General features: G+C 37.3%; 3 protein-coding genes across 5 annotated transcripts; 1 reads left to right on the top strand and 2 right to left on the bottom strand.

Moving 5' to 3' along the window:
- Positions 1-16,460: 16,460 nt before the first annotated feature.
- LOC306887332 (transforming growth factor beta-2 proprotein-like) lies at positions 16,461-55,394 on the bottom strand. Its single transcript, XM_079444986.1, has 7 exons — positions 54,197-55,394; positions 30,978-31,141; positions 26,195-26,327; positions 23,197-23,307; positions 21,498-21,666; positions 19,644-19,797; positions 16,461-19,522 (listed from the first exon to the last, which is right to left on the bottom strand). The coding sequence occupies exons 1-7, from the start codon at positions 54,540-54,542 to the stop codon at positions 19,364-19,366; spliced, it is 1,236 nt and encodes a 411-aa protein (XP_079301112.1). The 5' UTR covers positions 54,543-55,394; the 3' UTR covers positions 16,461-19,363.
- Positions 55,395-57,709: 2,315 nt separating this feature from the next.
- Positions 57,710-61,227, bottom strand: LOC306887944 (RRP15-like protein). Of its 2 annotated transcripts, none has more exons than XM_079446003.1 (5): positions 61,143-61,227; positions 60,217-60,518; positions 59,610-59,707; positions 59,301-59,487; positions 57,710-59,041 (listed from the first exon to the last, which is right to left on the bottom strand). In XM_079446003.1, the coding sequence occupies exons 1-5, from the start codon at positions 61,189-61,191 to the stop codon at positions 58,865-58,867; spliced, it is 813 nt and encodes a 270-aa protein (XP_079302129.1). In that variant the 5' UTR covers positions 61,192-61,227; the 3' UTR covers positions 57,710-58,864. The 2 variants fall into 2 exon arrangements, with proteins under 2 accessions (XP_079302129.1, XP_079302130.1); XM_079446004.1 differs by having other exon boundaries at positions 57,710-59,038; positions 61,143-61,216.
- An 830-nt stretch (positions 61,228-62,057) lies between these two features.
- LOC306887343 (uncharacterized protein) lies at positions 62,058-69,359 on the top strand. 2 transcript variants are annotated; one of them, XM_079444999.1, is made up of 3 exons: positions 62,058-62,220; positions 64,577-64,692; positions 67,268-69,359. In XM_079444999.1, exons 2-3 carry the CDS (start codon positions 64,602-64,604, stop codon positions 68,722-68,724), a joined length of 1,548 nt encoding a protein of 515 aa, XP_079301125.1. In that variant the 5' UTR covers positions 62,058-62,220; positions 64,577-64,601; the 3' UTR covers positions 68,725-69,359. The 2 variants fall into 2 exon arrangements, with proteins under 2 accessions (XP_079301125.1, XP_079301126.1); XM_079445000.1 differs by lacking the exon at positions 64,577-64,692.
- The last annotated feature ends 2,730 nt before the right edge of the window (positions 69,360-72,089 follow it).

The raw sequence follows: 72,089 nt of genomic DNA, 5'->3' as shown, positions 1-72,089 counted from the left end.
CGAGTTGGGCAGGCCATATTTTTAACATGATGGGGAGAACCATTGCTGTAGTGACTGCCAGGCTTTATTTGTTTTTTCCCCACTACATCTATGTTGCTCTCTGTTGACATTACAGTCATAATGGTGTATACATTTAGATCCATATATATTTGGACACTGACAGTTTTCATAATTTTGGCTCTGTATGCCACCAGAATATAATTAAAATGAAACAATCAAGATGAAATTGAAGTGCTGACTTTAAGCTTTAATTCAAGGGGTTATAACAAAAATATAACATAAAAAGCTTAGGAATTACAATCATTTTTATATACAGTGCCCCCATTTTCAGGGGCTCAAATGTATTTGGACAAATAAATATAATCATAAATAAAATGATCATCTTCAATATTTTGTTGAGAATCCTTTGCAGGCAATGACTGCCTTAAGTCTGGAACTCATGAACATCACCAGAGACTGGGTTTCCTCCTTTATGATGCTTTGCCAGGCCTTTACTGCAGCTGACTTTAGTTATTGTTTGTGAGACTTTCTGTCTTTAGTTTTGTCTTCGAGTGAAATGCATGCTCAATTGAGTTGAGATCAGGAGATTGACTTGGCCATTGCAGAATAATCCACTTTTTACCTTCAAAAACTCCTGGGTTGCTTTTGCAGTATGCTTTGGGTCATTGTCCATTTGTGCTATGGAGCGTGGTCCAATCAACTTTGCTGCTTTTGACTGAATCTGTGTAGAGAATATATCTCTATAAACTTCAGAATTCATCTGGCTGCTTCTGTCTTCTGTCACATCATCACAAAACACCAGTAACCCAGTGCCTCTGGAAGCCATGCATCACACTGCTCCATGTTTCACAGATGATGTTGTATGCTTTGGATCATCAGCTGTTTCAAGCCTTCTCCACACTTTTTTCTTCCCGTCATTCTAGTACAAGTTTATGTTCATTTCAGCTGTCCAAAGAATGCTTTTGCAGAAGTGGTCAGAAGTCTTTTTTATTAATTTTTTTGGCAAAGTCTAATCTGGCCTTGTTTGCACCTTGTGGTGAACCCTCTGTATCTGCTCTCGTGAAGTCTTCTCTTGATTGTAGACTTTCACAGTGACACATCTACCTCCTGGAGAGTGTTCTTCTCTTGACTGGATGTTGTGAAAAGGTTTTTCTTTACCATGGAGAGGATCCTCCGGTCATCCACCACTGTTGTCCTCTGTGGACTTCCAGTCCTTTTTATGTTGCTGAGCTCACCAGTGCATTCTTTTTTCTCAGAATGTACCAGACTGTTGATTTGGCCACTCCCAATGTTCCTGCTATCTCTGTAATGGATTTGTTTTATTTTTAAAGCCTAACAATTGTCTATTTCACTTGGAGAGTTCCACATGATGTGGTTCACAGCAACAGCTTCCAAATGCAAATGGCACACTTAGAATCAACTCTAGGCTTTTTACCTGCTTAATTGATGTAGAAATAATGAAGGAACGGCCCACACCTGTCCATTAAATGGCTTTTGAGTCAACTATCCAATTACTTATGGTCCTTAGAAAAAGGGGGAGGAACATATTAAAGAGATGTAATTCCTTAACCTTTCCTCCAATTTTGATGTGAATACCCTCAAATTAAAGCTCAGATTATGCACTTTAAGCCCATATTCATTATATAACTGTAACTTGAATATATTTTGATCAACAGCTAAAATAATACAAATTGTGCCTGTGTCCAAATATATATAGTTAGTATATACTGTAGTATATACAGTATATAAATAGTTTATATATAAATATAGTGCAATATATATTATAGTATATTAATAAGTACTCTAACTCTTATTAAAAGTATGCTAAAGTGTACTTCTTTTTAACAAGGGCCTTAGCAAGCACCACTAATAATCAAAGTCAATGGACAAACTTTTGATGCTGCATGAAAAGACTCAACTAACCTGCTGCAAAAGATCTGACCTTAAATGTAAGTTTACTGGCCGATTTGATAAACACAGTGAAGGAGTGTGTGTTTGTCCATGTGTGTGCTGAATTACGAGACCACCGGGGCTCTGAGATTGTGCAGTGGTGTGTTTGATCTTTCTCTTGTAGGGCATTAGTGTGGTATCAGTGCACACTGCCTGTGGCATTGAGACGACCGCTATAGAGTATCCACACTGGCAGAGAGAAAGGCGGCACATTGTTTAGTATATGAGAAGGGCTGCTTCAGAGTGAGCTCGCCACACACACAGATGCTGGTAGGTTTAACCTCGATTAAACCCGTCGGACTGATGGACAGGGACAGTTGGGTTTCCTGGCTGCAAATCAAGAAACACTTTATTCAATTTAAAGCACATTTCACATGGAAGCTCTCATATTTAATGCACTTGACCTCACCAGAGAAAGAGTGTGTCAAACATGTGCATGCATGTAGTTTCTGCACGCTGTAATTGCATGCACCTCCATGAATACATTGGTCTAAGTGGTGTGCAGGGCTGTGTCTTTTTCTTTGTTTGAGTGTGCATGCTGGAGCTCGTAACGCGAGCCAGCAGGGATGGGATTTTGTCCACAGTCTCTCCTAAAAGTCACTCAGCTGATTCCCTTATATGTAACAGCCAGAGCTGCTGAGCGTGGGGCCAAGCTGTAGTGTACGGGATACAGATAAACTGTGGTAAACAGCAGAATTGTGGCGGCTATAATTGAATCTGTCTATTTGTGCGGAGCGGATGCAAGGAGATCAAGGAAGTCATTTGCAGCCTTTTTTCTGCCTATGTGTCTTGCACAAAATGGCAAAAATGCAAGACATCCTCTGTTTGCTTTTGTAGCCGGTAGTTCGTGCACACAAAAGATGTTATCGGCTTCTCTGAGGACTGATTTAACTGCATGGAAGTGGGCTTAAATGCACTTGGTTACCCCAGGAGTTGATGACTTGCAGAGACAAAATGTGAGAGTGGGTGTCCTAAAACTGCAGTCACAGATACGTGCGAGAGTAACAGCACACACAGCGAGAAAAGCTGGAGGTCTCGGAGGAGGTGCTGCAGATCCCTGGAGGCCTGGTAAACTTGGGTATTATTAGAGTAGCGCAGGAATTTTTAAGGACATGTGAAAAATGATGTTGGCTCTGCAGTTGCTCAAAGCCACCACTGACAGCTCGATTACACCCGGCAAACCAAACCATTATGCGCTATTAATCTTGGAGGCTGGCGTGAGTCATTACGTGCTATTAATCTCAGCGAGCTGGGCGCGACCCATTATACGCCATTAATCTTTGGAAGAGGGGTGCAGCGTTCTTCGGGTCAAACCCCGCTCCCTACTGGTACCTGAGTGCAGAGCATTCATCACCATCCAAAGATAGAGTGCCGTTTAATTGCTTCCTTACACAGACAAGGTAGAACAGGGTTAAAGGAGCGATGGTTATTGTTACGTCTCTGCCTCGCTCTGACCTCGCTGCCCTCCACCAATACATCTCACCAACACCAACTGATAGATGTGCTCAAACACCTCCTCCTGTTAGCAGACGTGTCTAATGTCTTCAACTCTTTGCTTTTTATCAAAGACCACTGAAAAATATGCATCAGATGCAGCAGCACAACTGTTTCCAACACTGATAATAAACAGAAATGTGTCTTGAGAAGCAAATCAGCATATTAGAATGATTTCTGAAGAATCATGTGACACTGAAGACTGGAGTAATGATGCTGAAATTTCAGCTATGTGTCACGGCAATAAATTATATTTTAACACATATTCACTTAGAAAACAGCTATTTTAAATTGTAATAATATTTCAGAATTTTACTGTTTTTACTGTATTACTGTATGATTAAATAAATGCAGTGTTAGTGACCTGGTAGATCATCTAAGATTCATTCATTTTCTTTCTTTCTTTTGCAATTGAACCTTTTATTAAGTAATGATGCATTTAATTTCACCAAAGTGATATTAAAGGATTAGTTCACTTTCAAATTAAAATTTCCTGATAATTTACTCACCCCCATGTCATCCAAGATGTTTATATATTTTTTTCTTCGGTTGAAAAGAAATTAAGGTTTTTGATGAAAACATTCCAGGATTTTTCTCCATATAGTGAACTTCAATGGACTCCAAACGGTTGAAGGTCAAAATGACAGTTTCAGTGCAGCTTCAAAGGGCTAGAAACGATACCAGACGATGAATAAGTGTCTTATCTAGCGAAAGGATCGTTCATTTAAAAAAAAAAAAAAAAATGTATATGCTTTATAAACACTAATGCTCGCCTTGCTCTGTTCTGCGATGCGCGTTCATAACTTCACGTAATAAATAATTACGTTGAAAAGGTCAGTTTGAGAGGTTTGTGTCGCTGCAACTCCATCTCATCTTCTCCTCCAAGTTCAAAATCGTCCGACATCGTTGTTTTACCTTTTAACTCTCTTTTTTTGTAAACAGTGTTTGACTTAGTATTTGCATGTTCAACTTGTAAACACTGACTCGGTACTTCTGCCTACGTCAAGTGTGACCTTTTCAACGTAATTATGTATTACGTGAAGTCATGAACGCGCATCGCAGAATAGAGCAAGGAAATGTGAAATATGAAGCGCATCACCATTTTAGAATGATTTCTGTAGAATCATGTGACACTGAAGACTGGAGTAATGATGCTGAAAATTCAGCCTTGCATTGTAGGAATAAATTATATTTTAAAATATATTCAAATAGAAAACTATCATTTTAAATTGCTATAATATTTCACAATTTTACTGTTTTTACTGTGTTTTTTAAATCAAATACTTGCTTACCGACCCCAAACATTTGAATGGTATTTTTGAATGCTATTACTTCCAACATGTATTGCAAAATTCATTTATAAAATACAAAATAAATTTGTAGTTGTGATTCTACATTCTGATTGGATGAGCTGCATTTGAAGCCCTTGTGAAATAAACACAAACCTTTGACCACATGTTCTATATGAATATGCTAAGTTGCTACATTGCAACAGAGAACAACCTACTTTGTGTTAAGTAGTGGCCAAAAGTGATGTCTGGAGGGAACATCTGCGCAATATTTGCTTCTAATGACCCTACAATTTTAATTAAACCATTAAAATATGAAGAACATGCTATATTAGAAAGAGGAAAATGCTAAATTTGGTTAAGGTATTTAATTGGCAAAATTATTTGGCAAAAAAAGGGCTTATCATGGAATATGGGATTTATTTTACTATGCAACCCCCCCCCCCCCCCAAAAAAAAAACAAAAACAAAAAAAAAAACATGGAAAAAACAGTTTATCAATAGCAAAATTTACATCAACCAAACATAAGCAATATGTTTGAATAAAGGGTCGAAGATATACATTTTCCTAGGCCAGATATCACTTTTCGCCACTGCTGTATATTATTTGGTGAAAGAACTGTTAATTCTCATTTTTGTGTTTTATATAATTAAATATTTAGTGAACAAACACAATCTTTTATCACATCACTGTTGATGCTATTTTAAAAAGCATTTATATAAGTATTTATGTAGTTGGCATAAGCAAGATTATGCTTGCTGCTGTGGCTTTTATGTGTGTCTGGAATGCTAGGCCAAGCAAACTGAAATAATAATAAACTGAATAAAACAGCGAAACAAAAGACAACAACAACAAAAAATGGCATGGCAGTGAAATGCACATGTGGTGTGAAGACTATTGTAGCTGACAGGAGCAGGGGCAGGGGCTGCAGTCTGCATACGGCTGGGAAAGCCACGCAGCTGTCAGCAACACACTGTCTGCGGCAGGAGCTGCTCCGCTCAACCTGTTACCAAAGCCACAGGCATTCCTCCGATTTGCTTTCAACTAAGAAAAAAAATGACAAAAGAGATGACAAGAGGACAATACTAGTGGAAGATGAGCTGATTTTTTCTCTCTCTCATATGTGCCATCTCTCATTTAATGTCCTTCATGGAGGGTGTAGGGTGGGATGGCTCATTTTGTTAGACTTTATTTGCACTAATCTGGATATATCCTTTAGCATACTTTTAAAAAGAGTACATAGTGAATATATACCTGAGTGTAAATTGAATGTAATGATTTCATACACTAAAGTGCATGATATCTGCAATTAAATGAAAATGCATTGTAGTTGAAATTTATATTAAATGCAATTAGATGAACTTTAGAGTGCTTTTGTCCCATTGAAGTAGTATACTTAAGTACATCTTTATCTGTAATTTCATAATTAATATTTTTTAAAATACTGTATGGTTAAAGCATTACTGCTGGATGTACTGACAAGCATTTACAATAAACTAAAATATACTTATTGTAATTTCTATTGAAACTTGAATGCATTTAAATGTATTTGTAATTACAATGAAGTTGCAAATATATTAACTCTTATATATAAGGAATAACTCTGAATATATGAGTTTGAGCTGAATGGAAGCTTTCTCACACACAGAGCTTCATTCTAGTGAGGTGAGGAAACACACCGGCCGCTTATGTGCTGAACAAGCTTCACCAGCACAGCCATGAGGAATGTCTCACCTGCTACGCTCCAAATAAACCTGCTCATAACTCGTTAGAGGTAAGACTTAAGATAAGGTTCAGAAGCCTTTTGTTTTTAAGTCAATCACCTGAGCTGCAAATGCCATGTGACTGATCACTCTACAGTATATAACTCCATGCACAAACATAATGCCATATAACACCAAATAATGTCTTTATATAGAAGAAGTGTGACCCATCCCTTTAAGCTTATCAAAATTAAATTAAGAGAAAAAACAAACAAACAAACAAACAAAATTTATTCTCTTTTTTTATCTTTTAAAGTCTTATCTAAATTAATTAATAACTAGATAATTAGTTTGTTTCCATTGTTGTTTTGCATGCTGAATGTTTCTGCATGTCTACACAATTACTAACTAGTATAATATTTATGATACATACGTTAGTATTTTAATCTATCACAACTTCACAACTTTAAAAAAGTAGCTCATTCACACCCTTGTGAAAAATAACTTAATTTTATGTTTTGTTTTGTTTTTGGAATGTAGATAATATATTAATAAAAGGCTTAAAACGTAAAAGCATACACTCTATGTAGTGTACTTTTGTGATAGTTTTTGAACAAAAAGTGCAATTTTGTCACATTTAACACAGTGAGCTTCTCTTCTCTTCACCTCCAATGGGAAGCCAGGTTACTTCCAGGGGCTGCTGAGTTTTAATTGTTATTTTATACTGTGGTGGGTCATATTTTATATGTAAAGCTGGAACGCTCCACAGGGATCCTAAACTTCCCCTCACTCAGCGGCAGGCAAGCTTTCTCACAGCAGCAGAGAGAGATTGAGTTCCCACACTGAAACACATGTAACACTCCTCCTGATGTAGAATATGTGACAGATCAACACTGTATAGATCATCTCACAATGATGATTACACATTCATAAGCAATAGCAACAGTTTTAGTGATTTTCTAAACCAGATTGCATTTGTATGAAATATGGAGATAGATTCCCTTGTGAAAAACAAGTGTCCTATATTTTATTGATTGTGCACTTGTAGTGTACTTCAGATCTTAAAAGTATAGTTTTAAAAAACTGTGCTTGCAGATAATATTATGATATGATAAATAAAAGGCTACTTAAGTGTATTAAAAGTGAGTATACATTCATGACTGTTTCTTAACACACTTAAGTACACTTTTAAAATGTGTGCTTTGTAATAATATTTAAATAATTTTGTTTCAATAACCTTTTGTTGTGCTTTAAAAAGGTTAAAACTTTTGTAGCTTGTAAACTGGCCAGTAGGTGAAAAAATACATATGAAATTTGTGCATTTTAGTATCTTCAGTGTACACTGGAAAAACGAACAAGTCATCATATATTTCACAGTGGAAAAAAATTGTAAATTGACGTTCCTATAATTCCATGTGACACTTCACATTTGGTGGTTTTTCATTCAAATAACTTTGTTTCTCCTTAATGTTGTATCTGTTATGTGCATTAGGCCCTTATGTTACATCTAATCTTGGTAAATCAATGTTTATTGCATTATTATTTTAATGTTGTGTGCTACCATGCTTATATGCTTAGTATTTGTGTGAATGACACTGAACACCACCTATATGTTGCTATTTATTGAAGGCTTGTAGAAAAGCAGCTTGTGATGTGCTTTGATTCATCATGTGACTTTCTCATCACCACCTGTTTTTGGTGCTTGTCAGTGTATTACAAAGATACAAAACAGACATTAGACTAGTACTTACAGAGCCCCTAAAGGGACAATACAGAAAAATATGGGGTGGGAGGGAAAAAAAAGCAATATTTTTGCGTTCTCTTGCAAAACCATTTAAGTTCACACAAACACTTCCTGTTTACTTTACAGCTTGTAGTGGTTCATACAGCTCTGTGCATTCAGCAGTTCATATACTTTTATTTTAAACTTGGGACTCAAGTACAAATAAATACAGTCAGTTCTTAGTTCAAGGCACGAATTTTGGACATTCAAAAATGCTAAATGTGGCTTAATGTACTAAAACAGTGACATTGGAGGCCAAATTCGGTATTAATAAATACTATGAATACTAATAACAATTTTCATATTATTAATAACTATAATATTAAAAACTAAAAAAATTAAACTTTTTCTCCCCCATGAACCATTATAGAAAACGCTTAAGGTAGACTAATGGATGAAGACGGTAATGTAAAAAGACCAAATTTGGTACACAATTTTTTAATTAAAAAATATATTACTCACAGCAAAACATACGAGCCCAGAATATGAATGGAACTTGCAAAGTTCATGTGTTTTCTCCCCCGTAGAAAAACATTATAAGCACTTAACATAGCTTAATTAATGGATTAACGTTACCATGTTGCTTGCCTGTACATTGTAGGCCTATTTATTTGTAGTAAAATCAATTTTTTTTTATTATAATCTTTTTATATCGCTGTCGTCTTATATTAAGCCACGTTATGTGTGGTTTTCTATGGGGAAGAAAACACATCATGCAATTCAGCTCATATTCTGGGCTCATCTGCTTGTATTTACACAGAATATATTTTTAATAATTTCTGTAGCATATTTATCACTATATTGTTAAACCGTGTTTTCTTCATGGGAGGAAAATGCTTAATTTGCAATTTAGTGCATTCTGTTCATATTCTGGGCTTTTCTGCTTTCCTGTGTGTAGTATATACTGTTTTATTAATAAATGTTTACAGATTTCGTCCGTTTTACTGCCTTAGTCCATTAATTAAGCATTTTCTTTCTATGGGGGATAAAATGCTTAATGTGCACTTTAGCGGGTTATGTTCATATTCTGGGCTATTTGCTTGTCTGTATTTATTAATAAGGTGTGTGCTTCTCCAGTGTTTTACATTAAGCGTTTCAGAATGTCCCAAAAACAGTGCCTTGAACTAAGCACTAACTGTATTTCTTTATACTTGAGTCCAAGTTCAAAATAAAACTCTATGAAACACTACATTGTGAATGTACAGAGCTGTATGAACCACTACAAGCTGTAAAGTAAACAGGAAGTGTTTGTCCGAACTGGTTTTGCGAGAGAACACAAAAGTTTTACGGGGGAATGCAAATATCTTTGCGAGAGAACGCAAAGTTTCTCGGGGGACACAAAAGTTTTGTGAGAGAACGCAAAAGATCCAAAAATTATGTTTTCCTCCCAGCCTGTCCCTTTAGGGGCTCCATAAGTTCTTCAATAGGTTGGTGTATGAACATTATATATATGTTAATGAAGTTTTTTTGCTGTAAAATTAAGCTAAATGTTCCTGCCACATTTGTTTTTACTGTAAAGTACTGTTCTGTAAAGTAAGTGTGCTGGCAACCATTTTCTGCGTCTTTTTTTTTTTTACCGTAAATTTCATGGATTTTTTTACTATGTATATATTAGTACCTAAAATGTACATATTAATAACTTTTTTAAAGGGTACTGTCCAAGTGACCATACACTTTTTTTCTGAGAGTGTATGAAAAAAAATGATGAGACGTCTTACAAAATATCGTCAATTTGACAAAAGAAAGAAATGCACATATGTTTGGATATGACAGATAAACCTTTAGACAGTCTTTTCAACTGCAGTCATTGCATAAAAGTCATAGATCACAGTTTTCACAACTCTCAACTTTTAAAACTGTTTAATGGAGTTATTGTCTACTGAAAGCTTTTTTCAGAAAGATGTTTGTCAGATGAACAATAATTTTTTTTGTTAAATAAAAGTATACAATCCATTAAACGCACTTACTACTATCCTTCACAGCCTCGTTTTCATTCCTGTCAAAAATGAAATATGGTGCTACACTGACTAAGGTTTATAACTGTCTTTTCTGTTGTGGAAATTCATGAAACAGTTCCAGACGGAGCACTGGCTTTGTGAAAAAGGGACTAATGACTGCAGCACATCGTCTTTTCCCTGACTGATACCAGCACAGACCACCAGCATCTCTTCACTTAGCCTTGAGTATGTGCTATAAATACATCCCTCGCTGGGGGACTTTCTCCTTCAACTGTGTTTGTCCTCATTCCTCCCACGTTTCAGGCTGTATATATGTTTGTGCGCTAGGGTTACGGGGGTCTGTAGTTCAGCGGGGGCCCTGTCGCCAGGCAGACCGGCGCTGCAGGGATTGGATGTCCACAGATCTCTCTATCGTGACATCTCCAAGTCGCCTGTCAAACTCAAGAGAAGGGCGGCTGGAGGAATACTTTGTACTGGGATTCGGTGCGATACCTCAGTCGGACTGCCTCCGTGCTGCTTTTCAGTGCAACACAAAGAGTTACTAATCCGCAGCTCAAAGGAGCGAGCCTTCCTATGTAATTACAGATGCAATACAAGCCTCTGTCTGCAGGGCAATTACTGCTGACACACACAAGACAGGCCAAGAGCGCTGGAGACAGATGTCAACACGGCATCAAAGGAATTCTTCTCATTTCCATACAAACACTGGGGAGAAGAGAAACGTTGCTTTCCTCTTACTTTTTTTTCTGCATGAATGGACACACAAACAGCCTTTGACAAGTAGTCTCAAAATTCCTCTGTGTGCTAATGGGGTCCCTGCATGGTTTCATGCTGACATCACCGCTGAAAATGCGTCTCGCTAATTTCATATTGTTGTGAGCAGCCAGCTGCGGCTGAATCACCGAATCCCCAAATCATTCCGATCCCAAGGGACCGGAGACCCTTTCACCTCAAACCTCTCCTGCTGGATTACCAGAGCTTTGTGTGTGTGAACGTGCACATGAACACTTGACGGAATGAAAGCAGAGAGCAAGTAGTCGGTGAGAGAGAAACTGAGACAAATGGAGGAGATAAAAGAGAAGTGTTTTTTTTTCTGTTAAGGAGTGTGAGAAAAAAGTTAAATAATGAAACTGCTTCTTTTCAATCCCTCTTAGGCCTCGAACTTCCAATATGATAAAAGCCTGAAATGTTTACTATGTTTGTGAACGCAAAAGTTTCTAGCTAAGCAAGCTCAATTTTGTCCATTGTTCATTTCATAATGCGATGCAAGTATGCCATTAGCAACTATACACCCTTGTGAAAAGAAGTACACTTTAGCATACTTTTAAAGAGAGTACTTATTTTGGAAGTAATGTACTTTAAAAGAATATAATATACTGGTGTATATTATCCTATGATGCTGGTTTTTGTTATCCAATGATGCTGGCTCTCCAGTTCCTCCAATAGTCACTGAAACTAAAGGAAACTAAAGAGCCGGTGATGAGCGTATGCATGAACCAAGCACTCAAATGAAGGGGTGAAATTATGGTTTATCATTGTTTGTGAGCTGATGAAGACTAGTTTTTTTTCACTTGATATGATTTAGGCATGTAAAACATTCACGTTTTACATCATTATTGGCTGCTATAATGATGTAATTGCATATATGTTTCGTCATTGCATGATTACATGAACAAAGTAGTAAATTGAACCAGTTCATTGACTAGTAAATTGAAATGAACTGTCTGAAAGAGCCAGTTCATGGAAAATAATCAAATTTCCCCTTTCTCTGAGGATCTGGACTACAGTTATATACAGTAAAAAAAAAAAAGTCCAGTTTCTTGCACAGACTGATAATTTATTAATATATCGTCAGGAGCCATGGGTATTAATTTTGTTTTCCTTGACATGCTTATTCTTAAAAACCAGCAGCTGCTGACTTACATTTTATGAATCACCGAGGAGGACCATAGATTCAGCTAAAAACTTCTTTACTGTTCTATTGAAGAAAGAAGTCATCTTAGATGACCTGAGGATGACTAAATTAAGAGCACATTTTCATTTTTGGGTAAACTATTACTTTAAGTGCAATTCTTTTTCACAAGGGCAGGCATGGCAGTGTGTAGAGAATCCTGTTTTGTCCTTAAGCGTATGTAGATTAAGTTTGCATCAAAAGAATGGTACATCGTGGTTTATGCTTCTTTATGCCAGGATATCTTGAAACATCCAGCTAACTAACTAAGCCACATTTGAAGAAAGGGCCTTGGACTGAAGATGCATGTGAGAATCCAAAATGAACACAAAGCCACAGGTAGTTGCGCGTCAGTTCTGCGTTTGCACTCCCTGCTGGGACGAGTTAAAGTCAGCTTATTAGCATAGAAGATTCATACCATGAGGAATCCAAGTGTCTTTTATTTTTTGAAGCAAGTTCATTGTAGTGTCAAACATGCTTTTAGAATAAAAAACATCTTTATTCTAAAAAGGTTTACAGCTTTTCCCAAACTTTGGGCATTTTTGTCTTAATTTGGCAGGACAGGACACTAGACAGTGGAACACGTTTAGAAACAAACCTAAAACTTGGACTGTAATCAGACTTGAATGACCGATTGTTTTTCGGATTTGGTCACAATGCACCTTTACTTAGAGGTTGTTATTAAAGGATCTAAATTAAATGCATGAATTAAAACTATATGTGACCCGACCACAAACCCAAAGCCTGTTCGTGAAAACAATAAAGCACTGTTGCTCATTTAACATGTGAATATACTGCCAAAATTATCAAATATGACAGGTTTTGTGTGTGTGTGTGTGTGTGTGTGTGTGTGTGTATATATATATATACACACACACACACACACACACTGTAAAAAGTGATAAGTTGACTTAACTTAAAAAAAGATCCGTTGCCTTAAAATTAAGTAAATAATAATAAAAAATAAAAAAAAAAGTTAAACGAACTTGACAATTCACTTAACTTGTCTTTTTTTCTATTAAAATTACTTCATAATTTTGAGGCAACGGTTGTCCTCAAATTCTTTTAAGTTAAGTCAACTTATCACTTTTTACAGTGTGTGTGTGCTGCCAAATTAGTAATCACGATTAATACAGTTTTTGTTTACACATTATATGTGTGTTTACTGTGTATATTTATATACAAACATGCATGTATATATTTAAGAAAAATATGTTGTTTCTATATTAAATATATTTATATATAAGTAATATGATTATAAACGTATACATGCAAATGCATGTAAATATTTTCAAAATATACTGCACACATGTGTTTATATATACATAATAAATATACACAGTACACACGCATATATTATTTAAACATTTTGGATGCGATTAATCACAATTAATCGTTTGACAGCATTAATGTGTCATTTTTGGTAATTTTACCGTTCAGAGGACACGCTGTAAATTTCAATGTTAACAACTTGAATATACTAAGTAACCTTAACTAGATTTTTCTTTATCTTGAAATATGTATGTTGTCAGGCAAAAAGCATTCTAGATTTATTCAAGTAAACTTGAGGTCATGGGTGTCTCTTTACAAAATAATCTGACTTGTTACCCAGGAACAACTGACTCTTATACTGTGGAAAAACAGTTTGCAAATGAATTTTTACACTTGTGTCCTATGCCGTTTTAATTACGAAAGACTCTGGCAAAGCAAGATGGCATCCGACTGAAAAAGACACTGACCCACCAGTCAACAGCAGTCCTAAGAACTTAGTAAAAAGCAGCCATTCTCACGTAGCCTATATGTGTGACATCATTCGTTTGCAGAGCATTTTTCTGTAGAATGTTGAGTTGAGTCTTAATCAATCCCAACCTAATTCCAGATTGACAGTCTCCAGAGCTTTCTGCTGCTCGAGTCTCACTCCTAAATAAGGAACCACAGACTCTGGGCTAATGAGCCTGGCGCGACTCCAGAGCTCCAGGGCTAATGGGAGGATATACAGTATCAGAGCATCGTCAGAATGAACTCAAGGGATTGTACTGTAGTTTATGTCAGCTTGCTCACGCTCACGGTGTATGTTAGTTAAATAAACAAATGGACTAAATGGAGATTAAATGTTTAGGGTTTCATCATAAGGCAGTGTAATATAGTCTGTTTATGTTAAGGAGTCGTTTATTTTCGGGAATTTGTTTTTCACTAAAATACTTGATTTATTCAACCACATGCCGTTTACAGCTTGGTTTACTTTATTAGAATAAATACAAATCCTATTTATTTAAATGAAATTCATTCAGACAGTTTATTTCAGTGAACCAGTTTGTTGATGGATTGTTTGGGAAAATATCACATTTATCAATTTTATTAAGATTTTTTTTTTAAGTCTCTGAAGTCATTACTTTGGAAATCCTTAATATGCAGAATTGCTGGTCAAGAAGCATTTCTGATTGTTATCAACATTGAAAACTGTTGTGCTGCTTCATATTTTTGTGGAAACCTTGATACACTGAATATTAATATAAATACATAAAATAAATGCTGTTCATTTAAACTCTATTTATCAAAGAATCTTTAAAATCACAGTTAAGCAGCAAAAACTAATTTCAACATTAATAACAATAAGAATCATTATTAATAACTTAAAAACTGAGCAGCAAATCAGTATATTAGAATGATTTCTGAAGATCATGTGACACTGAAGACTGGAGTAATGATGCTGGAAATACAGCTGCGCATCACAGAAATAAATTACATATGTTCACATACAGTGGTGTGAAAAAGTGAAAAAGTCTTCCTGATTTTTTTGCATGTTTGTCACACTAATGTTTCAGATTATCAAACAAATTTACATATTAATCAAAGATAACATAAGTAAACACAACATGCAGTTTTTGAATGACGTTTTTTATTATGAAGGGAAAACAAAATCCAAACCCACATGGCCCTGTGTGAAAAAGTGCTTGCCCCCTAAACCTAATAACTGGTTGGGCCACACTTAGCAGCAACAACTGCAATCAAGCGTTTGCGATAACTTGCAATGAGTCCGTTACAGCGCTGTGGAGGAGTTTAGGCCCACTCATCTTGGCAGAATTGTTGTAATTCAGCCACATTGGAGGGTTTTCGAGCATGAACCGCCTTTTTAAGGTCATGCCACAGATTCAGGTCAGGACTTTGACTAGGCCACTCCAAAGTCTTCATTTTGTTTTTCTTCAGCCATTCAGAGGTGGATTTGCTGGTGTGTTTTGGATCATTGTCCTGCTGCAGAACCCAAGTTCGCTTCAGCTTGAGGTCACGAACAGATGGCCGGACATTGTCCTTCAGGATTTTTTGGTAGACAGCTGAATTCATGGTTCCATTTATCACAGCAAGTCTTCCAGGTCCTGAAGCAGCAAAACAGCCCCAGACCATCACACTACCACCACCATATTTTACTGCTGGTATGATGTTCTTGCTCTGAACTGCTGTGTTACTTTTACGCCAGATGTAATGGGACACACACCTTCCAAAAAGTTCAACTTTTGTCTCGTCAGTCCACAGAGTATTTTCCCAAAAGTCTTGGGGATCATCAAGATGTTTTCTGGCAAAACTGAGACGAGCCTTTATGTTCTTTTTGCTCAGCAGTGGTTTTTTCTTGGAGCTCTGCCATGCAGGCCATTTTTGCCCAGTCTCTTTCTTATGGTGGAGTCATGAACACTGACCTTAACTGAGGCAAGGGAGGCCTGCAGTTCTTTAGATGTTGTTTTGCGGTCTTTTGTGACCTCTTGGATGAGTCGTCGCTGCGCTCTTGGGGTAATTTTGGTCGGCCGGCCACTCCTGGGAAGGTTCACCACTGTTCCATGTTTTCTCCATTTGTGGATAATGGCTCTCACTGTGGTTCGCTGGAGTCCCAAAGCTTTAGAAATGGCTTTATAACCTTTTCCAGACTGATAGATCTCAATTACTTTCTTTCTCATTTGTTCCTAAATTTCTTTGGATCTCAACATGATGTGTAGCTTTTGAGGATCTTTTGGTCTTCTTCATTTTGTCAGGCAGGTCCAATTTAAGTGATTTCTTGATTGCGAACAGGTGTGGCAGTAATCAGGCCTGGGTGTGGCTAGAGAAGCTGAACTCAGGTGTGATAAACCACAGTTATGTTTTAATGTGTGTGTGTGTGTGTGTGGGGGGGGGGGGGGGGGGGTTTGAAGTGACAATCATGCAAAAAAAAAAAAATAATCAGGAAGGGGGCCAACACTTTTTCACACTACTGTAGATTACAGCTATTTAAAATGGTAATATTTTAGAATATTACAGTTCTTACTGTATTTTTGAACAAATAAATGCAGCCTCAGTGAGCAAATAAGACTATATATTCATCTTGTTTTAATCAAAATCGAATGCAATTTATCAGAGGAAAACACAAGCGCACAATCACTTGTCACTTAAATAATTTATTTACCACTAGAGCACCACAACAGTAATGTGTTACAATACATCATAGTGGGTCAACAATATCAACATCATCATCATCATAGACAACAATAACAATAAACAGCTCTAGTGTGACAATGCTGGTGTCTCATTCCGCTTCCTGTGTCTGCAGGAAGTCCACTGGCATTCTTGCCCTAATACAAATAAAATAAGTGTCACCTAAAATTCCTGGGCATGAATGGATATTGCTCTTTTAATCTGATCTGCCACCAGTTTCTCTCTAATACTGGTTAAGATAAGGACTATTTAAAAGGAGAACCTCCACCTGGAAGCCACTCACATCATCAGCTCATGTTATGTGGGTGAAGCTATTACTACGAATAAAAACAAACAAACAAACAAAAGTTACAAATAAAAAATGTAGAAATAAAATAGTCAGTGCAATTCTTCGTAACAAAGGATCACTTTCTCTGAGAGAAAACAAAATCACAAATTCAGGAAACACTTTGAGATGTGTAGAAAACATTTCTCCATGATAAGCGTTATGGACGTCAGCGTCCGCGGCGGCTGCAGTGCATTCGTCAAGCTGGCCTCTGCACAACATGTTCAAAGGATGTTACCGTCTCTCACTTACACGTCCATTATACGTCTGTTCACATTCTTCAAATCCTTTCATCAAAATCTCTGACTTTACTAAAGCAACTCACTCTTCTCACATCAATAGCTACATTTACATGCACCCAAATGATCCGTTTAAAATTTGGATCGATGGCTCAATCGGACTGAAAACCCTTCATGTAAACGATTCGAAAGAGTTCGATCCAAATACAATTTAAATTTAATTTAAAGGGGTGCTTTACATGCTTAATTTTTTCCTGTTGATTGGATTGTTTAAGGTTTGTAAAAAATTAAGCATTACTATTTTCTCGGACGGATTAGGAAAATACGTAAAAATAAGTACTCGTATGCATCAGTGATAGTTTTAGGTCATTCATACGTGTGTATGTTTATTTACATGTTCTGTCTTACAAACTGGTCAGAATTTTTTTTTTTTTTTTTAGATATGTCTAGATCTGAATGCGGCGACTGGAAACTGCGCAGTTTGTTGGGAATTAATGTAATGCACGTTTAAACAATTAAGTCAGTGTAAACGGAGCGTTGAGAATCTGATTCGGACTGGATTCATTCCAATTAGTGCATGTAAACATACCTATTGCAAATGACCTGCCCTCGCCTCAGTCTCTGTACCAGTCTGATGACATCACTTCCTTTCAACACTGTCGAGTAGGTGACATCACAGCTTCACCTGCTCTAATAAGGGACCATGGGGTGAATTCAAGAAGTTGCCAATTTTGCATGCTGTACCCCGCATATTTTTTTACTAACCACCCGTATTCCAGTTTAACCAGGCACAACATGCTCTGGTATAGCTCTGCACGGTGACTATCTAAAACTCATGGTCGTTCTTTTCAGAAACGCCTGCTTTTATGCAAATTTGTGGCTGTTTGCAGCTGTTTTAATTTGTGAATTGTTTTCAAACCATGCAAACAGTGCAGACACTATTTTAGGTGGCGTAGTTACATGTACTTAACCCTACAGCAAGTACATGTAGTTAATTAATATTAATCAGTACATATTTGTGTAATTACACTGTAACAGCGTCACCTTAAAATACAGTAAAGACTGTCCTCTGGCCATCCTAAAGGAACTAACTTTCAGGCATGTGTTATAGACACCATTTCCGCCTGGGACTTTTTTGCAGGCATTGTTGTGATGATAAGAGCTAGCCAGACATAAACATTTTTAAACTTCAGAATAAGGCGTTTAACCTTCTTCCACATATACGTACATAATCATAAACACTTCTTGCTTTGCAAGTTCAGTTTCACACGCTGTTAAGTTCTGAAACACAACTAAATATCACAAGTACATGCTGCACTCTCAGGGGCGCTACAGTGGACTAGCATACTTTTCTCTTCCAGGTCAATTACTGTCATGGCAGAGCAACAGTTTGAAAAGAATCGTTTATATCTGCATAATAAAGCATTTGGGTTAATGGTGCAGACATTTGATGGAAACTCTGTTTGTTTCTGCCACAGTGATACAAAAATGCAATGGTTTTGCTTTGCAGCATTTGCGTGTGCTGTTGCGTATTTGTGTAGAGAATGTTTCTGTTTGCAATGGAACAAAACGTCTTTGGCTGCTTGGAACAACATGACTTAATGGTCTTGGCCTTTTTTTACACCATGTAAGGTGGCTTAAACTATGTCTTTCTGAGGCTTGCATTAACTTTCCGGAATATTTAATCTTTCTGTCACCAAAAAAAACTATGCAAAAATGCTTCATTTGCTCCAAACTCGAAGTTCATTTGCAACAACTGTTCGCCAGAAGTTTCCAGCTCTTCACCAGTATTGATGAACAATATCATGGGTTTTATATATTACCAAACAAACAGTATCCGTATTATTGAGGGAAACAAAATCAACAACAACAACAAAAAACAACAACACAAAAAAAAAAAACAGAAGTGTTGGTTTGAAATAAATGGAACAAGGGATTTTCTCTTCCGCTTGCTTCACATATAGACACCTATCATGTACTTCCAGTGTTTGCCAAACTCACATCCATAGAGTGACGAGCGGGTGATGTGACGCATGCCGACAGGGCCGTTTCCAGCACAAGTTCACACATTCAGATGTGTGTTGTGGTTTGTGAGAGTTCGTAGGAATTACTCTGTTGTACCTCGACACCCTGCCCAGCACGTGTGTGATTGGGTTTTAAATTACTGTGTGTTTAAGTGAATGCGTGTTCTCGGAAACAGAGCTGATCGGTTCCTAGCTGCACTTGCAGGACTTGACAATCATGTTGGAGAGCTGCTCGATTTTGGGGGTTTTTCCGATGTAGTAAAGGATTGTGAGGGGTTCCAGATCCTGAGACACACAGCAAGGAGATGCGGACGCTTCTGGATTGATGGTGTTATAGAGGCCAAGGATCTGAAACGGGACATGAAATGCACTTATTAAAACCATATGTGACCCTGGACCACAAAACCAGTCATAAGGGTAACTTTTTTGAGATTTATACATCATCTGAAAGCTGAATGTTTTGTCTTACGTTGCTGTGCTGGGTGTCTGCGCTCCACAGATACGGACAGGCTCCCGCACAGAAGTTGGCGTTATAACCTTTGGGTTCGTGGATCCACCTCCAGCCCAGATCCTTCTTGAAGTCGATGTAGAGAGAGCGTAAACAGCAGTTGTCCTGCACATTCCTGTGGGATGATGGGAGAAAAAAAACACAGCTGATGTATTTCATGCAACTTTCTTTGCTGGCACATTTTTGGTACACCTTCAAACTACAGTATATGCACATAACAATTCATACTCTTATAACTGATAATTAATATATATTTTGAAGATTAAAATGAGAGCTAAGAAATTACGGCAGTAGCACTATGCAAGGATTCCCATGAGCACACAGATAAAACGGTAACATTTAAATCAACTGATAAAATACTATTTAAAATCACTGAACCAGTCTACAATATATGCATTAAATTACACCAACAAAACTCTTTTGTGGGGGTTAAATCAGGTACAACTAGTTGTTTAAGGTACGTTGCCACTTTTTACAGTGTAGTTTTACATATACATACATTTTTTACAATTAAATGCTTCAGTAAATTTTGCTTAAGTAGAATATTTTGTTCACTAGAAATGCCTTCAAATTTCATTTCAGTTCTTGAACTTCAAATTAAATTGGAATTAGATAAAAATCACACAACTGCTCTCTCTCTTTCTCTCTCAATACAGCATTTGATTTTTCAGCATAAATGACCAATAAATGTGTGAACAAAGTATTACAGGAACATTAGATTATGTTAATGGTTGAAATGTTAGTCGTGTTATAGTTATGTTTAGTAAGTTATTTTTAAAGTTGTGCTTATAGCTTATTATATTATACGATCAAAAGATTACATTTTTGACCTCAATATTTTTTTCGAAAGTAATCTGAACATAACGTGTATGGTAAAAATAAAATATATTCTGTTGGCTGTTAATTTGTTTACAGTATTGAAATGAGTTAATCAGTTATGAGTTATACATTTCAAAAATGCAAAGGGAATAATTAGTCTAAATTAACTTGTAAAATATATATTGGATGAATGCAATTTCTCTGTGGCTAATTCATTTCGAATATCATGGCTAAAATAAATTTAAGCATTCATATGCATTTAATATTTTGCACTACACAGATTTTTGAACAGTCAAATGCTCTCTAGAATGAAAATATCCCTCCCTCTAATATAATGTATCTTGCATCTGAATAGAATGTAGCAAATCATGGCTCACAGCTGTTAATGTCTTATTAACAAAAAAAACCAAAAGGATGAGTCCTTCGAGACGTCCCGCCCAAACCTTCGATTCCAATAGGAAATTTGTCAACGCAGGAAAGAAAACGGTTCTTTCAAGTGATTTCTTGAATTCTGGCCAACACTTTTAATCAGATCAGTCCACTCTTCACTGAACTCATTCTCAATGTCGATTTTTTTTTACGATTTGGAGACAAATATCTGCTAGTTTCTCAGCTTGTTAATACTGGATGCTATGATGGAAGTTGATATGTCCGGAAATATAAAATTAACAGCACATTGGTATAATGTGAGTGAAAACTTGATCGTGACGGCAATAGGCTGGACGAGCGAGAATTCAGATGACTTTTATTAAAAGACAGTTGAGCCACTTTAGCTTTAATCCAGCAGTGAAAAGTTTTCCAGTTCATTGATTAAGTCGAGTCTGGATTGATAGGTGGTCCAGTCTGCTTTGATACGCGGCCCGCCGATTGCATAATCCTGGACTGAAGTCTGGCTGTTTTTAACTAATGACAGATGAGTATCTATAGACCCCAGAAGCACTGTGCTGTGTTAAACGTTCTGCTGCGGTTCAGATGCAGACTGTGAGGAGGTGGTACCTGGAGCAGAAGGCCGCGTCCAGAGCGCGTTTCTGTCTGTGGCTCTTGTGCTGCGACTCCAGCCGGTATGACGGGAGCAGCATCAGCAGCAGGTGCGGAGACTGACCGCTGTGACGCCGCTTTTTAAACATCTTCAGATCCCCTCCGTGCACAAAGCTGTCATCTATACCTGTGAACCGTGCAGAAACCAGACAAGGGTTAGACTGTTTGCATCAGCAAGCTAAGACATTCCTGTATCTCAAGCAGTAGAGCAGTACAGCAAGTTTTGGAGTATGCTTTACAAGAAACTACTATTTCAGTCTTTCTACATCAAAATTTTATTCAATGCATTACTTTTTTAATTTCTTTGTAATTATTTGTGAAATTGACTAGCAATTTCTAAATGAAAAGAGATTCTAAAACAATTTTATTTTTTTACTTTATTTTATTTGATTCAGTGTAGGCTCAATTTAAAGGGAATGCATGAACTAATTACTTGTTCACACTGAAAAAAGTGAAACGACCATGACGTTTTTTAAAGGGCTTCTTTTTTTTTTTTTATTAAATCAAGGTATTCATTTTAAACCTATTTTGTTAAGTTGATCTAAACTAAAATATTTTTGATTAATATTAAAACAAAATTTAAGGTTTAAATCTAAACCATAAATATAATTTGTGAACTAAATTTGGCTCTAACAATTTAGAGAAATTAGTTCCAAAGTATAATTTATTTTCCCCAGTGTACCTTAAATGCAGTGTAAGTTGCTTTAGATAAAATTGTCTGCCAAATGCATAAATGTAAATGTGTAATAATGCAATTAATCACGAGAGGCTGTGTGTTACAGAGATTTTACTACTACAAGTACAGTAGCTTAACTAAAATTAGGGCAAAAATCTATATAAATTACCCATAAACATGCTGTCATGCACACAACATATGGAGTATTTCAGGAACATTAGATGATATTAATAATCATAAAGAGGTTCATTAAAACCATTAAACCTTTCATTAAACTGTGAACCTGTAACTTTTAGGATTAATTAAATATTGTTTGAAAAATTCTTCTTATTATTTATTTTTTATTATTATAAATCCTTGTATTGTTATTATTTTCATACTACTACTACTACTATTACTAATAACAATAATAATTACATTTTTGTTATTATTATTATTATTATTATTATTATTATTATAGGATCAGCTCAAGGAGAAGCATCAACATGTATCCATCAAACTTCTTCAGTTAAAAGCAGTATTTGACTAGAAGCTGGAATCTAGACAAAGGGTGGAGACGTTCAAATATAAGCTAGTTTTCATTTGTTTAACATTTTTTGGTTACTACATAATTCCCATGCCTCCATTTGTGCTGTTTCATAGTTTTGATGACTTTATTATTATTGTAAAACGTGACAAATAGGCATCATCTAGAGCGAGTAGGTGTGTCCAGACTTTGGCCGTCTCGTGTGCTTTTAAGTGCACTTTGTTTTGAATTGATTTGCTGCAATTCATGCCATAATCAGATCCAATCCTTTCTGAAAAAAGTAAATATATATATAAATCAAATCTGATGGATACTAGGAAGAATCAAAAACATTGATTTCCTGTTTTCTCTTTTCCCCGAACACACACACACACACACACACACACACACACACACACACACAGAAACAGCCCTCACTCACAAACTAACAGATTCGCACCCCCACCCAAAGCCACCTGCAAAGCGCGCCTCCAGCTCCTCGCTCTTGTTGGGGATGATGTAATTATTTGACGGCACAAATGTGCAGCAGGGACAGTGCAGACTGATCTTGAATCCATTGTTTCTGTCTGGTGGGAGAGAAAAACAGTGAGAAACACACACATGCACAGCAAGGTCAGATAATCTGCAGCAGATAAATGAGCTCATCTCTGGATCTGGCCCCTGATGTAGATCTAGCCCACTCCCATCATCCCTCAGGAGTCGCACACAGCGTCACTGCTGTCTTTCAGCTCCAGCATTCATCACAGCCACTCCAGTCATGCTGAAGATCTGCTGCTGCAGCCTGAGCTGTATGGAGAGCCGCTGGGCTCGTGCTGTTATGAGCTCATGGATGCTGACCTTCATCGTTACTACTGCTATTCTTGTGCACTTTGAAAAGCCGTTGTGAAAACTCACTCAACGCTGCATGCACGAAGGATTTGAACTGAGATTACAGAAATGGCTAAATCCATTACATTTACAGCACTACGCAGATGCTGCACAACACCTTTTGCTTTAAGATTCTTATTTATATCTTTTGATTTAGTGTGTCAGTTGGAAATATTGATTGTAGGTTTTAAGTTTCCAAATGCACTTTGAATGAATATAATTTGTCAAGTTAGGAATGACTTAATTGCAGTTCAATGAAAGAAAAGTATTATAGTTTATATTTAAATCAAATGTAATTAGTTGAACTTAAGAATGATGTTTAAGTAGAACTTAAAGTGCCCCTATGATGGATTTTTGAAAATGAGCTCTCAAAAGAAAGAGTCGACTCTGAATCATTGAATCGAGTCGTTTTTAAAACGAATCCCAAGCCTTTTTCATGTTGACGTCAAGATCAGACTTTAGCATATTGCCCGACCACTTGTTGGTCTTTTCGCTTTGGTCTGAATGAAAATGCAAATTCATTCTTTGCCACTAGGCACCGCTTTTGGAGCGGTAAAAATAGCGGTTTCCCCAGTAATGCTGTACACAAAGCAGCACTGCCCTCACAAACACTGCTTTATCAGGCATTACAGGCGAGATGAAATGAAAATGAGACCAATCACCGCAGATTAGCGTCACGCAAAGGAGGGGTTTGAAAAAATTAATCGTTGAGTGAATTGTTTGGGAGTCGTTGAGCAAATAAGGTAAAAATAAATGCATATTATAAGAAAATGTAAGTGTTTTTTGACCTTGCGTGCATGTCAACCTGTTGTTGGGGACTCCCAAAACCAAAATATGAACCTTTCATTACCCATAATAGGGGCACTTTAAGTATATCTTTATATATAGTTTCTCAATTACTTCATTGTAAAAACCATTTTCATGAATTATCACAACTTATTTTCTTTTTGTGAAATCAAGATAATTAATATTGTTCAGATAACATAACACTTTGAGTTTCTGTTGATTAAGTCAGTCTTTTTGTATTAACTTAACGTATTGGTTACTTACCTTTTAAAGTTAAACCAACTATATATTATATATATACACTCACCTAAAGGATTATTAGGAACACCATACTAATACTGTGTTTGACCCCCTTTCGCCTTCAGAACTGCCTTAATTCTACGTGGCATTGATTCAACAAGGTGCTGAAAGCATTCTTTAGAAATGTTGGCCCATATTGATTGGATAGCATCTTGCAGTTGATGGAGATTTGTGGGATGCACATCCAGGGCACGAAGCTCCCGTTCCACCACATCCCAAAGATGCTCTATTGGATTGAGATCTGGTGACTGTGGGGGCCATTTTAGTACAGTGAGCTCATTGTCATGTTCAAGAAACCAATTTGAAATGATTCGAGCTTTGTGACATGGTGCATTATCCTGCTGGAAGTAGCCATCAGAGGATGGGTACATGGTGGTCATAAAGGGATGGACATGGTCAGAAACAATGCTCAGGTAGGCCGTGGCATTTAAACGATGCCCAATTGGCACTAAGGGGCCTAAAGTGTGCCAAGAAAACATCCCCCACACCATTACACCACCACCACCAGCCTGCACAGAGGTAACAAGGCATGATGGATCCATGTTCTCATTCTGTTTACGCCAAATTCTGACTCTACCATCTGAATGTCTCAACAGAAATCGAGACTCATCAGACCAGGCAACATTTTTCCAGTCTCCAACCGTCCAATTTTGGTGAGCTTGTGCAAATTGTAGCCTCTTTTTCCTATTTATAGTGGAGATGAGTGGTACCCGGTGGGGTCTTCTGCTGTTGTAGCCCATCCGCCTCAAGGTTGTGCGTGTTGTGGCTTCACAAATGCTTTGCTGCATACCTCGGTTGTAACGAGTGGTTATTTCAGTCAAAGTTGCTCTTCTATCAGCTTGAATCAGTCGGCCCATTCTCCTCTGACCTCTAGCATCAACAAGGCATTTTCGCCCACAGGACTGCCGCATACTGGATGTTTTTCCCTTTTCACACCATTCTTTGTAAACCCTAGAAATGGTTGTGCGTGAAAATCCCAGTAACTGAGCAGATTGTGAAATACTCAGACCGGCCCGTCTGGCACCAACAACCATGCCACGCTCAAAATAGCTTAAATCACCTTTCTTTCCCATTCTGACATTCAGTTTGGAGTTCAGGAGATTGTCTTGACCAGGACCACACCCCTAAATGCATTGAATCAACTGCCATGTGATTGGTTGATTAGATAATTGCATTAATGAGAAATTGAACAGGTGTTCCTAATAATCCTTTAGGTGAGTGTATATGTATATTATATATTAAATGTTATATCAAATAATATTTTGTTTCATTAATATTATATTATCTTAAAAATATACTTGAAAGATTCGAAGTTCAATACAAGTGCACATTTTTTTTACACACATCCATGAGTACAAGATGACTCCCGTAAGAGAAAGACTGTTCATTTTAAAATCAGCTAAAAGTAATGTTTGGGTCAATGTAAGTACTAAAAGGCATTAATCTTCCGTTTTGGTTTCTAGAAGTTGATTTTAGTTGGTTTTTCCAGCAGGACTTTACCTCTGTGCAGCAGCCACTCGCTGACGGCCTCCGTCACGTCGAACGACAGCCACTCGCCCTCCGTGCGGGTGCGCACCACCTTGCTGTCAATGTAGCGCTGCGTGGGAGACGTGAGGTCTTTGTGACCTAAAATCTACAGAAACAGGACAGGCATCAGCACAGGTCAAGCACAGATTGCAAACGTGCCCGTCTAGAGCGGCACCCTGTCCAGCGCCTCAGCAGCGGCTCCCTTCCTCCCAGTGGAAGCTCCCTGATTGATTAGCCAGGCCTGGGAAATGCTTGGAGGGGCTGCGGTGGCGGAAACAGATGCTGGACAGGGTGCACTGTTATTCCTCTGTTTACGTTGGACAGCACAGCTCTTAATGCGTAAAACACTGCTTCAGCTGCAGCGGCTCAGCTTCCCTCCATCAGGCCGCGGAGGTGAACGTGGGATGGAGAGGCTCAGACGGAGGCCAAAATGGAGATTGTTAATTGTAGGGTTGTTAGGCTGGAGCTACAGGGGTCTGCTGTCACTTTGGGCCAGTTTGGAGTCTAGTTACACAACTGCTGATACGGAGATACATCTCCACGCTGAACCACGCTTGATTGGTTTAACAGGAGGGATATGAGGGATCTATTCATTTAGTACTAATTAAAATACTCTAAGATTTTGTTGAAAGAAATTAATAGTTTAATTAATCAAGGATGCATTTATAAGACCTTTATAATGTTACAAAATATTTCTAAATAAATGCTGTTCTTCTTTCTATTCATCAAAAAACCTGAATAATAAAATGTATCACGGTTTCCACAAAAAATATGAAGCAGCACAACGGTTTTCAACATTGATATTAATCAGAAATGTCTCTTGAGCAGTAAATCAGTATATTAGAATGATTTCTGAAGATCATGTGACACTGAAGACTGGAGTAATGATGCTGGAAATACAGCTTTGAAAATTCAACTCATTACTTTTTACACATGCAGTACATTCACATCAAAACTGTTATGTTGAATTGTAATATTATTTAAATATTGTTTATTTATTTATTATTATTTACAGTGTTTACTGTAATTTTGATCAAATAAATGCAGCATTTGTAAGCAGAAAATACTGTTAAGAGTCTTTCTGGCTATTTATACAATGAATTAGAAACTCTCTTCTGTGATGAATGAACATGCTTTTCATTTCTGAATTAATACTGATTTTGATTTATTTTTTTGTCAAAAATGTCAACCTCATTAAAAGGATAAAATTGTTGAGAAGAAACCCTTATTTAGTAGTTAATCATATTCTTGTATTTCTTTGAAAAAAAGGAAAATATTTCTTTAAAATATTTTTATAATGTAGGAATTAATTATTCCTGATAATTGAAAAAAGTCACCTTCTGTAATGAACTTTTTTCATTTATGAATTATTACTGATTTTGATATCTTTATGAAGAAATTGTAATACTTTGTCATTTACTTTTTATATTATGTCTTAAAAAATATACATTAATTAATAATAATAAATCATAACCATAACACATCTTCTGTGATGAACGTTTTTAATTTGATGAACGGTTTTGAGGACACAAATAAAAAATGTCAACCTCATTTGAAGCAGTTCGGTTAAATTATCAAAAAACATTTGAAAAAATGTATCCACCAAATAAATGTCACGTGGTCAATAAAAATAATTCATGATATTTGGGAAAAAGGTTTGGCTTTCTATTTTGGTCTTGCGGTTTGACAGCTTGAATAAAGTACATGCTTTACAGTGAAATTGCATATCGTATTGTTCCTTTTAATCTTTCAGAATCTAATTTGAGCTCATTCACCATTTGTTTATACACCAAACATCAAACAGACACTGCTTAGTTCATTCCTGAAGTGAACTGTTGCCAGTATGACGATTAGATTCACTATTTGTGACTCCCTTCTTTAATTAGCCAATGTAATAGCTATATTAAATTTGTTATATTGCACTATATTTTCAGTACTGAAGTTCACTTTAATTATAACGACTGTATGATCCTGACCAGCTACAACAGGATCTTTAGCATGAGTAATACAAATCGGATCAACCTCTCCCTTCCATGCGAACTCCTTTTAAACCCTCCCTAAGACATTCACCATCTCTGTGTTAGTGGGCCAGTGTTTACTGCACCTGTCATGACGGACCTGACACATGAACAGAGAGGAGGGGAGCGAGGTTAAACGGAGAGGCAGGTGGGAGGCGAGGAGAGCGGACCTCGACAGCGCTGGGATTTTATTTAGCCCTCGAGACCCTCCGAACTCTAAATCACCAAACAGCATTCCACGCTCAGGTCTCTCCACGCACACATAAAACCCCGCTGATCGATGGGCCGGGGCCCTACAGCACCCTTAAGATAAATAAACGAACATACGAGGACAGAGGAGGAGGAGAGAGGTTAAAAAGTGCATGTGTGGGCGCTTTCACACCGCGTACACAAGCCTGTTTGACGTCACTGTTTGCTTGGTGTGAAAACAGTTTTTGGACATGAGTGTGTATTAGTGAACCGCAGAGTACAAGTGACCTTAGTTACTGGTTCTGGGTTACTTTACCAGTTCAGTCTGGCATTGCATTTATAGCTCAGAAGACTAAACCCCTCTATTGTGTTCCAGTCATTGTGACCTGGGGCCTCATGTATAATAAATGCATAATATGTATAATAACTCTCCGTAGATTTCATCCTAAAAGTATACGTACACACAAAAGTTCTCAGATTTATAAAAGCATGCGTACGCCAGAACATGCGCAAAAATCCCTTCATAAATCCCAGTCAGGGGAAGATGCGTACGTGCATCTCCACCCCGTCTCCTCCCAGAAATCACCATATATGGAGCTAGTTTTACGATGCATAGCCTCATCTGCATATCATTTCCATGCATATTCCCATCCACGCGACACCATGTTTAACACCGTCAAAGGTACAAGACGTTAAGGAAATATGAAATACGGACTAAATGTCATTTGAGCCACATTAATATTTATTGCCAAAATCATCCAGAATGTTTTAGAATAAATATCTCAAAATATCCATAAAAACATATCTGTTTAGGTCTCAGATAAATAGCCTATTTTAGAATATATTTGACTTCATTCTTTCCACTGACCAAATAGTATTTCAATTATTTTAAACAACTCAAATCAAATCAAATTTATGTGGTTTTGCTGAAAAGCTGAACATCTTACGCCATTTATTACAGTGTAAATACAATTGTCTGACTCGTGCGTCACTGACAAAATATTTTAAAAAGGAAACAGGCAAATCCTACCAACCCTTGTATGTATATATATTAGTGCTGTCAAAAGATTAATCACATCCAAAATAAAGTTTTTGTTTACATAATATATGTGTGTGTACTGTTTATATTTAATATATAAGCATAACATATTTTTCTTAAATATATACATGCATGTGTGTGTATTTATGTATGTATGTATATATATATATATATATATATATATATATATATATATATTTTATAAACATATTAAAATACATTAAACATTACATTACAGCAGGGTTTCCCAGTTTAAGAACTTAATGTTTAAGGTTTAATGTAAGAACTGCAGTGGGTTTAATAAAACGTTGATAAAAGCTCATAATTACTGCAATAATAAAAATATTAAATAAAATTAATATAAATATTTTATTAGTCTACATAATGTGACCACTATCCAACATTGGAAAACTGTAAACATGCAAATGTTGTTGTTAAATTACTTTATAAATATTAACTATATATATAAATATTTTATTTTATTTTAAGGGGTTTGGTTGACAAACATGTTTGGGAATCCATGCATTACATGAACAAACATTAATAAACAAGAAAACAACAATGATGTTACATACCCAAAGTCTGCCAGTTTTTTTTCTCCATTCTGGAAGTATTGACAAAAATAATATTCTCTAATTTCAAGTGCTTAATTTCTGGAATCTGATTTTGTAATCCAGATTACATGACGTCAATTACTACCCAGTTCTGCTCACAGACAACTAGTTATGATTCTTTCTTGTATTTATTTCAGCTGTATTCCTATAGCATAAATAAAATTGCATACATAAAAACAAGTGTTCACATACATTGAATATAGGGCTCTAATGTGAATATTTTGTCTTGGATGTTTGTGATGAGAAATGTTTGCGTGCTTAATGAAATTTCTGAATTTTGATTTTGCTATCTTGGCAAATCTGAGAGCAGTTTGAGATCTGAGATCTCACATGTGACTTTCAGAAGAGATTACTGGGGGTTTGTTTTCAGGGGAAACATCTGAGAAGCAGGGAGCAAATAATTTCCATCTCTCACCCTTTTTTAAGCAATACTGCATCAGCAAGAGTGACATGATGCTCTTTTTGTCCGGATCTATTAATTTTTCTTACGTACAATGACTTGAATACAACTCTTTTAGGATAAGCATGCTATATATATATATATATATATATATATATATATATTATATTTTAAAATAACTGCTTAGAATAATATTTTAATTTAAATAATTCTATGATTTTGACATTAATTTTTGGTCATAAATTTGAAACAACACTGGAACTGGCATGCTGTCCTCTAGAATCAATACCTAGTGTATGGTATTAGCTGTTTCAAGAATTGATGACATAAAAATATGAAGTAGTTTGGATCCAAATAGAAAACTGTAACAAGAGATCTACCGAGGAATTGAACCAAGTGTGAAAACAGCTCAAGATAGTTCATGGAACTGAATGAATGGATGAAGTCAAATGAAATGCTATGATGCTGAAGGGCTGATGGAGAGGACAGGACTCACCTGGTAAAGCTCAATCCGCTGCTCAGACACACGGGCCTTTGAGTTCTGCAGCCTGAAGATCCTGAGCTCTGCCTTCACCAGGTTCGAGGCGTTCTTCTCCATGGAGCTCACGTCAAACCTGAGCCTCCTGAAGTACGGGTTGTAATGTGTTGGAGAGATGACATCTGGAACAAACAGTGAGCTGTGTTACTGACCTGCTAAGACACTTTATGTACTTGCATGTGTGCAAAGAATCCAATCCCTCTACCAGTTCTGCACACCATAATTTAGTTATTTTGTATATATAGTAGTTAGCTTATTGGATGAAGCTTAATGTCAACATGAAATTTAGGGAGTAGTTGCAGGATTGCTACTCCCCTACATAAAAACAGGTTTACTGAGTGTGCACTTGCAGTGTACTTAAAATCTGTCAAATCTGCAGATAATATAATATCAATGAAATAAACAGCCACTTAAGCGTTTCGAAAGAGATACACGTTCATTCGTTCACTGTTTGACACACTTAATACATTTTTTAAAAGTGCAATTTGTAGTAATGTCAAATCAAAAGTTTACTTTATAGTACATTATAATCATAATGTGTTGAGAACTTTTTTCTTGTGCTTTAAAGACACTTTTTTTATCTGACTGACATACTAAAGCACGCGTAAAGTACTTGATTATAATTTGAACTATAGTGCATTATTAAATATTACATTTGAAGTTAATATATTTTAAACACACATTAATTATATCATCATTACAAATATGTAATTGCAAATATATTTAAATACACCAAATACACATTTCAATAGAACTGACATTAAAGCATATTTTAGTACACTTTTAAATTATAGTTTTATTTTTAACCCTAAATGCCTGTCAGTAAATTCGGCAGTCAACTTTAAACTTGAAGATTATGTGAGTATATTTTACAACAATATATTCTTCAGTCTTTTTACTTATGTTTAATTCAAGGTGTAACTTCCCATTTCTTTCTTTTTGACTGGGTTAAAAAAACCAAAAAAACAAAACAACCCCCCCCCAGCTAATTAACACTATAAAAACATGATAACATAATTGTGAAAATAAAAAAAAACAGGGTTATCTGTTTATGCAAATAAACTCTTCATATATAGACCTACTTAAGTGGGTCAGAAAAGCAAGCTAAAGTTCAGTTAACTGCATTTATTAAATTTAAACTAAAATTCATTTAACTGTAAATATCATGCAGATTAGGGATTTATTTTCTTTAAAGTATATTATTTCCATAATACAGTAAGTACTCTTTTCTGCATATTTCTCACACAGCTGATGGCACTCGAGGCGTTTAAACTATTTCAAACTTTCACTGTATAAGTCTTGCAGAGACAGTGAGCACTGCTGCAGTGATGTCATTTTTTACGTGCGAGACCTCACGCTCGTGGGGCGCGTCGAGGCGTAGTGTGTACACTGAGAGTGTGATGAAACAATAGCGGGACACACCTCTGGGGCCGGGCCGTCACGCGAGGGTCAGCTGCGGTACAGAGGCGCTCCATATGGTTCCTGAGTGAACCCAGTAGCCCAGCACTCACACAGTACTCCAAACCATGTGTGAACGTCATGTGCTTTGACAGGCCCCGTAAACACACACACACACACACACACACCGCGAGTGTGCCGAGAACCATGTGTGCAACAGCGAGATGGGAGTGACACTCCGACACACAGTAGCTCAACAAATTAACAAAGACAACCAAAGCCACATGCACAAATGTGTAAGCGAGCTCCTGACGGGTCGCTGTGACACCGCATGAATTACAGCGGTGTGATGCCATGTGACACGCAGCGATACACTCAGTTTGCTCAAAACCCTGTGTAACTAATGTGTTTTTAGCATGAGCTTCGCATGTTCCCCATATGCGGGATTTTTTTTTTCTGGACAAAATATTTGTGAAATATGCGCTAAATTTATGTTGTAGTGAAGCTCAATGAAATGCAAATTGAAAATATATTTAATTTCAATCTTCATATACCAAAATATATTTCAAAATGTATTTCAGGGCAAGAAAATGCAATGCAAATGTCTATGGAATAGCCTAAAGTTTATATTTTTAAATGTATTTATATTTATGCAATTAAATATATAAAAAAATTGAAAAAAAAGGTTTTCAAAAATACACAAAATAATATTTTGGTAGAAAATATATTAATATAAATATATTTTGAAATATATTTCAGCAAATATATTGTATTTTTGTATATATATATATATTTAAAAACATTATTGCCGCAGTGAGTGTATGAGGCCTGCAGCTCTAAACGGAGCCTGAGCGTTGCACAGAAGTCAGGGATTACAGAGGCTCAACTGTTTGTTTAATAAGCCTACACAAGCAGGACGTCCGTCCACATGAGACGGACAGAAGAAAACATTGGGCAGCTGACGTGACTGTAAGAACAATCAGGGCTTTGAAGGAAAACTGTGAATTTTCACTTCAAGAGAAGTAACTTTATTACAGGGCTTTCTGGAGTATTTTATTCAGAATGGTCAATTCGCAGTATTTTGTCATCAGATATTTTTGTAAATTGTATAATTGACCATTACGCCAGGCAAACTCTCTCATATCACTCTGCAGAGTTTTCTTATAATTCATATTTAATACATAAGTATACCAAATGAATATGAAAGTATGTTAAATGTGACCATGGACCACAAAACCAGTCATAAGTGTAATTTTTTTTAAATTGAGATTTAAATATCATCTGAAAGCTGGATAAATAATCTTTCCATTGATGTATGGTTTGTCAGGACAATATTTGGCTGAGATACAACTATTTGGAAATCTGGAATCTGAGGGTGCAAAAATGAAGTTCTTCGCAATGCATATTACTAATAAAAAATTAAGTTTTGATATATTTACGGTAGGAAATTCACTAAATGCATGGAACATCATCTTTACATAAAAGAAAAATTGATAATTTTGACCCATACAATGTATTTTTGGCTGTTGCTAAAAATATGCCCCAGCGACTAAGGTCGAGGGTCACAAATGTGAGTGGTCATGCCCAGCTTGCCACAATGCAACTATGTTAGAGTTGTTTTTTTGGGGGGGTACCTCTTAATAGTTCTAGATGGTTGCAAAGGTGTTTTGAATGAGTTATAGTGATGCTTAGCCTTAGCTTGGTTCTTAGCAGAACTCTCTTCTTATCAAGAGCAAATTATGGGAGGATTTGTGGGTTTCACTGAGTTCAGTTGTACAAAATAAATCAACAAATCCTGTTATCATGTTTGACTTTATTATAAATTACATATCAGAAGTGCAGTACTGTTCAAATGTTTAGGGTCGGTAAGATTTACTCATTTTTCTTTTATGTTCTTGAAAGAAGTCTCTTTTGCTCACCAAGGCTAAATTTGTTTTTATCAAAAATACATTAAAAACAGCAATATTGTGAAAGATTATTACATTTTAAAAGAACTGTTTTCTATGTGAATATATTGTAAAATATAATTTATTGCTGTGATCAAAGCTGAATTTTCAGCATCATTACTCCAGTCTTCAGTGTCACATGATGCTTCAGGAATTCTAATTCTAATTCCTTCTAATATTTTTGCTTATTGGTTATTATTATCAATGCTGAAAACACAATCTACTAACACTGACCTGAACCTAACAGTCAACTAATACTCTAATGAGAGTTAGTAACTTATAGTTAGTATAATGTCTGAAGTTGACTACCAAAATAAAGTGTAACCATTGGTTGTTTATTTAAAAGTGATGATGGTTTCTGTGTTTTATGTGTTTGCATAAGCGACAAGTGTCAGTTTTCCATTGCTCAAGATCTCAAGCACCAAAAGTCGATCTTTGTAAGGGTTTCTTCTTTTGACCAGCTGAACAGAAGAGCCAAGTCCAGCACACTTCTCTGAAGCGTCCTCCCTCCAGCACACTTACAATGAGGCAGCGTAAGGCGCAGTGTTTACATCTCGACTGCATGAAAGGCTCTGCTGTGCTGCTACTACACTGGACGCTTTGAGCAGGGTTCACTGAAACCACACTCCGCTGTTCACACACAAGTGAGTGCACACATACGTATGATGATACTTCTAATCTCTCTACAACACAAGCTCGCTGTCACCCTCAGTCCGCTGGGGAATATGGGTTGAGTCAGGAAGCAAACCGCTGATTTACACAGATTCAGTAGCAAACCGCTGATTTATACCAACGTGACATAAAAATGATTAGTCGCATGTGGTGCAGCTCTGGTCTGAACAAACTCATCAGAACCACATTAACGTGCACGGAGAGACTGTATTGTAATTGCACAGAAAAATCACAGAAAATAATAGAATGTGTGAAGACTTCCAAAAGTGATACGTACTGATTATTTCACATAAACAGAGCAGAATATATAGGTCATGGTTTAATTGTTCCCAAGTGGCTCCAACGTCAAATTCCAAAATGAGATGTTAATGACCTTGTAAGTCTTTGCAAACTCAGTGATTATTTCTTTCTCAAAAGTCAGCCAACTAATCAGATTAGAGGAAGTGCTTTCCAGTTTTGGGTTCACACACTTAAAAAATATTTAGGCCTAAATGTAAGATTTATGTATTTGAATTGCATGTAAAATGTCCATCCATTACACATTTTTATGCACTGAAAATCATGGCAAAGTTTATTTGACTATTTGATTTTATTTAAATAATCATATTTTCAAAATGCATTTAACCAAATGGTAACACTTTACAGGAGGCCTGTATTTATAATGCATTATAAGGGTATTATAATGCAAGCATAATGATTTCCAAACAACTTTATTATATGTTGTAGCATCCGACAAACAATCAAAACCACATAGTTACAATACATTATAATACTTATCTATTACAATGCATTAAGGATACCCTTATGATGCATTATAAATGCAGGTTTCATCTGGTGATATAATGCATCTTAAAAGTTATTACCACAAATAGGTAGGTATTAAAATGTACTTATAAGGCATTATGCATGAATTATAATGCATTATAAATGCAGGCTTCCCAAACTAATTTCTTTATGTTCATTGTGAAAAGAAAATTATTCAGTTAAAAAGTTTGAATACGGCTGAAACAACCAAGATTCAACTACAATAATCAAAGCAATACTGAGATTGAACCTAGTTGGATTTATTGTGTATTTAAAACACATTCAGGTTAATTAGTACTATTACAGGAATTTATGCATGCTTGACAAATATGCACCACATTAAGTTTATTAGCCTGTTTGTGTTAAAACTAAATGCATTTTTATGCAATTCAATTGCATAAATCTTAATTGCAGAACAATGTTTTTTGTTCGAGGTGAGCTTGTGTGATTATTTGTGTAAAATTAGCACATATGAGCTGACTTTACAGGCATTTTAATAGGCAAAGCTAACACTCTCAGCTGGGTGTGTTTTCTTTTTGATCACATACAATGAAAATATCTCACAAGGGCTTATTATTCCCATCTAAGGAATTTTACAGGCTTACGTAAGCTCGTTGATAGCACCTTATTACCAAGTGCACAAAAAATGATGTAATGTAAAATAATGTAACCGTTTTTTTAATAAAAAGAGATAATGCTGGAAAAAACCCTGTCAGATGTGCTGCTGAAACTGAACTGGTTGAACCCGATACGAAGCGCCCACAAAGAGCAATAGCCCTGATGATTGATTCACATCTCGCACACACACACATTTCATACACACTAATAATAACAAAGAGCCTTTTTTATGTTCCCATAAATCACTCGTCAGGTTTGTCATTGCAAACACTTGGATCTTAAACTCAGGAAGTCTTCGTGAGTGAGGACCACTTGTGATGTGCGCCAAAAAATATGCACAGCGGCTTGATCTCACAAGAGCTTCCTTCCTGAGAGGAAAGACGCTACAGAGCTGCACTGTGGCCAACACCACTTGTTTAGTTAGCAAAAAACACTTATCTGATGCTTTCGCACATAATTCCAACATACAAACCTCAACTGAACCTCTGTATGCACATCTGTGAAGACATGAGATCATGTTTGTTTTAAAGCCCTGCCGGTGTATAAGCTGCTTACCCTACGCCGAATATACATCTTGAAGGCATTAGGTAGTTAAATAGATACGGATCCCGGTTACTGATCTGCGTCCCTGAATGCTCACTGATCAAACACCTGTGCCAGGAAATGCCTCCCAGTGTCCTCTGCTCTGCCACTGACCCCAGTCCTACTTCCTGTGTGCTGGATTTCCTCCGGGCTTTAATTAACAGATAGATTAGTGAGCTTGTCTGCTCGATGACACGGCTGTCGGTCCTTCAGTCTCAAAATAACTCCTGTTGCTGACTGGACCGTCCCTCTCTCTCTCTCTCTCTCTCTCTGGCTGGAAAACGCTGTCAGATGTGTGTTTGACAGGGAAGGAGTTAGCGTTTGAATCAAATTACACAAACACATGAGTGTACACTTTCACTTTTTCACTATCTACATTACAGTCAAACGCCCAACTCATCATCCACTACAGATGTTCCAGGCCGTGTGTCACGGGCCTCATCAGAGGCCAGAACTCTTCATCAGTGATCCGTGAAGACTCCTATACAAGAGCTGGAGGGAAAAATATGTAGCTTCGTTAAAGGAATAGTTCACCCAAACATTTTCTGAAAATGTATTCACCCTCAGGCTGTCCAAGATAAAGATATAGTTAAATAAATAAATAAATAAATCAACTTTCTAAATAAAACAGAAAAGGAGAGTCCACACCACAGCTATAATGATAACAATATCACTGGAATCACTTTCAGAACTTTTTTTTTTTTCTAGCTGATGAATGAAAAATCATTGACAGCCAATCAGAATCCATCCTGCTTCAAAGAGCTTGACCATTTAAAGTGGCAGACACCAAAACTGCAGTGCACACTTATAAAAAACAAATTGTTATCGTGCATTGGTGTAGATGCTAATACAGTTATTTTTGCAGTTAACTTTATAGTTATCATTCATGGTGTGAAAGGGCCTTAGTTAAGGACAGAATTTTTTTTCTGGAGTGTCTATTTACACTAAGTGCAAATAGCCCGTCTTGTTGGCAAAGGCTATTTACTTTAACTCCGCCCACTAACGTGTGATTGGGTTAGTCAACACTAAAAAAGACAATAATTAAGCATCAGTTTCAGTGGTGTAGATGATAAGGCGCATGCTTTTTGACGCGATCGACCCGAGTTCGAATCCGCCTTTTGCCGAACTTTTTTCTCCCTTTTCAAATCTCATATCGCATCAGAAAGGCATTTATTTTCAAAAAAAATGAAGGAAATAATCAAAAAGTTGAAAATAAGAGTATCGGGTAGGGTTAGGGTAGGTGTAGGGAGGGCTTTGTTGTCCCAATAAGGTGGCATCCATTTAATAATTTGAATTTAAACTATAATTTACACTCAATACGTTATTATTGCGTACTGTTTTATAATGTACTACAATACTGAGGTGCAGATAATTGACACTATTTGCAGTATGTAGTATAAATATCAGAAAATCCTGCTATTTTAACATAGTGTAAATAGAATCTATAGCTATTTGCACTAAATAGCATATCTTTAAAAAAAATACTGTTATTTGCACTTAGTGTAAATAGCATCTATCTCTATTTACACTTAGTGCAAATAGTCACTGGCAAATTTTAATTGTATACACATAGTATTTTAATCTTAAATACACATGCAAAAACAGCATGAGAGCAAGAAAATGTTTTTTTTTAAGAGAACTGAAACAGCTAAGCATACAACAGAAGAGCTTTCCAACAACAAAAAATCCTTTTTAGCCTTAAATATTACAATACACAGAGACACAAGCTTACTTATGTTTAACACAGAATAACTGTTTATATTATTTGCAAAGGTGTAAGTATTAGTTACCGTGGAGACCTATGGCACAGCATGTGGCTTCAATAAAACTATGACATTAAGGGGCTTATTTATGGGGCTATATTAGTTTTCTCAGTTTTTACAAGCAGTGAATTATGAGGAAAATATTTGAACGTTTGTTCACATTCAAAAGACTCGATCCTGATTTATGAGTCCGAGAAATTGCCGGATGCAACCGTTCGCAACCTCCGTGTCACTTTTACCATTTGAAAATGGAAACTGAGACCGAATACTGGTAGCACTGTGCTAAAACTCCGGGAAGGAGAGCGGAGGGAAAGTATTTGACCTACTTTAGAGCATTTCTCACTTCTGTAAGACATGCTCTCGGATTCCCCCATTCCCTCAGCGGGACTATCCTGCACTCGTCCTGTCCTGTGAGGGTCAGAGAGAGGAAACAGGAGAGCGCAGGCTGACCGGAGGCAGCGAGGAGGACGCCGCAGCACCCTAGGCTGCTGCTCAGGAATAACATACTAATGTAGTAGTTACATTAGTACTAACTTAACGACATATTCAGTAACATGACAGTGGTTAAGCTGTTTTCAAGACATTGTTGCCTTTTCAATAATGAGCTACTTTTTCCTTTCAGTGGAGCACAGCATGTCAAAATGCTACATCATTGTTTTTGTTATATTGCATTGCAGCTTACTTACAGCACTTACTGCGGTAACAATCAAACACACTCTTGAAACGCCTTCTCTGTCTTAAATGAAAAATGATCTATTGTCGTGAATCGGCTCGTTCAGATGATTCGTTAAAATGAAATTGAAAAAAAAGAAAATATGCACTAGCATTCAAAATTTGGGATCAGTAAGATTTTTTTTGTAAGATATTAATACTTTTATTGAGCAAGGGTGTTTTAAAATTGATCAAAAGTGCCAGTAAAGACATTTATAATGTTACATCTCAAATAAATGCTGTTCTTTTGAACTTTCTATTCAACAAAGAATCCTGAAAAAAATTTATATATCACAGTTTCCACAAAATATGAAGCAGCACAACTGTTTTCAACGTTGATAATAATCAGAAATGTTTCTTGAGAGTAAATCAGCATATTAGAGTGATTTCTGAAGATCATGTGACACTGAAGACTGGAGTAATGATGCTGAAAATACAGCTGCTGATCACAGGAATAAATTACATTTACTTTCTTTTTTTGTTCATTTAGCAATATAGAAATATAGATTTACATTTAAAATATATTAAAATAGAAAACAGTTGTTTTACATTGTGAGAAGTGTGCTGATGTAATACAACCTTTGTGAACACAAAACACTACTCTTAAAATCCGACCCCAAACTTTTGAACAGTAGCATATATGAATTATGTTATCATGCGACATAAAAATATATCACCACGATATATTGCCCTCCTCCCCAGTTGTGTTTAAACCACTACATACAATTATGTTCGAATGTAGAGATAGATAACAACATGCTTTTTTCCAAGAAGCTACCATGCATTTTTAGGATTTTGGGATTCTGAGAGTGGTTCACGTCTTTGACATACACGTGGCAATAAGCTATTTTTTTCTTTTCTGTCAATCACCAGTTTTAGGGCTGTCTACCTCTCTCATCTTATGAAAATAGACACAATGTAGTGTGCATTAAATTGAGACAAAACTCCAGTTAAGTGTTCAGACAGAAGAGAAAGGGGGAAAAAAAACAAGCTGGATGAACTAGACTAGAGAATCTTTGGCTGCAGAGGACGAAAGAAGTGGGAGCTGCTTTTTAGAAATGCAAAGAAAAGCCAAGACATTTTGAATGGTTACCTGCATTCCTCAAATCAAAAAGAAGACAAAGGACTTCAGTTACCTATTCATGCATTGTTGAAGACATTGTTCTGTTCCTGTCTGTTGTTGTATGTACAGGACATTTGCAAAGTTGCACCTGCTAGTAAACACTGTTTTTCCGATCTCAAACACTCACTGTGTGAAAGCAGCCAAAGTAGCTTCCAAAAAACTGCCGCTGAGAGTCGAGACCTTGAGAGGCCGAACGGAAGCCAGATTATGCAGCGAGGGCAGAGGAGTGGGAATGAGACGAGAAGGGAATGCTGGGAAAAAAAATGAAAGACTGGGAAAGAGTGGGAGGGAGAAAAGAGAGAGGACGGGGACAGAGAGAAGACTGAGAGGGAAAACAGAAAGAAGTGAGGGAATGTGAGATGGAAGAGTTCTTCCCTCCACCCTGACGCTCACCTGCCAATAGCAAATTGAAAACAACTCTGTTCATAATCCCTGGGAACTAAAAATACCCCACACTTCTGAAGGCCCTTCCATGAAGGCCGCTAGGCCCGCAGGACTCGTTCTGAGCAACCGGCCAACACACACACACACACCAAGAATAATGACAGACAGAGAGCTGGAAGAATATACATTTAAAAATGAGTTTGCAATGCAGAGCTTTAAAGCACTTCTAAAGAAAATGTGAGAGGTGCTTGCCATGCAGATATCGGTGCCACAATACTAGGGTGCTGATACTTTTCTTAATGGCCAAAAAAATCCACTTTAGTCTCTATGTGTATATGACTAACAGGCTTCCCTTAATTTATGCAATGAATGTTTTTCCACCTGTTTTCTTAAGTAAAAGTAAAATATAATGAATGGCACACCTCTCCTCAACAAGCCTCGTGATTTTAGCAATTATACAGTATCTGTAGCACAAGTGGTGATGGATACTTAATACTAGGGTTAAATCCTTAACCCCGTAAAGCCTGACATTAAAAAAAAAGTCAGAAAGAAATCTATTATTTTAAATGCATTTTTAAAAACACAGGTTATTGAACCTTTACACCAACAACGTTTAAAAAATGCATGTGTTTTTTGGTATCATATTTGATACATCAGGCTTAAAGGCCCAAACTGAGCAAAATAAGCAATTTGGTGCAGATGCTGATATTTATATGGTCAGATGAAATTTTGGGTAACACTTTAGAATACTGATCCTTTGTTAATGAATAACTACACAGGAACAATTCACTAATGCACTATTAACATTGTAGTAACTACTATTACCTAACAAGAAACTATGATTATTGATTTAGTAAGAAATAGCGCTCAGTTGAAACTGGTAGTTCACTATTAGCGAATCAATAACTACTATATTTTATATATATCCTGGAGAACTACTAAGAACTACTGTATACAGGTTCATAATGAATGTGAATTATGCATAATGTATAATTAATTCTAGAATGAAGATCATGGTAACCCACTAGTAATGACTCAAGAATGATCAAATTCTTCTACAAGAACGACTAACTACTTGGAGCAGTATTCTAAAGTGAAAAGCATCATAACTCGCTAATATTGACTGACATAATTTTAAGCTTTTGAGATATATGTACGGTTTTGGATAGTAATGACTCAAGTGTTACTACATCCTTCTGAAGAAACTACTAATTATTTGGATCAGTATTCTAAAGTGAAGATCACGGTAACCCACTAGTAATGATTTAAGCGTTACCAAATCTAGCAAAATGAATTACTAATCAAAACCTTACAAAAATGTTAAAAGTTTACAATGACTTCAGTCATTACTAGGGAGTTATCATGATCTTCACTTTAGAATACCGATCTGAAGAATTTGGTAATACTTGAGTCATTACTAGTGGGTTACCATGACCTTTACTTTAGAATTAATTATACATTATGTATTATTCATATTAATTATGAACCTATATACAGTAGTTCTTGGGGAGTTACCAAATAATGCAAATCAGTGAGCTCTTTATAACAGAATAGCAAATACTTACATAAAATGATAAAAAATATCAACACAATGTCTTAGTTAGATGATACTTAAATGCTTAGTTTGATGATCAAAACATATGATGCAATACAAATATGATTGAGAGATGAACAAACAAACGTTCCTCAAAAGCCTGATGATCATATTGGAGATTCACTGATTTTTCTAAAAAATGACATCTGTAGAATCAAGTAAAGCCAAGCTGCTTCAGTCCAGTAAGTGTTCAGCTGGAAATATTACCAACAAAGTTACTCTTATCTTTCATTTATAAAAATCAGTAAAGATTCGACAGCAATCTGAATCACAAGCTGAACAAATAGACTAAAATAACTTTTGCTTTGCAAAAAAGTATGAACTATCAATCAGATGACAGAAGGCATGCGTGCAACAGCAAAGTTTGATCATGTTGATCATTTAAAGGCCTTATAATTGTGTATCAGACACGATACAGTAGGTTTTATAGGGTTAACTCAAAGATGAGTAATAGTAACAGCAATGCTGGCCTTAGCAAACACCAGTAATAAGCTGAAGTTGTGCCCACAAACACATCTTGTCTCTTTCTGCCTTCCATGTCAATGACATTTTTTGTAACCAGCCAGGACCACCATGAAATTTCATTGGTCAAAAATCCTGCTCCACATTTCTGCGTGTTAAAATGTCAAATATGATTATGTGGCATCAGACAATACTTCACATTCAGTATGCACAGTCTTTGGAAAGTTAGTATGCATGGAAGTGCTCTAGTTTCTAAGCTCTCAGAGCATCTCGATCTTCCTTTCTCACTTCTTTCGAGGCCCCGGACACATAGATGGGCCCCAGATTTCATTCCCACACAGTGCTGTACTCTTGTTAGAGTATTGTATTACATGAGACCTGCACTCTGCCTGTAAACAGTATAAAAGCGCTGGAAGAGCAGTTGTTATTCTTTCACAATCCCACTCTCTCTCATCCTTTACTCAAACTCTTTCTGTCTCTCTCCCTTTCACTCTTTCCCTGTTACGCAATGCAGTTTGGCTGTCACTAACTCCCGAGTAAAAGCAGAAGAGGGTCCAGGTCTTGCGTAAGTACAGAGTCCCCCTTTGTCGACAACAACCCCACTCGAGAATCTCACCAAGAGATGTTTGGTGGCTCAAAACCAACTCTCTCAAGGCAGCTTTGAGGAAACCTAGGGTTTTGCGATCAGGATGTTCTGTATAAACACACAGGCGGCAAATCTGCACTCGGTCTACTCCTAATGCTCGGATCCAACTCGCTACATTTCTCCCCAAGCTTTCATAATGTCAACAACTCGCACTCGCATCTGAGGGAACCCATAGAAATGTGCAAAAAGAGCAGACGTTCATAAATAAATAGCTGGCGGATAATCTCGTGCAGCTAGAGCTCTGACTGAACAGCAAATGTCTGGTTCACATCGCAGCTCATTCTGGTAAAGAACCGCCCACTTAGACAGGAAAAGACTGACTGACATATAAAACAATCAGCCACTTCTTATCTTCCATTTAGATGCATTCACATTATGTAGACTATAAAAATATATTATACCAAAAAAATCGCTGTGAAAAAATGAAAAAAGAAAAATTTGGAGTCAGATTTCAAATAATAATAATAAATATAGCTGCAAGCAGCGATAACCGGGGTTCAAGTATTTTAAGGGCTTTTAGGTTGTATGCTTTTAGGGTCTAGGCCAACCTGGATGTATAGCTGAACAAAATGGTAAACTTGAATTAAATGTGATTTTAAATGTTATAACAGTGATTTTATAACATCTCCATAAGAAAACCCATGAACAGTACCGTTTTAGTGTTTAATAAGCCCATTAGTGGTCTTCTGCTGCCATCTTGTGGTTATACATAGCAATTTTTAATACAACACTGTGTTTTTAAGCTTTATAACTATTACAGTGTTATTTTTGCCCAATCGCTCTTAAATTTTGCATGCTTGTTTAGAATGAAATCATGCATCATTTTACACAGCTTGTGGGCTTTCTTTTTTTAATTAAGAGGCCTTTGGTTACACTATGTAAATAACATATTATAAAAGGACAGGTTTATTGTTGTCCAAATGCAAATATTCAACATTATTTAAATAATTAATGACCTTACAGAGCCAAAAAATCTTGTTAGCGCCAACTAGTTGCCAATTTCTTTCAAAATTCTTACAGACCTTTAGGGCTATGGGTCAAACATGCCCACCGAGTGTCGTTCCGATCAGCCACTGTTAACCTTGTCAACCCTAGGTGCTCAAACTTCAAACTTTTGAGATATGCCAATGTCCTCATAGACACTTATGGCACATTGGACAAAGACATGGCATACCAATTTTCAGGTCAATTGGACTAACGCTTGCGTAGTTATAGCCATTTTTATGTTTTTTTCCATTTTATAGTGGCACCAAGTGGCAGAGCTGCACAATTTTGTTTTATTATTTGACCAAAGATTGAGCTCTTATACACGTGAATTGAGTTTGGTGAAGATATCTCATTTTGTTTACGAGTTATAGCCTTTTTCGTAAAATTGGCCCTCCGCTTTCGAACGTTTTGGCGCCCCATTGTGACAGTGAGTCTAAATTTCTACTTTTTTTTGCTAATTATTGATATTCACTGTGCAGAGAATTTTTCTTCACTGGTTTGGTTCAGATTGGGTGAAAAACCTAGGACTAGTTCACAAAAGTAGGTTTTGGACATTTGGAATTAGATTTTTTAGGCTTTTGTCCGCCTTGACCCAAGGATTCCAAAAAGGTCATTTTTGAGTCTACGACAAGCGGTTTAGGAGCTGTGAGCAATTTTGATTTTTTTTTCTGCTGTAGCACCACCCATAGGCCGATTGGGGCGAACCATTGCGCCTGAGTAGCGAGCCAGACTACTACCTTCAGACAAAGTTTCAGCTCTCTAGGCCTTACGGTTTGTTCTGCACGATCAGTTTTAGGGAATAATAATAATAATACAAATCCTAACAGTTACAATAGGGTTTCAGCACTTCGTGCTTGAACCCCTAATAATACTTTTATTCAGCAAGGATGCATTAAATTGATCAAAAGTGACAGTAAAGACATTTATAATGTTACATTATAAAAGATTTGTTTCAAATACATCCTGCCTTTTTGAACTTTCTATTCATCAAAGAATCATGAAAAGAAAAAAAAAACAATTCAGCATATTGATGATATTAATGATGCTGAAAATTCAACTTTACATCACAGGAATAAATTACATTTTAACATATATTCATATAGAAAGATATTTTACATTGTAATAATATTTCTCAATTTTACTGTTTTTACTGTATTTTTAATCAAATAAATGCAGCCTTTATAAGCAGAAGAGACTTCTTTCAAAAACATTCCATAGATATTTGAAATTATGGGTCAGAAAACTCTGATTAGAAAGATTTTTTCCTGACACGGAATATACATCTAGTTTACTTGTTACGAAGCACCTCAGAAAAAAAAACTCATTGCATCAACCTGTTGCCTTGTTTCCAAAGTGCTAAAACAAACTTTTTCTCTTTGAAGTTAAACTCAGCCAATCAGATTAGAGCTTGCCAAAACGAGAAAGTGCTTTCCAGTTTTGTGCGCAACAAGCATCTGTGGGTATCAAAGCTGGTGGACGACACGCTCTGATTGGCTGGCTGTTCTCTGTTCAAAGCTGCCACTGGGGCGCTACCCTAAGGTATAAAAGCTAAAAGGTATATCTTTGTATCATATTTACCCCAAAAGGGTACATATTAGTACTTTAAAGGTACATATCAGTATCTAAAGTTGAAAGGGTACCACCCCAGTGACAGCTTTTGTACAGCAATTTTTTTTAAGTGTACACAAATCTCACAAGTTTTCTCCCCGCAGGCTGCTCGAGATCAAGCTCCATTTGTCTGCATCTTTATCACTGGAACACGTGCCCCAGAGGAGCTGACGTGAGTGGCTGTGGCAGACCGTGCAGTGGAGGTTCAAGCGCCCGCCCTTGGCCCACACGCTCTGGTGTGTTGGGTTGTTTTTGGGATGGCCTGTCCGCACGCCTGTGTTTATTTACAGAGGGAGAGGCGCTGGGAGATCTCTCAGAGTCACTAAACATAATCCGTCATGCACACGCACCGGCCTCCTCTGGAACATACACAAATGCTGACACACTTCTTACACCCATGCACTCCAAACACACTCGAGAACAACTTCAACTTTCTAAACAAGCATTGCTGTAGACGTACAGCATTTGGACACACAGAAAAACCACTGCAATGGTTCAAAAAGCAAGTGTTTTTGTTTGAAAGAAAGATAGTACAAGTAGACTTTTCTAAAATACTGTAACACTAGATCTTTAGATTGTTGAGCTACTATTTACTCATTTTCTCATCTATCTATGATTCATTCGGCATCGACTTGTGAGTGTATTTATACAGCAAGAATATTCTCTGGAATATTTTGTTATTTGGGTAAAATTAGCTCAGCTCCATTTGCCATATGTAACAAATTAGTTTGTGCACCCTGTAATTTTCTCAGAGATAAAAGAGCAACTTCTGTCTACAACTGTGTTAAAAGGCACAAATTATTTTGCTCTTAAACTAACAAAACGGCTGACCTCAGACGAGCAGAAATAGCAACAAAAGCAATACTGTTGAAGCGCCTTTAAATTTAGGGTGTTTGCAAACCTTTTCATGACTGTGTGTTTGCTTAGAGACAAAATCTCACTGCCACAGAGTTTCGGGTAACACTTCATAATAACTTCATCCACGTACATTACAACATTATATGGCGCTTAACAAATCACTACCTAATTTACATTCTGATGAAGTAATGATAACCCGATTCATGCATTTTCACAAACATTCCTTCGCTTGGTTGTACAAGAACGACTGATATGTTAAGCATAATGTGAGCCGTCTGGCACCGACTGCGGTCATTCTTCATTTTGAGTAATATTTATGTTTATGTTAGTATGTGTAATGTACAGGAGATAATGTATATTTACTCAGCGAACTAGGTATCCTGCTATACATTCACTTAATTTATCCGTAAGGTGATTAAATAAACACATATCAAACACTGTACCAACTTATGCAATGATTAATGTTCTATAATAAATCATTTAAAGCAGCCTATATGGAAACTAGAAACGTTTTTTCTACAATTACTGCACTGAACAAGCTGTAAGAGCTCATTTCTAGAAAAAGCACAATATTACAAACCAAAGCAGTGATCAAGCCAATCTGAGACTGCAAAGCTCAATTTAGCTAATTAATTTTATGACAATATAAATTAAAGCAACTATATACTGAATAACAGCCAGCATGAATGATATTCAAGCCAAAATTTAGTTTTTGCATTTAAAAGTCTCTTACAGTGCAATCATGAGTCGCATAAAGGGGACAACGCTATGAACTTTAAAAGCCGTGTCCAGCTGTTTTTGCTCAATGACTCACTGTCATTTTTTTTTTTCTTAACAGGTTAGGTGTGTTAGTGGCAAAAAATATGGTGCTGATATCCAGTGCAAACAGAGAGCATACTTCAGCAAGCACTCAAAGCGCATATATACCAAGTCATATGCTCTTGAACAGCATAAACCACACAAAGTCATAAAACGGCTGCAACATAAACCATTTCCTAGAGCCTGGTCCTGGTGCACAGAGGCAGCCTTGTGTTCCTGTGTGTTCGGTCACAAGGGAGCTCTGTACTGGGCTCCAAGAGACCTGCATTTACAAACAGACCGGTGGGGCCACGGTATGTTAGCATTTATGCATGCATGGACATTTAATACCATAGCGAAAACATACGGACCTGTTGAGCTGTATGGGACATTAGGTTTAATGGACGTTCCTGCAGGACGGACGATATTTGAACGAGCTGGTTTGTTTCTTAAATAACAGGGCAGAATAATCTATATATCAAGAGAGCGGCTGTAAATAATGGGTGCTGTGTGTATGTTTACTGTTGGAAATTTCACTGTGTGAATGATGTATGAGCAACATTATAGCTACTAATAAAGCAGTAAAGTTGAAACTGGATGCAAATTGGTGCAGCTCCTAAAAATAAAGATTCAATCATTTTAGAGCCTGGTTTCAACAGAGAACCTTTTTACACTCCAATAACTTTACTGTAGTAGGTCTTAAAAAAACTATCATTGCAAGAACCTACACTACTATTGAAATGCTTGCCGTAAGATTTTATTTATTTAATTGCTTACTGTTTTCAACATTGATAACAATCAGAAATGTTTCTTGAGCAGCAAATCAGTATATTAGAGTGATTTCTGAAGGATCATGTGACACTGAAGACTGGAGTAATGATGCTGAAAATACAGCTGCGCATCACAGAAATAAATTACATTTTAAAATAGAAACAGGTAAATTAAATTGTAATAATATTTCACAACATTACTGTTTTTACTGTATTTTTGATAAGATAAATGCAGCATCGGTGAGCAGAAGAGACAACTTAAGCAACTTAATGTACTTTTCAAACAGCCAACTGAACCAAAAGATTTCGACTGTCCTTTAAAATTTCATATGACGTAGAAAATAAACTATTCTGACTGAATAGTTCCAGAGTTATCATTTCGTAATAGAACAAGCTCTGACTCTAATGGCTTTGACAGCTTCATATTTGTCCATTATAAACTACATTTCTGATGACTTTCCAACTAATTTGCGCTTGTCTGATTATTTTTCTTTTCATTACTAAACTCTGATTCTGTTTCTGATTCTAATTCAACAACCTCCCAAAGATCATTACGCCTGCAGTCCAAAAGGTTTGAGGATGTGCAGAAGTGTCAATGTGCAGATTAGCAAGTTAAATCTTCAAAACAAAGGCTCCAAAAGATGGTTTTCGCATAGAAGAACCATTGCAGGTTTCCAAAAGAACCTCTCAGTAACAGTTCTTAAAAGAATCGTTTTTGTCCTATTGTGAAGAACAATTGAATAATCTAAAGAATCTTTTTGCTCTACAGGTTCCAAAAAACGGGGTTTTCGGAGCTATGCCATAGAAGAACCATTTTTGAAGAACATTCTAATATTCTGAAGAACCTTTTTCAAATATTAAAGTAGCTTTTGTGCTACTGAAGGGTTCCAGGGATATTACAGATTCTTCAAGTAACCATAGATTCCAATAAAGAACCTTCATTTTTAAGAGCGTACAAGGAACAATCAACTGCAATCAAACTGTTCCATGGATGTTAAAAGTTCTTCAAGGAACCATAGATGCCAATAAAGAACCTTTATTTTTAAGAGTGTTGCATTTTATGCTGGTGCTTTACAGACACCCAAAGCGGAAGACACCGTAACAATGCAACAACTTTTTAAGCTCTTCGATCAGAAGAGAGTTCTCCGCTGAACCCAGGAGCCACAGAAGAACCTTTATTTTTAAGAGCACGTGAGATCGGCTGGAGGTGGGGGTGCGGGGAGAACCTCTCCAGTGACTCCAGCTCCACACCCCAGCAACAGTGGGTCTCAGGGTGGAATTTTCCATGGAGCATGTGGCACGGTGCGGAGCAAACACACACTCCTCTCTAGTTTAAATAGTGCTGTGTGGGCTCTGCCAGCGCTCTGTCTCCGCATGAGCCCCACTCTATCTCTCTCTCTTTCTCTCTCTCGTGCATATTTGTGTGGCTTCCAGTGCCGCTGTGCCCTGTAGTGCTGCCTGTGAGCGCTTCCTGGCGCCCAACCAAATAAGGCCGATAGCCTGTGAGCGTATTAGCCAACACATTATTCTGCAACAGGACACCTCATTCAAAGTTCGCTTCCAGGAAAAAGTTAACTATGTCCTATATGGTTATTATCTAGTCTTCTTTCTTTTTTGTTTGCTCATTGTTCCAACTTTGGCTCCGCTCCTAAATCTGCACTGTCTACATGGGCAGCTGCCTTCTAAGGATTCTATCTGAAATGGGATCTCATAGCTGACCGATTTGGAACGCTCTACATAGCACTCCTCACAGGAAGTGCACGGGATACTTGACTCACAATTGAGTTCACAACAAGTTGGTGTTAGCATGTGCGCTAAGCTAATGCCATAAACTCAAAATAAAATTCACAGCTCACAAACATTTGGTAATACTGTCCGTTTTTAATTAAATTGAACTATTTTTATTGCGTAGGGGGCGCACTGGGGGTTTCATTTTATTCTCGTCTTAACCACTAGATGGCTCAAAAACTCACCGCAGAACTTTCCTAAACATACACATTCCACTACGCATATGAAAATTCGGCTGATCTTTAATGCGATCGCAGGGAGCAACGCAAAGCTGATTCTGCACCAATTTGATCTATTAATATTATGGATTTATGTATACAACTACAGAATATATCTTTTAGACAAGCATCTGATGTTCAGTTTTGTTCCAGGTAATTAGATCAACAGTTTTTCAATAACTGAAGATATGTAAAAGTATGGTACTTGGGGATAAATTTGTCTCTGCTGTTGGGCTAAAATTGATGTGATAATTAAGAGATGGTTGATTTTTCCATGTGTTGACATGACGTGGTTAGATTTAGATTGTTAATATCATAGATATCATAGATAATCAGCATATTTATACTTATATATAATTCAAAACTAATTATTCAAACTAAATTATATTATTTTATTTATAATATAATTTCAAAATATGATATTAATCATCTGCAATCAAATATTTATTCTTATTAAGCCATATTAAATTATTACCTTTATTTTTTTCAAATATTTTTTCTGTATTTTTAAAATAAACATTTTAATGACTAAAATAATTTATCAAAATAGTGGGTCTTTGACTGAAACGTTGCCACTTTTAACTTTTTTTTAAATAAAGGGAGAATAACAGCGAACAGCTCTTTTTTTGTATTATTTGATGTATTTTTTTGATCTTGCACCTGGCCAAGATGCTTTGGATGTGCCTACTTTGACTTTTTTTTATTTATCAAAATAAACAAAAACTTCTGCAAACTTTGCTGAAGTCATTGTTTTAACAAGTATTAATGCAAAAATAATATTACTGGTGAAGCTTTTATCCCAAACGTGTCATGAGATTTCAAAACAAAACAAACCACTTTTAGGATTTATTATCCCGCCAAATGTGTTGCTCTATTAACGTTCAATAAAAACTCTTTTTCCACACTCAGTAGTAGTGAAAAACACATTCTCCTTAATGTGTGCCTTCCGCTCTGTTGTACCCTAATCAGCATTTCTGTTTCGCTTCGCTTGAGCTTGTCGCAATGCATTCTGGGATTTCAACATCCATTAGGGATACATGTGATATTGCTTTAAACCTGTAGCACACCACATCGCAGACAACTCACAGGTATCACAAACCGAACAGGTCATTCTGTACTCGCACGCTCAAGTTAAAGGCAGCCGTCCAAGACAGTGAATCTAATCACCATACAGGCAAAGGTTCACTTCAACAATGAACAAAGTGGCTTCAATGCATTTAGTGTTTTAAAAAAACAGCACGGGGTTGAATTAGATTAGAAAGGGTGATGCATATTATATGACTGCCTATATGTAGCATATACTTTATTCCAGGGAGTGTGCCTACAATGCCTTAAAATGCTAATTATGTAGGCAGCTCATTAAGTTTTGGAACAGAGCCATTGTGATCTAACCCACAATCTGAAAGTTCAATTTTAAAATAATCGGTGGCGTTTCTCCGAATGTTGACACAGGATTATTTATATCCTGTAAATGCTTGCTGACTGGGGATGGCACTGTGCCAACTCTGTTCATATCTGAAGCATTTATACAGCAGGCAGAGCCAAGAATAACATTTAATGCAAAATATACCTCGGGGCATTAAAGATCTCCTAATTTATTTATTTTTCAAGCTGTATACTCACATTTGATCTGGGAACTGAAAACGATTACAAAATTAATGGCACAATAAGGACATTTAAAAGCACTTATTTGCTTATATAGGCCCAACTTTCAAGACACAGTGGGGTAGTATTTAGGTACAATGAGAAGCATTATTCAAAAGTGTGTGTGTGTGTGTGTGTGTGTGTATGTGTGTGAGAGAGAGAGTAATAGAGGGAAGGAATGAGAATAACATTCTAGAACCTGAAGTACTGTAACGCTGACTTGCTTGGTAGCTAAAAGGGAACATGAAACATTTTTTCAAATGATTTGCCCAGCAAATTTGCTTAAATGATTTAAAGACGCTGCAAACAGCTGCATAAATATTGATCAGGGGAGACCACACTATAGCCTATGATGTGGCAGCTGTGGTTTAGTGGATAAATCTGTTCTGTAACTGAAAGATTGTGGATTCAAACCCATCAGAGGAGTGACGCATTGCCGATGAAAAAGGAGCCTAACCTCAGGTTACTCCAAAGGGACTGAACCTCTAATATGTGTATTAATGGCAAAGTAGTAATTGAAAATGTAGTCAAGAATAATCTGGCAACAACATCTTAGTTCTTGAATAGCAAAGCAAAACCATGCCACCTCACATTTGACATGAGGTTCACATTAGACAACAATTGGATAACAAGTACTCCAGGCTACAACCATCGAACCTCATTTTTAGTATAAATTACAAATGACAAAATAAATTACACAAAACACAAAGCAAGAGGTATCCATGGACTGATCTGCAGAGCATAACCAGCACACTTTTAATTCTTAGCACACAGGATTGAATTATTTAGCTGGTTCTTTTATTGAAACTGGCTTAAACAGTGGCATCACTACTATGCGGGCGGAGCGGCTGCAGAGGGGCGTGCAGATCTGGGGTGCACAGTCGGAACCATGCCACAATATTACACTGTCAAATGATTGTGGTAGCTGCCAGTTTTGGTAAATGTTCTATTTGGAAAGCTCTATGTACACACATAAGCCTATAACATTTAAGCATAGCAGATGCTTTAATTCAAAGCAACTCACAAGAGATGCTAAAAATATCAAAATTATGCTAAAAATCTGTAAATATTCTATATGTGACCCTGGACCACAAAACCAGTCATGAGGGTCATTTTTTTAAAATTGAGATTTATACATCATCTGAATAAATTAGCTTTCTATTGACGTTTTTGTTAGGATAAGACAATATTTGGCTGAGATACAACTATTTGGAAATCTGAGGGTGCAAAAAAAAATCAAAATATTGACTAAATCACCTTTAAAGTTGTCCAAATAAAGTTCTTAGCAATGCATATTATGAATCAAAAATTAAGTTTTGATATATTTATGGTAGGAAATTTACAAAATATCTTAATGGAAGATGATAGTAGAACATGGAACATTAATATCCTTAATGATTTTTGGCATAAAAGAAAAATAAATCATTTTGACCCATACAATGTATTTTTGGCTATTGCTACAAAAATACCTTCACTACTTATGACTGGTTTTGTGCTCCAGGGTCACATATATACCAAATTAAATTACCCTATGCAGTGTTGGAACTTTGTTGGCTAAAAAGGTGCCTTGAGAGGTTCCGTGTTGCTTGTAATGAATAACAATGTTTTTTTATTTTATTTTATTTTTTATGTATGCCTATTTCATTCAGGCTGGGGGTGGCATGGAGCCCGTCAAGTGTTTACGCACTGAGGCCATTATAGCACCGAGGTAAACTGAGCTCAGTGAAGTCGAAGTTCGAACCTGCAAGCTTTCAGTTAAACCATTACCCAATCCCACCCCCAAAACAGGGTTGAAACACTCACTCTCGGCAGGGTAGAAGGGCTGCATGTCTATCTTGTGCACTTCTTTGGCGTAGTACTCCTCCTCGCTGCGCTGTCTCTCGCAGGTGGCGGCTCGCTCGTTGGCTTTCTCCTGCAGCAGGTCCCGTGTGCTGTTATAGATGGCGATGATGTCCCGGGACACCTCCTCGGGCTCGGGGTAGATCTCTGGAGGACTGCTCAGTTTGAGTTTACTGAGGATCTGACCGCGGATGGCCTCGATCCGCTTCTTTTTGAAGTGCTCCATGTCCAGAGTGCTGCATGTGGATAAACTGACGGCCACTGTGGCTAAATCCAAGGTCAGAAGGAGACTCAAGACGTACAAGTTCATTTTGTGCTTTTGTTTTTGAAGCTGAAGCGAGTTTGAAAATGCTAATTAATGAAATAAGTTACGCAGAAGCCCAATCATTTCGATGGCGAAGCCAAATTTAACTTTTTGCGCACGCTATTATCATCCGAGGTGCCGACGCGAAATGGTCTGTCAGATATGCGGGAGAGAAAGTAAGATCTTCATTCCAAATCACTTCATAGCAAGTGCACAGAATCACTTGGCACTAAAAGAGCCATTGATTTGGCCATCAAAAGTTTCTGCTTCGCAAAGCTCTCTTTTTGACAGACGCGTCGCCTGCGGGCTTTTTGCGCGCACCTCCACCGCATCAGAGCGCCGCAAACTCTCTCCAAAGCGCCGCACTATCACGCCTCTCACTCGCCCTCGCTGTATGAGAAGATGTGGAGGTGCAGGAAAAGCCTTTGCTCACTCCACAAGGCGCATCGCCTCTCCTCCTCCTCGCGTTTGGCACCAGCAGATGCTGAAGAAAATGAAGCTGTACCTGTCTCACGCGTCCTAAAGTTGCCCGACAGAGAAGAAGAGTACGGAGTGATGGGATAAACTACCGCAAGAGCAGGGAAAGGCGATTTCCTTTTCAGTTTACGCACTCCTCTGTTCCTTCTGGTGGAAAACAACGGTCCCTGTGCCAGCACACACATGCACATCTGAAGGCAGCCGGTTGGAGAGAGAGATTTATATAGGACTGACTTCACCACGTGGTTGTGGTCATCACGGTGAGTCCGAGGGATTCGTCAGCGCAAGGGTTTACCGAGCGCTTCGGTGTAAATATCTCAGCGCGTCGTTTCTCTTCAGCACTGCGGCCAGGTCCTAACGCCCACTGGGTCCTTCCACTCTGGCATGACCAGACTAATTTGAACCTCCCCAAAAGAAAGACAGAGTAAACCACAAAACTAGCGAGAAAAAGATTTCGAGGGGCCAGTGTCCTTACAGACCACTTCACCTGCGCTAAAACGCCATTTATTGTCCTAAAAAAAAACTTTAGCATTTTGTTTAAAAAGTCAGGTAGCTGACATTGGGGATCAAGTGGAAATACTATGCACAAACAACATTAGAAATTAAAACTAATTGGGTCATTTGAAAGTTTGTAATTACACCTGAACTCAAATTAAAATGTAGTAAGATTTTAAGCATCATATACATCTAATGAAGCTTTAATTCATTACACTATGTCTACATTTTTATGTAAAGTTTTTATTTTACAAGCCTTGTGTTCAAAACTGAATGTTTCAAGGGTTTAATGTTGATGAACATCCACTTATCATTTGTTTTCAGTACAAAATCATGTTAACAGGATTGACATTTTAGCATCATCCCCTAAAATTACTTATTTAAAAAAAACTAAAAAAAAACAGTCACCTCTCACTGTCATGCAAGCAGTTTTAAGGTTTCAGACATTAAAATGTTTTCATACTTTCTGTATTACTCTGCAGTGTGGTACAGTTAGTATTTATAACCTTTATAAATGAAATGAAATGAGACAGAGAAGTCTCAGCACAAAACCACCCATCTAATCTGCCCTGTTATCTTGCTTCATTTAGTATACTGAAAAAACAATTACAAATAGTAGCTTATGGTATTACTACTGTTAAGACACAGGCAGCTGATAAGGAATGGGAAAGCAAGTCCAGCTGTTGCATCAGTGCATACAAATCTTGCTGATAACCCTTTCTGGGAGGTTGCTACAAGTCGGTCGATCACAGATTCTCTGTGTGCAACATGTAATGCAGGCATTATCCACTCTTCCTCAATCTCCCTCACCGCACCTGCTTGATTTACTTTTCCATCCTTTGAGCTTCTGCTTAAAAAAAAATCATAATTTGCCAAAGCCTTTTGTACCCGGCCCACACTCCTGTCATCTATCAGCAGTGGCAGGCTCTCAGAGCGCCCCCGATGGCTCTACCCACCGCTGTAAACCAGATGTTATCACTAAATCAATACCAACAAAGACAGATGTGAGACTGCATGTGAGCGAGGGATAAAAAGGTCAGGGATGTAAGGGAATAAACCAAATTATATTAAGTGTGGTAAAATTGCACAACAATTTTATTACACGGCCCACCTGACTGTTCTCACAATCACTTGCCGTGACTCAAGGCAGCTGATGAAATGAGCAAGAGGTTTTGTGATGCAGACAATGGGCAGCTATGAAAAGATGAGCAGTGAGGGAGCGACAGAGGAGCTCGACCCATTCTAGGGCGCTGTGTCAACATGCCCTGGATAGGGCGGGCATTCCTGAGTGGCAGGTCACAGTGTTGCCGTGACAAATGGGAGTTTTAGGCTGGTCAAAATAGATGGATAGCGTACCCTCTCAGACACTGGGTAAATATATCTCAACTGGGTGTGTACACATAGCTCGACTGAGCGTGATAAAGAGAAAGTCTAGAATCAGCACAACTGGCGAGGCTGCTCCCTTAAAGGTCAAAGGTCATCTCCTGGCAGCCTTCCAATCAGAGAGGCCTATGGTGAACCTCTGATGAAAGGACCTGTTATATTAGAACATACACTCTTAATGAGCTCAAAACAATAAAATGCACCATGTACCCATATCATGATGAATATATACATTTCAGTATAAAAAGTTCAGGTTTACATTTACAGAACTGTCTTCTCCTAGAGGTCAGAAAGCCAACTGTAGATCACTGCACTACTTTGACAGCAGCGCCACCCGGTGGTCACCTAAAACATCACAAAAGCCAACTGTGTCCAAACCTGCTCTTGAAGGGACACTATCCTGCTTCAGTACTAAACACACTTTGACTAGCTAATCAAGGTCTTACTAGAAGCTTCTAAGCATGTGTGTTGGGGCAAATTGGAGCTAAATTCTGCAGGACAATAGTCCTCCGAAAATAGGACTAGACCCCCTCGACTAAAGTAAAACTACACTCTAAAAAAAGGTGCAATACAGCACCAAGCTCGAACGCTAGAGCCCTGCATTTCAGCCCGACTTTTTTACACCTCTAGGGCCCGGCTTCGGGTCAATTTTCCCATCATAGTTCAGACGTGGGCTGGGGCTCGGGCCTGTTTTAGGCTTCTCCTTATTTGTCTATCTGTACATATAAAACAACAACTCTTAATTTTTATCTAGCTAATTGAGGCATAATGATATTGTAATATAATAGCAAAGACGCAAAATGTAGGCTGAGGTAAATAATGTTAAACTGTTATCAGTTTATTAAACAGAAGCTTATTGCAAAAATATATACCCAGGAAAGTTATTTTTACTGATCTGACCAGGGGTGCATTTCCCAAAAGCAACTATGTTCGTAAGTTTTGTCGTTACAAATAGAGTTCAGTGGAAATAACGACCATAGTTAGCTAACAATCGATTTTAACCCTTTGGCTGGCGCTGAGTCTGAAGACCAGCTCAGAAAAAAATAAAAAGACGCGCTCTGTGCTTTTCATATTTCATAACTGTTCAGTGTTTTCAACCAAATACAATAATTTTTTTTCAGACATTTAAATACACTTCAGTTAAGTAAAAAAAAAAAAGACATTTAGTTAAATAGGCTACACGCTGATTTCTATGGAAAGCGGCAATAATAGGCTAATCCTTTCAGTTGATGGACGACATGTTTTATTCCTATCAAATACACATGGTGTAGGTTACTATAAAGTTTACTCTGTTTTTCTCCCAGCTAACTGACCACTTTCATGTATTTTGGGAGAAATAGGGGAATTTACGTGATGTTAATCCACAGAGCGCATATTATCAACATGGTCATTATTGTGCCTGCATGACACGTCGCTATGGAAATAATAAAATCATAGAATATTTAATTATTCAACAGCACCCGACAAAAAGCATACTTCGATTCAATGCTTAAGTTTAATACTTAATCATTGTTATTATGTATATTATGCTCGTCTACAGGATCCTGTATAGAAGGAGATGATGAAAATATGCATACAGAATGAGTACCTGGACTATAAAAAATGTATTTCTGCTTAGAATTTTTGTCTTCTTGTTTCCAGTCAAAATATCTAAAGATTCTTAAATCAAGGTGCATGAAATGATTTATTTAGCAAAAAAAAAAAAAAAAAACACTGTGACATAAATGCGAGTTGTGCAGCACTCATCAATGCACTCCAAAAAGAGCCTGCTTTACCAGGACACAACAAGAACAACATCAAGATCAGGGCAACATCACAGATAACCGTCTCTTCCTATTCCAGTATCACAAGATCCACGCTCTGAGAAGTCCAGGTAATGCTGAGTCTTCTCTCTCGGCACACGCCAGGTCTGAGGGTCTGTAAGAACACTTGCATGTGTGCACTAGATGATGCACATGTGCAGTAGTGATGGATCAGTCCGATTCACTGCTGTAGTCTTCAGCAGGCTCAAGGTTGTCAACTCCTCCCTCCTCTTCTCCTTCACGCTCTTCATCACTCTCCTTATCCCAGTCCTTCATGGATGTGCCCATCATGAAATCATCCCTCAACACGCTCCAAGACGGATTCTCCCGTTTCACTTCTACAGGCTGCTAATATCAGTCAAGAAAAGTTACAAGAATCAGTCTCATATTTTTACATTTATCAATTCTATAAGAGCCGTATGTAAACAGTGCCACCAAGTGGACAATGAGTGAAATTAAGAAAAGTAAAAGAAAAATGCATTTCTTCAACATAAAGCCTACATGATGCTCAAAACTCATTTTATAATATCTTAATATTAAACAGTACATAGGAAAACACAGTACGAGGAAAGACAGTAAGTGTATGGGGAAAGAAAAGTAATCTCACCACTTTCTCTTTTTTGATAGCCGGTTTGTTAGCCACGTCTGCTCCTCTCAGGACATCGATGAAGTCCTTCTTAGTCACCGAGGACAGAATTTTGGACTTCTTTCTCTCTGAACCCCCAACTTCCTTTATCCTCTCATCCACGGTCTTCTGATGTTTCGTCACAGCGTTGAACAACTGCACCACACCTCTACAGATACCATACAACACATAATTATACTTCAACAGACTGAAAAAAACTCAAATAACAAAGGAGCTCATAAACTGCTTGGCTAATTATATGGAGCAAAAGTGATCTGAATGATATTTCACCTGGTAGCAATTTTCTGTAGGTTCCTCTCGTGCTCTCGGTCTCGAACCACATTAGGCTTCTCTCGACACATATTCTCCCATGCTCGTTTCTTATCGATCTGTAAATGAAAAAAAAAAAAAAGTATGTAAATGCATATAGGGGTTGGCCATTTAATGCCTCTTTAAATAAATGCATTGAAGAAAAAAGGGTTTTTGTAATGTTCACCTTTTTCAAATGATTCATTTGATTTAAAATGTTTAGACATTGTGTATTAAACTAGGTTGCCATCATTCACAAGTGAACATGAAGAACATCAAGTAACATATGCTCCAAGATAAATATATATTTGTAGTACCGTAGTGAGCAACAGTTCTGCACACATGGTTGTAAAATCTAAAAAAAAACAAAAAACAAGTATTTTCTTATTTTTGTTGACTACTTTAATCATTTAGCTAAATTACTCGCAATTTTTAACAGAAAAACTGTGCATAAATATATGTTTTCCAATTCATTCCAGCCCTTACAAGCTTAATATTAAACTTTTTACCACTTTATAACATAAAAAAGAAGCCTTAAATTCTATGAGATCTGGTGAAGCCCTGCTGATTGCATGCGTCGTAAGTTTACCCGTTTCTTTTTCTCCAGACGCTCTTTCTTCTCCTTCTCTTTGATCTTGTCCATCGCTTTGTTCTTCAGGAGGATGATGGGTTTGCTGTCTGGTGTTTTCTTCCCCAGGATTTTGGCCATGGCTTCGGCCCAGCCGGCGTTGGGATTTTCCGCAGAGTCTCCATTCTGTTCTTCCTCACTCTTTCCATCCTCATCGCCGCTGTCTTCTACATCACTTCCCACATCGGATCCCTCCTGATCACTTCCTGCTCCACTCTCTCCATCATTACTGAGGCTGTCATCAGAAACTCCCAACTCTTCCTCTGATCATCCATATCACACATAAAACATATTTATAACACAATATATAGTTATGGCATCACAATTTACGTTCATTTCAAGCACCTTCTCCTTAATTTTAAAAGTGGCCACATGTCAGTGAAATGTTAAACACGCTTGCCTTCATTTCTTTTCTTAAGAATATCTTGATCTAAAGACTTAAATGCTTGAAATCTGGCTATGTATGCAAATTGCGCCAATATATGTACTGCAAGCAAACTTAATCTCAGTATTTACCCCAAACAATATGAATTTCCATTTACATGCATGTACGGTAAACCTGAAAGGACCCTAAAGTGTTTAAAATGTCATAAAGAACGCTGATCAATAACCCAAGCGAAAGATTTTTGGACACACACAAGTCAGATAAATGTCAAAATAAATCACTAATTACTGCAAAGAGAACGAATGTGTATTCTGCTGTACATTTCTAGTGTAAACACGAGACTAAATTGGATTTACTGTAATATCCCTCTGGCCTGTGTGGCAGTAGAACACAGTTTAAATTAAGAAATTAGTAGTCGTTTGATTAGCGATTAATAATTGGTATTCTGGCAGGCTATATGTGCTACATCATAATTTGCTAGTAAATCAGTTTAATTTCTCACCATTTCCCTCTTCAACAACGACATGTGACTTCTTCATGAGCGTCGCCATCTTTACTGATATTTACGAGTGCTTTCTAAATAGTCCGTGCGAAACAAGAGGCGCTACGGAAAGGTTCCGCACCTGTTTAGTTTCGATGTGTTCGCCTTGTCCGGTCCCAAATAATGCCTCACAAACCCCCACCGAGAAAGACAAAGGCGATGCTGCGAAGAAAAACTGCCTAATAAGATGAGGACTCTTGAGAGGAGCAAGGAATCAAGGCTCTGGGCATCACACATTTAATCAAATAAAAACAGGCATTCATTCATACAAAACTGGCCAAGGTCAAAAATGATCAATCGCAAAACGACATGCGAGTTAATAATAAAAAAGTCGTTGATTACACAATAATGATAACAACAACGAATTCATCATTCAGCCCCAAAAAGTAAAATAGCTGTCTGTTTTTTCATGTGAACATGTCATAGTATTACAAACAATAAATAAAATAGTAAAATTAAGCCTATTTTGCATAGTAACAAAATACAATTAATACAGCTTAACATCAGCTGTCAGAGATAACATATTTGTACTGAATCCCCTTCATGATATTGGGATGATGCCCTGATAGATGAGAAGTGCAAAGCTTCAGCCTCAATATTGACTTTGGCAATATAATAAGAATATAATGACTCAATATGTTAAAAATTAAATCCATTTCATTATTTCAAAACATTTTCTGTAAGAATTTGTGCTATGTTACCCTTTAACACAAAAAGTAAAACTTGAGGTGTTGAATAACCTGACAAAAAGATGAAGAGTGTCATGGGATTGTGTGATTGGACTGATAAGAAATGGTCAGTGGCTCTTTGAGGAACTATGTGGAGAAACAGCTGAAAGATCTGTGCATGTGACAGACAAAATGCGAACACACACACACACAGAGAGAGAGAGAGAGAGAGAGAGAGAAAGAGAGAGAGAGAGAGAGCTGCTGTCTCAGCTGCAGAGGTGCACTGAAGAAGAGAGCCGACTGACATCTTCACACTCAAGTGGAAGGACTTTACCTGTTTTCCCGGGTCACCATGGTGCCATCACAGCAGAGTAAGACAAAACCTGATCAAAAATGATGAAAAATGGCCATAAAACTATGGCTAAAGCTGTATTTAAAGACTGTTCAAATATATGTTTATATGATATGTGTTAAAGCACATATGCATAGCATGCTGATGTGTTATGATATCTGTAGTTGTTTGTCTTTGCCATTGTTCATTTCTGTAATAGGCTTAAGTAGTTAATATGAAATTAAAATAGTGATACACTCACAAAAAGAAGGATATTTTTATCTACCATTTTGTTACTTCTTATCAACTGAGATTATATGAACTATTATGTAAATATATAAATATTGGTGCTGATAAAAAAAAATACAAAAAAATGATTGGAGATGTTAAATGCAACCTATGTGTCCCATATCCTTTTACAGGTAGAAAATGTAAGACATTTGAAAAACTAGGTGCAACCCTTTTTTCTGTGCAATTCTGATTTACATCAAAAATAACCTGAACTGATGTTCATTGTATGTTCTGTATAACTGTTGTCACATATGGAAAACTATGGAAGAAGATGCCGTTACATCACTTTTGTTGACTGAAGTTAAAACCTATGTTGTCACATTCATCTTTTACTCCAGCCTGCATGTGGACACAATATACACATCACCATGTTGCATGGTAGCTGGATAAACAGGCTCATCATGTTTCAGTCCACTCTCTTTCCTCTGGATAAAATATGTTAAGGTCCTACTTTGAATTAGGTGGCCTTAAAGGGATAGTTCACCCAAAAATGAAAATTCTGTCATTAATTACTCACCCTCATGCCGTTCCAAACCCGTAAGACCTTCGTTCATCTTCAGAACACAAATTAAGATATTTTTGATGCATTCCGAGAACTCTCTGAACCTCCCATAGACAGCAAGGATCCTTACCAAGTCTTGAAAAGTGAAGCCAAAGCGTCTCGAATGCTCCCAGGTGACTGGATGCGGTATACAGTACCGTGGAAAGGTTTTTGCCCCCTTCCTGTTTTTTTTGTTTTGTTTTGTTTTTTTTGCATATTTGTCACAATTAAAAGATTCAGATCATCAAACTAATTTTAATATTACACAAAGATAACCTGAGTAAATACAAAATGCAGTTTTGAAATAATGATTTCATTTATTAAGGGAAAAAAGCTGTCCAAACCCATCTCGCCCTACGTGAAAAAGTAATTGCCCCCTAAATCTAATAACTGGTTGTGCCACCCTTTGCAGCAACAAATGCAATCAAGCGTTTGTGATAACTGGCTGTGGAGGAATTTTGGCCCACTCTTCTTTGCAGAATTGTTTTAATTCAGCCACATTGGAGGGTTTTCAAGCATGAAAGGACTGTTTAAAGGGATCCCCGGGTATTAAGACATGTATAGCTTAATATAACGTAAATGATGTCTCTTATTTAAATATGTAATAGAAAATCCATGAAAATGTATGTTATTTAAAAAAAATCGACATCGTTTTTGGACTATGGGGGGGCGCCATTATTTTATGTGCACAGTACATTCTGCGTCGATGACGTCTCATGGTTGCACTCGGTGCTCTACTGGCGCTTATTTCTATGGTCTTTGTTTTTTTACCGCAACACAAGTCAGAAAATAAAATACTGATACGATACCACATTGTGTGGCTTTTGGTTGTCATTTTCAGTCAAAGGGGAACAAGAGAAGCAATGCTTTCCTAGTGATAATAGGAGGAGAAAAGCATGGGAAGATGCCTGTGGACGAATAAAACTTCATAAAAACCCGCTTCTTTTTTCTCTCCACTTTAGCCCTGATGCCTTTGAGTCTTAGTAGAGCACAGCTACTGAAAGAGCTTACAAACGGCTGAGACAAGAAACGCTAGATGCCATCTGTTAAGATGTAAACATGCCGACGCTAATCATGACTCGCGGCCGCTAGAGGAGTTCCTCAGCACTGATTTCCCTCAATATCCGGGGCGTTTAGACTTCTTGTGGGGAAAAACGATGGTACAGCATTTGGTTTAAACCTATACTTATATCCATCGCCACCTGTAAGCTCTTTCAGTAGCTGTGGTCATCATATCAGTATTTTATTTTCTGAGTTGTCTATTTCGAGATGTGTTCTGGTAAAACTAGCAACAGGTAGGTCTAGTAGCTCACCGAGTGCAATCCTTTTACGTCATCAGAATAATGGTGATTTTTTAACTTAAATCTTTGATGGGTTTTCTACTGTAAGATACATCATTTACGTTATATTATTATTATATTGGCCACTCCAAAATCTTAATTTAGTTTTCCTTGAGCCATTCAGAGGTGGACTTGCTGGTGTGTTTGGGATCATTGTCCTGCTGCATAACCCAAGTGCGCTTGAGCTTGAGGTCACAAATTGATGGCTGGACATTCTCCTTTAGGATTTTCTGATAGAGTGCAGAATTCATGGTTCCATCAATTATGGCAAGTCGTCCAGGTCCTGAAGCTGCAAAGGAGCCCCAGACCATCACACTACCACCACCATGTTTGACTCTTGGTATGATGTTCTTTTTATGAAATTCTGTGTTGGTTTTATGCCAGATGTAACGGGACACACACCTTCCAAAAAGTTCAACTTTTGTCTCATCAGTCCACAGAATATTTGCCCAAAAGTCTTGGGGATAATCAAGATATTTTTTGGCAAATGTGCGACGAGTCTTTGTGTTTTTTGTTTTTTTTGGTCAGCAGTAGCTTTTGCGTTGGAACTCTCCCATGGATGCTGTTTTTGCCCAGTCTCTTTCTTATTGTTGAATCATGAACACTGACCTTAATTGAGGCAAGAGAGGCCTGCAGTTCTTTAGAATTTGTTCTGGGTTCTTTTATGACCTCCTGGATACGTAATTTTGGTAGGCCGTCCGCTCTTGGGAAGGTTTATCACTGTTCCAAGTTTTCTCCATTTGTGGATAATGGCTCTGACCATGGCTTGCTGGAGTCCCAAAGCCTTAGAAATGGCTTTATAACCCTTCCCAGACTGATACATGTTAACTATTTTGTTTCTCATCTGTTCTTGAATTTCTTTAGATCGTGGCATGATGTGTTGCTCTTTAAGCACGCTTCACTTTGTCAGACAGGTTCTATTTAAGTGATTTCTTGATTCAACAAGTCTGGCAGTAATCCGGCCTGGGTGTGGCTAATGAAATTTAACTGGGCTTTCTAAAATAATGTGGTTAATCACGGTTCTTTCTTGATTTAACAGGAGGGGGCAATTAATTTTTAACATAGGGCCAGGTAGATTTGGACAGCTTTATTCCCTTAATAAATGAAATCATCATTTAAAAACTGCATTTTGTATTTACTTGCATTATCTTTGTGTAATATTAAAATTTGTGTGATGATCTGAATCTTTTAAGTGTGACAAATATGCAATAAAAAAAACCTTTTCACAGCACTGTAGGTCATAAACCCCGCCCTCTCCATGTAATCTAATGGAATTCTTAGCATGCTGATGTATGTTCAAGTGTTTTCTAGGTTTGCTTTTAATTAGTTATTTTTGTTGCTATAAAAATGGGGTGTGGTATCATGATTGTGAGCTTGCGATTGGGTCTGCGGGAGTTTATGAGTTTAAATATGGCATGAGAAGATGTATAGGCCCGGCCCAAAAAGTACGTCGGCCCAGCGGGAAAATGCCCGGTCTGCCAGATGGCCAGTCCGCCCCTGGTTGGATGAAAATGCCCGTAGTTTGCCCACCTCTGCAGATTCATATAATTTTTTAAAAATCCCTCATGTGCCGCCACAGGAGTGAAAAAAATTGCTGTAATTATAAAAAAAAAAAAAAACTCCCAAAAGTTTGGGAACCCTTGGTTCTTAATACTGTGTGTGTTTACCTGGATGATCTACGACTGTTCTTTTTTTTTGTTTGTTTGTTTTGTGATGGTTGTTCATGAGTCCCTTGTTTGTTCTGAACAGTTAAACTGAGCACTGTTCTTCAGAAAAAATGTCTGCAGATTCTTCAGTTTTCCAGCAAGGAAACACGATGCATTAAGAGACGAGGGGTAAAACTTTTTGAATTTAAAGGTAAATTGTACTTAATTTGTTTTCCAGGAAACATGCAAGTATCTTCTGTTGCTTCCAAAAAGGGCAGTACTAAATGGAAAAAAAAGATATTTTAACAAAATAAGAAAAATTTGGACATCTTCATCCTGTTCACAAGTTTTCATCCCCCGGCTCTTAATGCATCGTGTTTCCTTCTGGAGCATCAGTGAATATTTGAACCTTTTTTAGCTGTTGTGTTCGAGTCCCTAAATTGTCCTCAGTGTGAAAATATGGATCTCAAAATCACACAGTCACTGCTGGAAAGGGTTCAAATATGCTAAAATGCTGGAACACTGAAGAATCTGCAGGACTTGGAGGATTTTTCTGAAGAACAGTGCTCAGTTTAACTGTTCAGAACAAACAAGGGACTCATGAACACCCATCACAAAAAAAGAAAAAAAAGGAGATCATCCAGCTAACCACACACAGCATTGCTTATTGCATTTTGCATCATGCATTTTGTATGATGTCTCTTATTTTGTTAAAATTATTCACATTTTCACAGATTCTGCAAGCTCCCAAACTTTCGCATGCCACTGGATATCATTGGGACCTTACTTGTCCCTATCCATAATGTCCACTCTCCTACACCTACCGCTAATCATATCAAAGGTCCAAGAAGGGGGTCAAAGTGGAGCATAACATGTTTCATCTTGCCTAGCCTACAGTCACAACTCTGAGTTTAGAAGCAAGAATTGTTCACCCTGTTGGACAACATTTTAGCAGTTCCATTTAATGACAATAGTGAAACAGAAATGACACACTTTTGATTTAGTAGTAAAAAGTTGGTAAAAAGTTGACAAAAGTTGTTGTGTTATTGACTTCCTAGCCAACATTTTATGGTGGGACAATATGAGTTTGTAGGATGTCCATGGGTTCCATGTCAGCCTTATCTGAATTAACCCATGGACAGAACCAATGGACAAACCCATTTAAGCCCATAATGTGCCTACATTGGCCCCCACTATGAGATGTTGGCTAGGTTGATGTTAAAAGCTGCTGCAACACAATTTGACAAATGTTTCTTAACATTTTTCCAGAGACCATGAGCCCAGTGATGGAGTCTGCCAAGAGCTTTGTGCTTGGAGCAGTGGCTGGAGGTACTCTGGGAGCCACGGAGGTACCGGTGAATCGAATAATGCAGGAGATCATCTCAGGAGCCCAACTGAAACCCGTTATGTCTGGCATTAAGAGCCTTGGGGCTCTGGGACTGGGTGCGCTTCTAGGAACTACTGCACTCATCACATCAATGACATTGGTGGTAACGGGGGTCACCGTAGCCGCTTCTGTGGCCTTGTGTCTATTGAGATTGAGGAAGAGTGAAGGATGGATGGCAGCAGGATTGGCCGCGGCTCTCACCACGACTTCAAGCGGTGCAGCACTAGGGGCCATCATTGAAAATCTGAGCATGAGGTACGGGATGGTCAGCCTGCTCTGGGCTTTGGCGATTTTTACAATTTGGAAATTATTGATGCTCTTCTTTGTCAAGTATACATGCACGGAACGGGAATTCTGTGGATCAATCACTGATGCTACTAAGAGAGAACAAGAAAAACTACTTGCTTTGGAAGTAGATCTAAGACAGCGGGCTACATTGGAATTGGAAAAGCGTATTAAGGCCTGTGAGATGAAGAAACCAGAAGAGGATGGTCTGGCTGCTTGGGAGAACCAACGAAAAGAAAGAGAAGAAATAAAGAGACAGCAAAGGAAGGCTATTGAGTTGGAAATGCAGAAGACGACTTCTCGACAACGCCTGCTCAAAGCGGTGGCCAAATACACAGAGTTTCTTGCATTTTCTGGCATTCCGATGACTGTGACTGCTTTTGTGACTGCTGGCTTTGGCATCTTTGGGTTTGGAGATTACAGATTTGTTTTTGTTATCCTGTTAGTTGTGGTGTTATGCATGTCGTTTTGGCTCATGAGTTCTTGGCGTTTGAACTTTTGGATGTTTATGGGATGCATGGGAATGTTTGCCACATTTGCCATTTCCGTGCTGACTGTTCATGCCGGGCAGGAGGTGGCAGGCATGTCTGTTAAAATGCGCTTGGCAGGACAAGACATAAGCAAGGAGAATATCAGCATCCGTATGACTCACGCTTCCTCCGTACAGGCAATTTCTGCAGGATTCTTCGTGTCAGAAGTCTGTCAGGTTGGTTTAGGGGCCACAGTCGGTGGTCCAGTGGCACGAGAGGCAGGAGGAAAGGTGATTTTAGGGGCGTCTGTAACTGCTGCGGTTATTTTGTCGATAGTTGAAGTGTCATCCCAGATGCTGGGAGTTGGTGGTAAGGCGGGGGCTTTGCTGGGGGTGGCTGGAGCTGCTGGTGTGTCCATGGGAGGAGCTGCTGCCATAGCAGTGAAATCATCCTCATGGGGAGGAGCAATAGGAACCACTGCTGGGATGATCTTTGGCTTATTGGTGTTTAGAAAGTGGGACATTGTTGACATTGGGCTTCAGATATGTGTGGCATACCTGTTTGCCATGACAAATCTTTACTGAAATTCTATGATGTACAGTAACTGCTCTTTTTAGTACTACAGTGGGCTTGGAAAGAATCAGCATCCATAAAATTGAGGTGTCTTTTTTTCTTTCTTTGACATCCATGTTTTTACTATGTCACATTTTTTTTCTCTGTATTTGGTCTAAAGGTTCATTAAACTGTCCTGTATAAGAAAGAAAGAAAGAAAGAAAGAAAGACATAATAGATTTTTTCTGACCATTATTTCATATGTCAGGCTTTACAGGGTTAAAACAGGATTCATTTTTTAATAGAAAGAAATTAAGGAAAGTTAACAACTTTACTAAACAATTCTGTAAATTAAAATAAAACAAACGAACAATAAGGTATTATGGTGACAGCTGTCAAATACTGAAATTAATTTGTCCAGTGAGAAAATGGTGAGAATGACTTTGTGTATGTAAATAACAATATGCAGTTATTATGGTCATTATTGTAAAACAAACCCTAGATGTGTATGTGTCTGTGCTTATTGACATAATTATGTGCTACATTCTTTCTACTTTCTACTTTGTATTTTCTCATTTCCTCTTACCTTTAAGGGTTGATCCCAATCAGGAGATGTAGTGTTTGCTTTTGAATTCATTTTTACTTTTTATTAAATTAGTTTTATTTCATTTGGTCTGCTTTGTTATTTTGATATGTTGGTTTGTATAAAACTATTTTATTGTATGTTTGCACATGACCACACTCGTCACACAGGTATAGAATACCATATGTAGAAGAAAGAGGCTGTGTATTTGTCTACAGTTTCTGGAAATTTCATTTCATTGAGTAACAGAAATGTTTAACCTTGGGGAAAAAATAAAATAAAATAAATGACAAGTTAACGCAAATGGCTTTTCTGGCAAAATACTATATTACTATAGTAATTAGATATAAGCTTGAAGTTTGACAATTTCAAAATATTAAGTGGCCACTAGAGGGTGGTAAACACCATGATAATCAGTGTCACTGTCTTCAGTCATCCTACATTAAGATCAATCAGCACAAATGTCTGATCATGATTTGGTTATTATATGACCAGTTGGAATGACAATGTAAGTCTGACCTTTTACTACATCTAGAGCATTGCTCTTCATGGATACAGTAGAAATGTACAACTTCATGGAAATACACAGAGCAAACTGACAATTTTCACTCAGGTATTGCAACTAAATTTCACTATTAATGATAAAGAAACTGCAAGTAACAGATTGATTTAAACACAGAATTTTGAAGCAAGACTGATTTAAAAAAAAAAAAGTATAATCTTGAAATCATGCACACACACACACACACAGCAGTGAACAAACACACACCGTGAACATACACCCGGAGCAGTGGGCAGCCATTTATGCTGCAGCGCCCAGGGAGCAGTTGGGGGTTCGGTGCCTTGCTCAAGGGCACCTCAGTCGTGGTATTGAGGGTGGAGAGAGCGCTGGACATTCACTCCCCCCACCTACAATCCCTGCCGGCCTGAGACTCGAGAGTCGGACTCGTAATCCAAAGGTTGCGGGTTCGAGTCTCAGGCCGGCAGGGATTGTAGGTGGGGTGGGGCCAAGACTTCCCCATTTGGGAAAATGAACCTTTCCCAAAATTTCCATTCACAAACATTTTGTAAACCTGAGCTTTTATAGTTAAACGTGTGTGTAAAATCATAAATTCCTGTTGTGCATCAATAGGGCGTGTAGGCACACACAATCACAATTAGCATAATCCCCGCCCATTAATTACAACCAATTAAATGATGTCTGCAGGAATGCTGTGTGAGATCCTCATGACTCAATTCTCAGGTTTGGCTCCAGTATGTTGTATAAAATGCAAAAGAAATGAATTGACCATTTGCCATAAAATATTCACTTATACCTTATATTCACATTCATTCGAGCAGTCGTGTCCATCTCTGGAGCTCTGTGCTCTCAGCTGCTGTGAGGGCCAGTAGTCCCTTTCTTTGGGTGTCTGGCATGAATGACAGATTGCTGTGATTGAACGTCAGATCTCTGAGTCCACCCATGTCTTTCTCGTGGAATCTGAAGAACTCATCCTGCATGGTTTTGACAGGGCTTCGTTATTCTGCCAGCTGGGATCAATCACAGACGAGTCTTTTGATCTTCCTACATAAAAGACAATTACACAATACACAAATATGTAAGTTTCATTACAGATTAAAAGCAGATTTCAAACTGAATACAAAACTCTCAAAAGATGCATTTAGTTTTTTAAATAAGCTCTCCTCTGCATGTGTACGTGAGAGACTCGCTGGCACTGAGCATCTGAGCATGCTCAGAATCTTCAGACAACAGCATCACTGTTCACATAGCAACAATGCTTGTCTGTGTGAATCTAGCATGCCATAACGCTATGCTTGTCCTGTTTCTTGCTGTAATTTTCCCTTTTATCAAAAACATTTGGGAAAAAGGGGGGTAAAATATTTGGTCATGGCTGAAATTATGCCAGGTCATGATTTGTGTCAGTGTTATTTTAGTAGAAGTGAGATACTATTACAGTTTTTATGAATATTTTGAATTAAATGATTTTATATTTTCTGCTTTTATTTCAGTTTTAGTTACATTTTTTAATAATTTTGTTGAGTATTTTATCATTTTTATTACTTTAATACGTCTATATAGTTTTTTTTATTAATTTTAGTTTTAGATATTTTATTACGTCAACTTGCTGGAATAAAATACATTTCAGTTTTTGATACATATTTTATTGCATGCAAAGTTTTAAAAGTTTTATTTCAAGTAATGAAAGTGTTTTTATGGTTTTAGTTTCAGGTTTAGGTTGAGTCTGGACAATGAAATCTATATATACACAACAAAAATAAATTCAATGACGAAGGCTTGGTGAAAAGTTTCTAAGGAAGTTTTAATGTGAACTTCATATAACAAAGAAAGAATGGAAATAAATGTGCCAGGGATGGAAAAAGCCAAAAGACATACAAACAGAGGATGCTGATGCACACGGTTCCAGTGTCCGTGTCCATTCATAACTGTATCGTTCAGTCTGGCCTCTTTGTGGTCCTTTCCCTTGGTTGAGGCAAGGAAGAACAAAGAAAAGGACAGACATGTGCTATTAATGTTATTGGCTTTTATAACCCAGCAAGACAAAGTTGAGAGGAAAGCGCCCTTGGTTACATTGTAAGTGATTTGTTATAAAAGTATTTGCGTTGGCTGCAGTACAAACGCATCACATGACGAATGCCTTATGTTAATAATACGTAATGTATTACAACAGTGGTATTGGACATTCTTTTACGGATCTTTCCCCAAAGCACAACATCTCTGACCCTGTTAACACTAGTGAAGAACTGAAGCATGTCATAAAGAAGGAGCCGCTCCCCAGCTCAGGTCCAAAGGCT

Source organism: Barbus barbus, assembly GCF_936440315.1.
Source record: "Barbus barbus genome assembly, chromosome: 21".
NCBI lineage: Eukaryota > Metazoa > Chordata > Actinopteri > Cypriniformes > Cyprinidae > Barbus > Barbus barbus.
Note: the sequence above shows the minus strand (reverse complement) of the source record. Positions and strands in the feature narration are given on the sequence as shown.

Coding starts and splice junctions, on each gene's coding strand:
- LOC306887343 (XM_079444999.1), top strand. CDS start 64,602: ATGGTTCCATCAATTATGGCAAGTCGTCCAGGTCCTGAAGCTGCAAAG. Junction 64,693..67,267: donor ACCACCATGTTTGACTCTTG/GTATGATGTTCT, acceptor ACATTTTTCCAG/AGACCATGAGCCCAGTGATG.
- LOC306887944 (XM_079446003.1), bottom strand. CDS start 61,191: ATGGCGACGCTCATGAAGAAGTCACATGTCGTTGTTGAAGAGGGAAAT. Junction 59,708..60,216: donor GTCTGGAGAAAAAGAAACGG/GTAAACTTACGA, acceptor TTTCATTTACAG/ATCGATAAGAAACGAGCATG. Junction 59,488..59,609: donor CTACAGAAAATTGCTACCAG/GTGAAATATCAT, acceptor TGGTATCTGTAG/AGGTGTGGTGCAGTTGTTCA.
- LOC306887332 (XM_079444986.1), bottom strand. CDS start 54,542: ATGAACTTGTACGTCTTGAGTCTCCTTCTGACCTTGGATTTAGCCACA. Junction 31,142..54,196: donor GCCCTTCTACCCTGCCGAGA/GTGAGTGTTTCA, acceptor TGTTTGTTCCAG/ATGTCATCTCTCCAACACAT. Junction 19,798..21,497: donor GACGCGGCCTTCTGCTCCAG/GTACCACCTCCT, acceptor ATCATCCCACAG/GAATGTGCAGGACAACTGCT.